A 72,089-nucleotide genomic window follows, 5' to 3' on the forward strand; every position below is an offset into this window, starting at 1 on the left:
TTAATTAAATATCCTGCACTTGATTCTGCCTCTCTCTTTTTTTGGAATAGATTGAATCTGGTAGTCTCCATGAGATTTCTAAGCAGCTGTATTCCACCCAGTTGAAATAGGTGATGATATTATTCTTGACTAAATGGAAAAGCAGTCATCCAGAAGCATTTGAAAGAAACTCAGAAAAGAATTTAAAAAATCAAGTATTACACTTGTAGAATCTTTTGTTTAATGAGCTCTTCTCCTAACAGGCAAGATTTTTAAGAAGTTAGTTAAGGTTAAATTTAGAAACTCTGAAAATAAATAATCTTTGTAAAACTCCCCTTCTATATGAAACAATGCTATAAACCAAGAGTTGTACCTTTGGACTCAGAGAACTTAAATGAGCAAAAACGAAAGGATTGTATTTAGTCATAATTTGGTTTTTTTTTTTTTTTCAGTCAAACATTTAGGCTGAAAGAACAATGTTTCATTTTTCTGCTGAAATGTAGTATTTCTTTGCCTGGACTAGCTTAATAACTATGTCAGGAGGGAGTCAATCTACACTATTCATAGATTTTGTAATTACAGATTTGCCAACTTGCTACAATTTATTTGTAACCCTAAAATCAATATTCAGAGCGTTCGGCAGTCATTCACCATCGTAGACAGAATGGCAAAAAGTTTGATTTGTTCAATACACATACTCCCAGCTGAGGTTAAACAGGATGATACCCTGAGCGTTGTTTGGGCTCCGTACTGTGGGAGTATGCCACAGTATGTCACCACGTGTGTTTGCATGATCGTGCTTTTGTTGGAAACTTTGCTTTTTAAAATGCCCCTCCCCCAAATGTAATGCCATCTGTTGTTCCTAAGTGCTGGAAAGCCGTGAAGTGTCTTATGGGGAAAACATGTATGTTAGATCAGTTTCACTCAGGAATAAGTTATAGTGCTTTTGGCCAGGAGTTCAATGTTAATGGATCGGTAGCATATACTAAATAGGGTATCTTTAACAGAAGCACATAGAAACAAGATTATGTATAGATCGGTTGACAAAAATGGTGTGATCAGAGACTCACAAAAACCTGACCTTTAATTTCCTCTGGAAGCAGTGATTCAGGATTTGCTTATTTGGTGTTTGTGGTGCCTTTATAGCATATGCATACGTAGTGCGTGTCAAGTTGCTCAGTGGTGTCCGCCTCTTTGCAAGGCTATGAACTGGAGCCTGCCAGGTTCCTCTGTCCACGGAATTTTTCAGGCAAGAATATTGGAGGGAGTTGCCATGTCCTCCTCCAAGGGATCTTCCTGACCTAGGAATCAAACTCACGTCACTCTATGTCTCCTGTGCTGACAGGTGGGTTCTTTATTACCAGTGCCACCTGGGAAGCCCTGATAGTATGTAACTGTAGTGAATAATTGTAGGCTTAACAGCACATGGATTAAGAAGCTCCATAAATCTTGAATCCCCAAAATCAGGACTAAGATTTTGACAAACTGTTAGTCCACACAAAAGATAATATAACATCTGCTTTGATGTTGAGGGTTGAGACTCTGTCTACCTGTCTACTCTGTCTACTTGATGCAAATCACTTTGCCTTTTGAAGGCTACATTTCACGGTTGTGAAGAGAATCCAGTGGGGTGATGTACACAGAGCCCAGAACAGTTAGCACAGGGTAAGCTCGTCATGCATTGTTACTATCAATTGTTCCAATTTTTCTCTCAGTAATTCAATCACCATCTTAATGGCTCATGAAATGATAAGGATGAAAATGACTTTCTGTGGACAGTATTCTTCACTCCACAGAGGAGCTCATAAAATTCTACTTACGTCAACGTACGTGTTAAGAGCCAGATGAGTGCATTAGTCTCTCAGTCGTGCCCGACTCTGCGACCCCATGGACTGTAGCTCACCAGGGTCCTCTGTCCATGGGATTCTCCAGGCAAGAATACTGGAGCAGATTGCCATTGCCTTCTCCAAGGGATCTGGCTGACCCAGGGATCGAACCTGGGTCTCCTGCACCGCAGGCAGATTCTTTACCATTTGATCTACGGGGAAGTCCCTAGATAACTCATGAGACCCTACTATATGCTCTGTGGTGATCTAAGGGAAGGAAATCCAGAAAAGAGGGGCTATATGTATATGTATATGTATAGCATATTCACCGGAGAAGGCAATGGCACCCCACTCTAGTACTCTTGCCTGGAAAATCCCATGGACAGAGGGGCCTGGTGGGTTGCAGTCCATGGGGTCGCTAAGAGTCGGACACGACTGAGTGACTTCACTTTCACTTTTCACTTTCATGCATTGGAGAAGGAAATGGCAATCCACTCCAGTGTTCTTGCCTGGAGAATCCCAGGGATGGGGGAGCCTGGTGGGCTGCCGTCTGTGGGGTCGCACAGAGTCAGACACGACTGAAGCGACTTAGCAGCAGCAGCATATTCACTTTGCTCTACAGCAGAAACTAACAGAACATTATGAAGCAAGTATACGCCAATAAAAATTAGTAAAGAAGATTAATAGGGAATAAAAGTACATTGCTTAGAAATAATAGATCTAAAGTGAACAGAAGTCTCTACAACAAAAAATATGTAGTTTTTTTGCAGGGGGAGAAAGGCTTGAAATAGATCGGAAAACATTTTCACATTAATTGTTCTTTTCATATACTTCAGATTTGTACTTAATGTCTTTTTCCTCCTGGACATCAGAAAGAACACATGGATATGCTGGGAGAAGTTTATATTTTTCCAAAGCAATTTCTGGAAAAAATGTATCACTTTCAAATTCTTGCATGATCCTTGTCACAAATAGTCTAAGATGGCCCGGCTTGTTTATGGGTTCCTTGCAAACAGAACTGCCTCCCACTATCCAAACTATGTCTACTTTATTATAGGAGACTGGAAAACTAACTTCCAAATGATCTCCTTATGGTTTTGACCTATTCCCAGGGAATCTTCTGTCCAAAATGTGGCCTTAAAGTTACCATGCGCCAGGCACTGTCCTCAACCCTACATCCATTCAGCTCATTTAAGCATGTTGCTTTTTGTCGCTAAGTTGTGTCTGACTCTTTTGTGACCTAATGCACCGTAGCCTGCCAGGCTCCTCTGACAAACAGCAGAAAAGCTGTCCCACAGTCAACATCCAGTCTGCAAGCCAAGAATCCTGAAAACTGTTCAGTCTGTCCTTCGGTTCAAATTTAAACATTCTGTCTCAAATACATCCAGGGTTCACAGCATTGGAGACTTAGGAGGGACTCCTCGGGATTATTCTGCTTGCCCCTTTGCTTTCTCCTTAAGTGGAGAACATTAGTCTTGGCTTTCAGGGAAACACCACCCGGCTGTGCCTTTGAGTATTAGAAAGGGCTCCTGAGACCTGGTCTCTCAGATGGTTGCTCGTATGACCATGGATAGTCATACCCAGATAGCTCCAAATTCACTTCTGGGTGGAGAGGTAGAAATGGACTTTAGGTTTTGCTGAAGAACAGGAGGAGGGCCACAAATCCTTTCTGACACCTTTTTCACTGAGAAAATTAGCTTCCAGTTAGCATTTCTCCTTTACCTCCACATTCTAAAAGGATAGATGGGTCCTTCTCAGCTTTGAGTTACATTTCCAAAGTGCCTCCTCTCTCATCTTACCTTCAGAGGGGGGTTGCCAGGAAAAGGAAGGAAAACCTTACTTGCTTTTCAGAAAGTTGCCATGTCTTTATTTTTTTAAATCTTGCGTTCTTCTAGCTCCCCTGGTACAATGAAGTCTCGCCTCTTATTTGAAGGGAAAAAAAGAGAAATTGAGCAGATCCTGAAAATAAGGAGAAATTACACTTACAATCCCAGAATCTCTACTGGTTGGACACTGCTGGGGATGTTAATTATGAGGGCTTATTTTCCAAAAACATCAGAGCACATCTAGAAATTAAATAAGAATAATAGGAGGTTTTAAATCAATTGACATTTTCCAAAGAATTCTTCAAGACAATAAGATGCTGCCCATGAGGCATACATAAACTTTGATTCTTCTCTACCTAAACAAGGCTTTAAAAATGGTATCAAAATTCACCTCAAATAGTTTGGTTTTCATTAACTGCTCTCTCTTGAGGAGCTTCACATGTAGAACTGAGATCTGCCTTCTTGGTTTCATTTGATTTGTTTGTGTCCAAACTGAATGAATGAGTAGCTATTTCTAAGTGGTCTTTTTGACCCTGCATAATTTGGACAGCACGAGTTACTCCGAGCCCTAAGGACAGAGACTCTTTGCTGTTGGAGGTGAGGATCGGATGGACACATCTCTCCTGAGAAATACTCTGATTAGGTGACTCTCATCAAAGAGCCAAGGTCAAAATTAACTTTGGATTAGCCTCCCCCATGACAAAAGGGAAGCATTCATTTGGAGACGATCTTCTTTGTTAGCAAGATGGTTGTTAGATGGTGCAAAGAAAGAGAAAGGAAGTGACTTCAACCTTCTGCTTATCTGTGAAACGCAGTGATTATTACTCCCTGTGGTTTGGTGCAGCCAGCTTGTCAGGAATCATGGAGCTGGGCCAGTTGGAGGCAAGTGTGGGGAAAGAGCCAAGTCTGGTCTTTGCAACCCCTTCCCCTCCCCTCCTCTTCCTGGCTGTGGCTCCATCCTCCTTCCCCTTCAGGTACCCTGGAACCTCTCACAAATCGCCAAATTCTCTGGGTCCCCCAACTCACTTTGAGTAATCTAACTTGAGTGTTATGAGTTGAATGTTGTTTACTTGCTAAGTCGTGTCTGATTCTTTGCGACCCCATGAACTGTAGCCCACCAGGCTCCTCTGTCCATGGGATTTTCCAGGCAAGAATACCGGAGTGGGTTGCCATTTGCTACTCCAGGGGATCTTCCCGACCCAGGTGTCAAACCACGTCTCCTGCCTTGGTAGGTGGATTCTCTACTACTGAACCACCCGGGAAGCCCTATGATTGAATTCATATGATGAAATCCTAACACCTAGTACCTCAGAATGTGGCCTTATTTTGAAGATAGGGTCTTTAGCTTGAGCCCAAATCCAATATGACTAGTGTCCTTATAAAAAGGGGACATTTGAAGACAGATCTGTATAGAGTGAGAATACCATGTAAATAAGAAGACAGTTGGCAACAAGCCAGGCAGATCTCTGCTTCACAGGGCTCATAAGGAATCAACCCTGCCGATACCTTGATTCAGACTGAACTGTAAGACAGTACATCTCTGGGTTTAAGCCACTCAATTTGTGGTGCTTTGTTAAGGCAGCCTTGGCAATCGAAGATCTTGGATCCCACTGTTGCTCTTGTTATATATTTGGTTCCCAAAGTGTGAGCCTCCAACCTGAATGAGCCTTGCAGTTCTTGCTAGAGACCGTAAGATTTATACAGTCATTTTTTTTTTTCCTCTTAATTTAAAGCCAAGTAAAGACACTGTATGAATAACACATGTAGATTGCCCGGTGACCGTCCTTTGCATTCCTTTCTGGATTTAACTCTCATCACTTTCTCTCTCTCCTCACTCTATTCTAGCTGCACTGATCTACTCATTTCCTGCAGGGAAACCTGTTCTCTCACCTCAGAACCTTTGCACATGCTGTTCTCTTTTCCTTAAAATACCCCCACATTTGCAAAAATCTGGACATATGCCACAAATACATTAGTCTCGGCTGAGTTGCCACATCTTTGGGGAAGTCTTCCAAAATTGGGTTGGATGCCTTCCTATGTGACCCCCATAGCACTTGTGCTCATGTCTCTTCTATCAGTAAACCGGGTCTTTGGTCATCACCTCTTGACTTGGTCACCTAGCCCACGAGATGATGGGAGAGGCTGCTTCACGCTCAATTTCATATTCACAGCAGCAAATGCGGCAGGTATCACAAAACTCATTTTTACATACTATAATAATATGTCAAAATGTTTTGTGAATCTTCTTAATCACTAGATGAGAAGATTCTACATTGCTAGACTTCACTTTTTTCTACATTGCAAAGTGGTCGTCATCTTCAAAAGTTTGGAAACTTTTGCTCTAATCCAGAGATCCCACAATAGTGGCCCCAGGGCCTAATCCAGACAGCAGATGGGATGGTTTGGCCAGCCCAGTGTTCCAAATGTGGGCACCCTTCCTTGGGGCTGGGCTCTCTGCAGTCACCCCAAGCAACCTGTTTCCACTGTCTGGCATTCACCACTTTCCTCATTACATTGCCCTACGTAAGGACCTTCAAGTGGCGAGCTTTCAAAGATGGAACATGCTTTCCATCAACATCAGGCGTGAGTGACTTTGCAGCTTCCCCCATCTCCTACTGCTGATGATCCTTCAGCTCTGTCATCTCCCACCTCCTCTCCGTCCTGTGGGCAGTAACTCTTCTTGCCTGTTCCCTCAATGCCGATCCCTGAAATCCAGCTGTTGTACTGTCCTACTGTACTTTTCAAGGTGCTGTACTATAAGATTAAAAATGCTTGCTTTATTTTTTGTGTTTGTTTTGCATGTATTATTTGTATGAAAAGTGCTATCAACCTATTACAATACAGTACTGTGTAGCCAATTGCGTTAGTTGGCTACCTAGGCTAACTTTATTGGACTTAGGGACAAATTGGACTTAATGAAAGCTCTATCAGAACAGAACTCCTTCATATGTAGGGGACTTACAGTATTGTCGGGCTTCCCAGGTGGCCCAGTGGTAAAGAATCCACTCGCCAATGCAGGAGACACAAGAGATGCCGGTTTGATCCATGGGTTGGGAAGATCCCCTGGAGGAGGAAATGACAACCCACTCCAGTATTCTTGCCAGGAAAATCCCAAGGCCAGAGGAGCCTGGCGGGCTATAATCCATGGGATCACAAATAGTCGGATACAACTGAGCATACACACACACCATACTGTTACTTCTCATCCTCCTGAGGCCCTGGTTCCTAGAAAACATTCCCCCCAGATTCTTCATCAAAATTTACCTTTCTGATATCCCCCTGCCTCCAATGTATTAATGTAAGTAAAAACAGAGATCTAATAGGTTGTCTTCCTCTGGGAAAACCTGTTTATCCAGAAATGGTGAAGGGGATTATTGGGGGCATACATGTGTACAGAGGTTTTTTTTGTTGTTTTTTTTCTGTAATCCTGCAAAGCAAAACACTCAAAGGAAGGTTGACAACTTTCCCCCTAGAGTTTCACCTTGTCTTGTAGAAAGTATACAGGGCCTGGAAACAAATTAATTTTGATCAACCTTGGTCTTGCTTTCTAGACCCTGCCAAAGACACTAACAAGCAGAGAAACAGCCAAATCAGGGGAAAGTTTGGAAGTGGATGGAGTGGAAGGGGCCTTATTATCCTCAAACAGAATTGTGGCTGTCTAGGCAATGGAATATTAAATTACTGAAAGTATAGTATAAAATGTTGTTTTATTAATTCTCTTACGTCTTTAAACAACTTCAGAAAGGGGAAAAGGTAGTTTCCTCTTAGAATATATCTCGATTGCTCTGGGCTCCTGCTATGGTAAGTTTTAAATCAAGGAGAACTGCTTAGTGTATTTGTTTTGGAGTCTCAAAAAAAAGGGGGGGGAGGGGAAGAAAGAAAGAAAGAAGTGTGCTACGTAGCTCAGACTGACAATCAGAACATGATAATACAGAGTCCTTCCAAGTGGAGGTAAAATCCCCAGAAAAAAGACTGTCTGCTTGTGGCCCAGTTCTTTCTGGAGTTCCCACCCCCTACCCCACCCTAACTCCTTTTTATATAAACTTCTAGAGGGACATCTTTGGCATCCTGGGAAAGCCCTGTCCATCTGCCAAATACAGCTTCTCTTCTGATCTTTCTTATGATACTGTTTTCAAGGCTGACACATTTCTCTTCATAGTTACCCTTTCTTTCCTCCCCTTTTGCCAGTTTTTAGTCCAATATGCCAATTGTCCTACACTTCCATGACTTCAGACCTTAAACATTTTCACCAACAGTGGAGAATTCTGTAGAGCACTTTCTGAAAAACTCAGTCTCTAACCTCCTCCCTCCCCCCCAGCCAGCTCACAGGGGCAGTGATTTCCTCAAAGAATTTCAACAAATTAGTTCTCCACTACTTCCCTTCCTGAAATGATGTTAGCTGTCTTTAATCAGGCTTGCTATTCCAACTGTTCTTGATTTGATACCTCCAAGTCGTTACAGAGTCCTTCTCTCGAACTGAAGCTAAACTAACTGGCTTATCTTCTGATTTCCAGCATAGCCACAAACACTGATAATATTTCAGAGAGGGGGTGTGGGTGATGAAGAGGAAAAGGATTCATTACATCTTTTAACTTATCCTACTCTTTTCATAGACACTTTTTTTTTTTTCAGTAAGTCCAAAAATAAGTGTTTAAAATCAGAATCCCGGAGAGAGGCATCTCAAAATCAGTCTTGGTGCTTTAAAAATATTAGTACTCTTTTTACACGTTTGAACACATGTTTAAAGTAAGGCCACCTTCATTATCTGGTGCCAATGGCATGAATTTCCTACACTAATCATGGCTGGTATTTACTTGGTGTTTGTAGTGCCAAATCTCAACTTCTGAAGTCAAGAGGTTAAGTTATAAATACCCGCTATTAGATAGCTGCAAAATATTTGCCTGAAGGCTTTGATAGTTTAAAGCTTTCCATTATACGTATATACAGATATGTATATTCTTGTAGCTATGTATATTTTAAGATACATATGTATCTCCACAACACCTCATGTGTGGTCACGATATCCATCACATAAACTTCTGCATTTTCCAAACCCTGGGATACAGTTTCAAACCATATATAAACTGATTTTATACTGCCCATATGCACTGCATTGGGCCCTACCACACGGATGGCATCATTATTTCCACACAGTCTGATTCACAGTCCAAACCCAGGAGAGGGTCTCAAGGAAAAGACGTTTTAGGACCAGGTTTCCAACTTGAAACTCTCCATGGGAATTTCCAGAATAACTCTGATACATCAAGGAGGGAGAAAAAAGTGAAGAAGGGCTGAAAACCAGAACCAAAACCAAACAAAAGGAGAAGCATTAAAAAGTTATGTGATGAAGTGGGATGCTATAAAGTTTTTATTATGACTTGTTTGGAAAGAGCTTGCTTAACAAATGCAGTCATCCTCTATTCAAATGCAAAGCAATAAAACATTTTATAGTCCACTATCACATGCCATAATGTGTAGGGAATAGTTAAGCCCAATCAGATCTTAGAAAAGAACGCTGTGTTTGCTTTTCTAGGAAAGCTTGCCCTTTAAAAGAGAGAGGGGGGAAAAGTGAGGGAAGAAAGGGTTATGGAGATGGAGAATTGTCTGGAAATTATATCAACTGAGGAATGGGTGCAGAAAGAGGAGCTGTCTTTTTACCTGGAAGAGAGAAAACTAGTGGGGGAAATGAGAGCTGTCTACACATATCGTAAGGGCAATTTTGTAGATGCGTTATTAATTTTAGAGTTATGATGTTAAGTTTTAAAGGACAGAACTAGATCCAATTGATAAACATTGGGGTGAAGGGAGGGGGATAGATTTGACTCAATAAATAATCTTCTGACATGATAGCTTTTCACAAAGGGATGATCTGCCTTGGGAATTATTGAGTTCCCCGTGTGTAGAAGATTAAGCAGAGGCTCAGTTAGCATCCAATAGGGATGTTATACAGGTTCCTACAGCAGATGGACTCTGGATGAGTTCACCTATATGGTGCCTCCCCAGTCTAGATGTTTGTGATTCTAAGATTTGCATAGAATTCCAAATTGGTGGTTGGAGATATTTCACGTGCTTGCATGTTCTGCCATAGATCTGAGTATGCACTGGAATAGGATTTTCATGAGAAAAATTTTTAAAGTATAAATTTGTTCTCATTGGTTAGTGTTGCCTATGAAAAAAGGGGTTTCTTTTTTAAAGTGAGAAATGTCAGCAATAAAGTCTTTTCTGATCTCAGATTTGGAGCATGGAGTTTTTCTATTGTTCATTCATAGCCCTTTTGTCAAATGTTTTCAAGCCGGGAAGCACGATATGTTGAAAGGCTGTGGGGAAATTCCAAAAGGTTTAGAGAAATCAGAGCTGTCAAATTCTGAACAGAAATTTGATGTAAAGTATATTAGTTGATTCTTTTCCTTCCACATTATCACTCTATTCCTGTTTTTTTTTTCTCCCCCAAATCACACATCTGCCAAAAGCCCCCTTTCCTTTGGACTCACCCTCCTTCATTTTCACCTCCAGTGTCCTCTTAAATTCTGTTCTTGCCTCTCGTAGCATATTTTCTTTCTGAGGTAAAACAAAGGAAACCTATTCCTTTAGCTCTCTCCTTAATAGGAGAGACCAAATGGGCTCTCAGAAGGGGTAGGGAATGAGAAAGTCAGAGAATTGCTGAGCTAGGCTCATTGTCTCACTCCTTGTTTATCCTCAAACTTGCCAAAAATTGCCCAGGAACAGACTTCCTGCTCCATCATTTAAAATGACTCTCTCTCTCTCTTCTACTTTCTTGCCAAACTTACTTCATGATACAAGAGACTGAGATGGAAGAGGGCAAGGTAATAAGCTCAGGATGAATTTTATCCTTATTAAGTACCTCTCATTCCTCAGAATCCCCGAAGGCCTGACAATCTATATTTCATGCCCTTCAACCTCACCGCAGAAAGTTGGACTCTGCTGCGAAGGGCATGCACAATAAAAGCCGAGGTAAACCCTCTTCAAGCCCGATCATCACTTCCATTATGCATTAGCATTTCTGTGACACCCTGTATTGGTCAATGTTATATTACTCAGTCTAGACAGGAGGGAAAGGGGTCTTCCTGTAAATGGTATTTCCACACATTTTCCTTCTCTTTACTTGCCTTCCTTCTCAGGTTCCCTCTTTGGGTGCTATATTTTCCCTCTCACAGAGAAGTCTTCTATTTAAATCCTTCAGAATTCATCTCAGGAAGTTTATGAGGGAAGCATTTACCTCACAAAGCAAGAGGCACAGAGTGAACATTTTCTTTTTAAGTTTTTCATTAAATAGAAACGTGTTATGAAATAAAATAGTAAATGTGAATAGAACGTGACTGTACCTTAAAGGAAAAGATAGCTCATTCACCAAGCAGAGGAAAGACGGTCTTAACCACGACAGTCTAGCATTAGTTGTGAAAACATTAAAATAGCTGATCCATAAAGTGTGTGCTTAGTAGGTATCACCTGTTTTACATTTACTATCTCATTTATTTCCCACAACAACCTTATGAGGTGACACTGTATAATTTTCATCATGAAAGAGAAAAATGAAGCTTGGAGAAATTAATCAAGACGTGTGCAAGGTCACGCCAATTCTTTAAGGAATGTGGATCCATGGATTTCTGACTCCAAAATCTCTCCACCGAACCACTATTTTCCATCCTGCCTCAGGCATTACTTCCAGGAGGAATTGGAAGATAGCGGCCATTTTCATTTTGACTGGATCTTCCTGGCTGCCTCCATCTTGACTTAGGGTCAATGCAGTCTTTCTTTCATTGTGACTTTGGGGTGAACCCTGAGCTCTGGGAGTTCTCCATTAGTGGGGAAGTCCTGGTGGGTGGAATCTTCATTCAGATTTTCTTTCATTTTCTCTGTTCTTTTCCCATACATTCCTCTCTCAAGAGTCTGTGCTTGAACTTAGGGGGTGGGGTGGGTTGGGCAGAGTGCAGGGCAAGCCTTTGCTTCTCACTGAAAGGGCAGCTGTCCACGGAGCTCACACGGTAACTTGAGTAGGTGTGTTACTTAATACGCCACGAGAAAATGCCCACCCCGAGAGTCTAAAATTGTGGATTTAATAGGCCTCCTGCTGCTGCTCGGCTGCCTTCCAAAGGTCCGCTGAATTGCTTCCTCTGCAAGCAAGACCTTCTGCCAGAGACGCTGGGGGAACCGCGGTTGTTGATCTGTGGCGAGAGGTGACAGGTGGTCGCTCTGCAATTGTGGGATGTTAAAACTGATATTAAAATTTTTTTCCAAAGGTTGAATGGAGACTGGGTAAAGAAAGAAAGGCTGTTTGATACTGCGCCCCCTTGTTTCTCTGCCTCTGGAGAAGGTGTGCTGGCTCCCAACCAGCTTTCCACACTCTGAGACTTAAATCCTCTAAAGACTCCTTCTGGGAAGGCCTTGGCACGAGGACACGGTGGGTACGCCCGAGCTGGGCCTTCACAGAGGTTCGTTTCACCAAGACCCCTCACCCAACCATACTTCCTCACCAGTGTCGAGAAGGGGGCTCTGGGTGGTTAGAGCATAACTACTACTTTCATAGAAGCTGTGAATAGAAGCCGCCCCCCTCCCCAACTTTTTTTCCTTAAGAATAGTGAGCAACTACTACAGATGGTCTAAGACGGCAGTCCCCAACCTTTTTGGCACCAGGGACCAGTTTTGTGGAGGACAGTTTTTCCATGGGGAAAGGTTTCAGGAGGATTCAAGCGCATTAGATTTATTGTAGTTATGCATTACATTTATTATTGCAAAATAAAAATAAAGTTAGAATAGAAACAAATATTTCTATGTTGTGACAATCTCAGGATATTCCAACCTTGACTTTAGGGTTAGGGTTCATGCTCCTATGAGAATCTAATGCCACCACTGATCTGACAGGAGGCGAAGCTCAGGCGGTAATACTAGTGATGGGGAGCAGCTGTAAATACAGATGAAGCTTCACTAGTTCACCAACTGGCCACTCACCTCCTGCTGTGTGGCCCAGTTCCTAACAGGCCATGAACTGATAGCATCTGTGACCCTGGGAGTTAGGGACCCCCGGTCTAAGACATGACGATTCCAGAGGTGATAGGCCTTCCTCTCTTGACCTATGGAATAGCCAACTTCACGGGAGGACTAGGAGCTTTTTACAGCTCACCAAAGGAGTCTGTCACCCTCTTAGAACACTGGAAGGCGGGAAGTTCCTCAGCCCATCAGAAATGCTCAGTTCATGAACTTGAGGAAACCAAATGGCCTTTGGATAAAAATCACCTCCTCCTGGAGACAGTAGATGGGTCATTTCTGAAATATTGTGTTTTTTTGAAAAAAAAAAGCAAGAGATGTTTTGATAGTTCATATAAAATGTATCACATGCTTTATATCAGTGGTTCTCCTTTATTTGGGTTTCTATGTTTAAACTGTCATGGAAATAGCTATACTGTATTGCTTTCTCCTTTTCTTTTTTGAAACTCTGAATATAGCTTTATTTAATGTTCAAAGAATTTTTTTCTTTGACAGGGAGACCTGGTGTGCTGCAGTCCATGGGGTCACGAAGAGTTAGACATGACCTATCGAGAGAACAACAACAGTGTTCAAAGAAACAACTTCAGTTTCTGAATTAAATATATCATTTATAATCATTTTTAAGGCAGTATGAATTTAAATATATAATACAAATATTTATTTATAACTGTGCATGCTAAGTTGCTTCAGTTGGGTCCAACTCTGTGCGACCCAATGGATTGTAGCCACCTAGGCTCCCCTGTCCATGGGGACTCTCCAGGCAAGGATACTGGAGTGGGCAGCCACGCCCTCCTCCAGGGGATCTTTCTGACTCAGGGATCGAGCCTATGTCTCTTATGTCTTCTGCCTTAGCAGGTGGGTTCTTTACCTGCCTGGGAAGCCCAATTTATAAGTGTAATTATTATCATTCTATCATTAGAGGTGTTGTTGTTCAGTCACTAAGTTTTGACTAACTCTTTGCAACCCCATGGACTGCAGCACACCAGGCTTCCCTGTCCTTCACTATCTCCTGGAGTTTATAAATTCTCATAAGCAGCTAAATCTATAAGATTCTAAAGTTTGAATGGTCTTCATGTGTGAGGAATACTTTTTTTTTTTTTTTACTGAAACAGCAAATTTTAGAGTTGAAATTCTAAGGCATTTATCTATGTATGTACTCTCAAAAATCAGAAGTCAGACCCCTTACTCAAGTGTATTCCTGACTTACTGTTGTTACGTTTCAGGATGTTCCTGAGAGATTGCAACTGTTCCCGAGACCAAGAATTCATTTTGATGATTCTTTCTCTCAAAGGGTTTCTTAGGGAAGGAAGCCAGGCTCAACCTTCTGAATTTGGAGTTGGCAGCTGTTAGCACTGCTCTGTCACCGTGGACATTTGTCATTCTTTTTGGTTGCCCGGCAAGTATTTAAACTCCTTACCCATCCTGGCAAACTTCCTCCTTTTAAGATTCTTGGTGGGAGGCCATGTTATGAAGCAGCAGAGAAACTGAGAATGCTGTCTAGTCATTGCTCCTCAAATTTCTCTACAGTGAGGCCCCAAACGTGGGACCCAGGCTTCTGCAATCAGACACATCCGTCACAGATGGAGAATCTGGAATTCACGAGGCAGGGAGCTTGGATGGTGAGGAAGACTCTGGCAGCGGCAGTAGCTGCAGGGGAACCAAGGCGCTGGGCTGGCAGGGGGTGGGAAGGCCAGAGGCAGCGTCCAGTTCTTAGCTGCAGAGTCTGGGGGTCGCACATCCCTGCGCCATCCTGCCTGGAGCAGTCCCATGGTTTGATTCTGGGCACTGTTTCTGGCTGTGGAGTTGAGAATCATGTACTCTAAGTTATCTGGCAAAGCCAGGAGCCAGTCTAAAGCCTTTGAATAAATTCTTCTCCTGGAATGGCTTTCTGTTGGCTGCTTACAACTAAAACTCCTATCTTAAAACAATAGAAGTAAATTTGACTAGATAAAAGTTTTGATTTCTTAAAATAACAGAAAGATCATCTTAAAGTATAAAGCTATACACTGGTATAGTTCAGAGCCCACCGAACTCTATAAGGTGTACGTTATGAATATATTTACACATATTTACCTATTCATGCAAAGATATCTATACGGAGACATAAGCATATGTGTGTATGTGTATGCATGTGTGTGTGCGTGCGTATGTGTGTGTGTGTATCCAAGTCACACAATTCAGTATGTCACATGTAGATGTGGAAGCCAATGGCATCCAACGCCACTTTAAATTCCCTTCTGCAGTCTAAGACCACCCTCCTGCTCCCAAGTTGATCGCTTTCTGTTCATTCCCTCTCTTTATTGAAAGGATGTATTTTATTTTTATCAAGCAGAACAGCCTTCTCCCCCTTTTCCAACCAATTTCAGCTGCGTTAATCACTGACGCAAAATGAACGAAGACCAGCATGGGATGCTCAGCCAACACCAGTCTCAGGGTGGCATTCATTTTGAGCATTAAAGTGAAATGTGAAGTTGTTAAAAGGGGAGTATGTACCATATGCCCTCGGGAATGTGTGCTTGTTAAGGAGGTCTAGGGCTCCGAAATCCTGGTTCACAAAGCACTAACATGTTTTCTTTTTGCAACAAGAAATCAAATAATGCAGAAGAAACTGAAGCAAACTTCCCTGGAATCTCCACTAAACTAGCGTTTTCCAAAGCTCCTAGCTAAAACATAGCAATGTTTTCAAAGCCCCCTGTAGGTTATTATCACTGAATCCTTGCCACAACTGTGGGGACTAAACCAAGGTGAGTATATCTGTCTTACAGACAAGAAACCAAAGACCAGGTCACCCAGATTGCTAATGGCTGAGTCCAGTACTAAATCATGATCTTCTGGCTCCTAGTTCATAGCTCTCTACCATGACATTTCTTAATATCTCAGGGTTGGCTTTCTGGTTCCCTGCTTTTGGATGGAGATACACACATACGCACACACATAGACCTGCATGCATGTGTATACATATATATATTCATATATGTATATGCATATGTTTATTGTATGCATTTTTACATATTCATTAAAATATTAAAATTTCCAAAATATATAAAATACTGTATAACAAAATGACTTCCAGTCAAAGGAATACATCAGGAAATTGCTTACACATTCCTTGTCCAAAAATAGTAAGAGACTAGCCTTCAGATGAGCCAACCATGAGCTGGTGGTCTCATCTTTGACATCTCTTTTCCTTTGTAATGACTGCTGTTGCTCCTCTTCCCCAAGATAACGCCTATCCACCCTCCATTGTCCAGCGTAAAGATCCCTTCTTCTGGGATGCCCCCTCTGATCCCCTCAATTAGGTCAAGATCCTTTTATTATATATGCTCCTAGTTTTGCATTCCTTTTTCTCATTGTCATGCATTGCATATGAATTAGTGTGTCTATTTCTTTGCTGCCTGTTTTTGTGTACCATGCTATCCCCAGAACCTAGCCTATGACCTGGCATAGTGTGAACAGTCAATCATCTTTCCAGAAGGATGACATGAGCACACAGGGAGAAGTGTGAATCAACAGTGGGTGGGTTTCCTCATTGTGGACAGCGTGGTAGATAAGATGGGGGCTGCGGTCACCATACTTTTGCTTGAAGCCTGGCTCTGCGACCGCCCAGCTGTGTGACTGAGCAAGCTGCTTGGACTCTGCCCTTGAGTGGCTTCATCAACATTTTGTTGATCATACAGTTGCCTGTCTCATGCAGCTGCTTGAGCATTAATTGAGTTTATACTAGGAAAGTACTCAAGACACTTCCTGGTACATGATAAATGCTTAATAAATATTGGTAGTGCTTTTTTTTTTTAATTTATTTTTTGTCTGCTTCGTTGCTGAGCCAGGGTTTCTCTAGGTGCAGTGCATGGGCTTCTCATTGTGGTGGTTGCTCTTGTTACGCTTCCTGGGTTCTAGGGCGTGGACTCCGTGGTCGTGGCACATGGGCTTAGTTGCAGCATGTGGAGTCCTCCCGGATCAGGGGTCCAACCGGTGTCGCCTGCATTGACAGGCAGACTTTTTTATCCATTAGACCACCAGGGAAGTTCGGCAGTGCTTATTTTTTATAAGGTGGAAAGAATGAGAGTGAATAAAAACAGGTTTCTACATATACATTACCATATGTAAAACAGATAGCCAATGGGAATTTGCTCAGGCAACTCAAACCAGGGCTCTGTGACAACCTAGAAGAGTGAGATGGGGAGGCAGGTGGGAGGGAGGGTCAAGAAAGAGGGCACATAGGTATACCTAGGGCTGATTCATATTGATGTTTGGCAGAAGCCAGCACAATATTGTAGAGCAATTATCCTTCAATTAAAAATATATACATTTTTAAAAATAATAAATAAATTGAATTATTAAAAGAGAGAGAGGGAAAAATTAGGTTTCTAGGTTCAATGATGGGAAATTAAAGAAGATCCACTATGAAGACTTCTAATTTCTGGGCAAGTGAGAAGAGGAGAGGCAGTATGAGTGTCAGAGATCAGAGGAAAGTGCCGCAAACTAACCTGCTGCCCGGAAATCCTGCCTGCGTACGTTCTGTCATGGGGACTGCCTTTCCCCTCTCTCCCAGGGATTCCATGTGGACAGGCAAAGCCAGCTTGCCTCCCCCCAGGGCAAGCAATCAGAGTCATTTTACTAAATCTGCTTCAGCAATGGAAAGGCCTGACACATCAAGGACCCCTGAGCAACCACTCAGTCAGTAATACCAAAGCCAGAGAGCTGCATGTGAATGTGGAATGCACCAGTTATACAATTAGGAAATAGTCTTTGCGTTCTGCAAGAATCTGGCCTCTTTGCAGTTAGTCCTTAGTTTCCTGAAGTTCTGAGATTTTGTTGTATCCTTAGGGTGATCAGCTCTGTTTCCTTAATGTGTGCAATTGCAGACATCCGTTTGTTGGGGCAGACGAGCTAACCTGTCACTGGGTGATGGATGTTTTCCTATTGCTCTGCTGAAGAGCATTAAGTTAAGCCTTCACTCCAACTCCACAGATAGCTGAGACAACAGATGGCCTTTTTTTGTTGTTGCAATTCTAAAGAACTGCTACCATAGGAAGTTCAGAAGAGCAGCTTCTATATGTTGATGGCTTAAAAATTCACTTGGTAAATAAAGAACTATTATTGTTATACATGCCAAAAAATATAGTGGCCGATGAAGGTGGGGTTGGAAGAAAGGAGGGAAAACTTGGTCCAGTTGTCTTCCTGACCTTGCAGGATGCAGTAAATTTAGGCTATGGGGAAGATGGAGGGAATCAGAGGAGTTTTGAAGAAGTCAAGTTCTATCTATAATACTTGCAGATGTTAAATATCTTTTCTGAGGACACAAATGTCCTCTTAAGTACAACTAGAAGACAGACAACATAAATCCAATGTCCAGAATGGTTGGTATGCTTCAGTGAATATTTTAATATTCCACTCATTAAAAATACTTTCAATCAAACCTTGGAACCTGTGCATTTTTTAAATGACAGTTTGGAGACATATGAACAAGCTTGTTATCATTTATCCTGGTTTCTGAGATGTCTATGACCAGAGGAGGACTTTAAATTATCATGAAACAAAAATTGCTTCCCCTTCAATATATGTCTACTGCTTTTCTGATCATTTCTGGGATTCCAACATTTATCGCAGCAAGAAGTGCTCAGCTTCACATAAGACTAGATTCTTTGATGAACTCAGGAGATTATTCTGGCTTACCTGGTGGCTCAGATGGTAAAGAATCTGCCTGCAATGCAGGAGACCCAGGTTCGATCCCTGGATAGGGAAGATCCCCTGGAGAATGGAATGGCAACGCACTTCAGTATTCTTGTTTGGCGAACCCCATGGACAAAGGAGCCTGGCCTGCTACTTTCTTTGATGAACTCATGGGATTATCAGCAGTGAATCTACTACCTGAAAATCATCTTTATTCAGAGCTATCAACCCCACAAAAGAAAATCAAAAGTCTGATTGGAAGGATGCAATTTATATTGCGTTAAAAGCTTACTGCCATCTGAACACTGCAGCTTAGGGGCTTCTTGGATGGAATGTCACGGGAATATCTCATTTGGCCTGAAGCAAAATGCACCCATTAATTGAATGGGATTTGATATTTGTAATGGTCTCACAAAAAACAGTGAGAGTACATGGTCACATGTATTAGACATTAAAGAGTCCGCTTCTCACAGAAATGCTCTCTATCACATGCAGTAGAGCATCTGCTAAGGGCAAGAAATGCAAACGCTATAATATCTGCAGATCGTCCAGGCACACCACCCCTACTCAGGTGGCAGAGGATTATTCTACAGTCTGCTCACAGATCAAGGATGCAAAGTGTAAATGCTTTCAGCAGATGCTTGGAATCTTTAAGGCATATGTTGTTCATGCTTCTTTAAAAGAAATTGCCAAAACTGCTGTACTAGTTCAAATCGTCTGGCATTTGGGAACCTCAGTTACTTTTTTCATGTGAAAGTAAAACCAAGAGTTCGGTCATAAAAGACAGTCCAGGGCAGTGTGGTTGGCAGTTTATGCAATAGAACTTTAATTTCCTTAACATGAATGCAAGGTGAGGGTAATGATTTGTGGGTGATACGGAGGAACAAAAGCTCAACAGCAAACTAACACATCATAGTGTTTTTCAACGAAGAATTTAGCCTTCAGAGTGCAACACCCTCACGGCAGCAGTGCTGCTGGAAAGATAAAGTGAATGCGCTCTTTGACTTTATGCCTAGAATGTGCTAGGCACTGTGATTGGCACTGGGGATACATAAAACCTCATAGAGCCAGAACCCCCCTGCCCCAGGCCCCACCAAATTATTCCCATTATTATAGCCTGGATGTAGTAAATTGCAATATATACCCCTAATGTAATCCCCAAAGAATTTGAGTCTCATAAGAGGAAACCATGATCATTTCATCTAGATTTTGTTATTACATTCATTCAACTGAAATCTAGAGATAGACCTTTTGCTCTAACTAGGGAAACAGAAAAATTCGAATATCTGATTTAATGAGACATATCAGTTCAAGCTTTTTGGTTGTAATGAACAGAACGAGATTCTGAGTAGAGAAGTGAATTTAATGGAAAGGTTTGGGGATGCTCAGTGGACTAAAGAAACTTGTAAACCAGGACTCAAAAAGGACATGAACCAGGGCAGTTTCAGCAGGAAGAAATGCCCCTCCTGGGCAGGACACTTTCCTGGATGGATTTTTTTGTCCAACACTTTTAATACTTACTGATAGAGCTGAGTATGCAGCACATTTTTAACACTGAAATTTTTCATGATTCATCACTACCATTTTTTTTTCCTTTATAGGTTATGTATGTGATGTTGCATCTACCTAAAATATCTTTGCCTATGCTTTATACTTTTATAGTTTTAGGCTTACATTTAAATCTATGATCTTTAAGTTAATTAATTTGAGAATCATGTTTTCATATGGTTCTAGGCATGGTTTTCATATGGTTCTAGGTATGGATCCAAGTTTTTGTTTCCAGCATCATTTGCTGAAAAGACGTTTTCCTTCACTGAATTGCCTTCACACCTATATTGGATATTACTTGTCCACATGTGTTTTGTCCATATATCCATCAGGTGTTATATATTTGGATCTATTTCTGCATTCTCTGATCTGTTTCATTGACCTATTTGTCTATGTGTACAAAAATGCGAGTGTCTTCATTACTGTGCAATAAGTCTATATAAAGTCTTTACAGGAAGTCTTTATAATAAGGTAATATAAACCCTCTGACATTCTTTTTCAAAGATGTTTTGAGCTTTCAATGTTTTTTGCAATCCTGTATGAATTTTAGCATTGGTTTTCTAGTTTCTATCAATAGGAAAAAAGCTTGCTAAGATTTTTATTGGTATTGCATTGAATCCACAGATAAATTTAGGGAGAATCATCATCTTAATAATATTGAACCTTTAACACCTATGAATAAGTTATATCTCTCCAATTGTTTAGGTCAAAGTTTATTTCCCTCAGAAATATTTTGTAGGTTTTAGTGTACAAGCCTTGCCAATTTTTTGTCATATTTATCCCTAAGAATTTTACATATTTAGTGCTATTTCACATAATATTTTTAAATTTCTATTTCCAGTTGTTAATAGAGAAATATAGAAATGCAACTGATTTTGATATTGATCTTTTATCCTTCAAACTTACTAAATTTGAAGTTCCAAGTGTTTTTGCATATTTTATCAGATTTTCTACATAGACGATCATACATTCTAAAATGGAAATAATTTTACTTTTCCCTTTCCAAAATAGATGCTTTTTTTTGTTGCCTTAATGCCCTGTCTAAACCTCTAGTACAGTTTTGAATAGGAGTGTGAGAAGGCACATCTTTTTATTCTTCTGAACTTAGGGAGAAAACATTTAGTCTTTCATCATTCAGTATTATATACTGGCTGTAGGTTTGTCTTAGATGCCGTTTATCAGAGTGAGCAGAAGTTCTCTCTAGTCCTAGTTTGCTAAAAGTTTTCATCGGGAATGGATGCTGGATTTTGTCAAATGTTATCTCTGCATAAATTCAGATGATATGGGTTGTGTTTTTTTTTCAGTGTGTTAATATGATGAGTTATACCAATTGATTTTTAATAGTAAGCCAGACTTGCATTCTTGGAATGAACCTCACTTGATCATAATGTACCATGCCTTTCATGTATGCTTGGATTTGATTTTCTAAAATTTGGTTTCAAATTTTTGTATGTATGTTCATATGGAATCCTCACCTATAGTTTTCTTATTTCATTAATGTCTTTGTTTGGTTTTGGTATTAAGGTAATAGTGGGCTCACAGAATAAGATGGGTAGCTATTCCAGGAAGAGTTTGTGTAGAATTAGTATCATTTATTCCCTAAATATTTGGTGGAGTTAATTAGTGATGCCATTTAAATCTGGAATGTTCTTTACAAGAAGATTTTTAGCTACAAATTCAACTTTTTAAATATATATAATGCTAAGCAAGCTGTGTATTTCTTCCTTTGTGAACTTTGATAATTTGTTTCGTTCAAGGAATTTATCTGTTTCATCTATGTTGTTGATGTTATTGACATAGAGTTGTTGGAAAAATTCCCATATCATCCATATTTGTACTATGCTTCCATTTCTGCCTTTGTGGCCTTTATGATATTGTTTTTATCCATTTTACTTATACGTATGCCATAAACCCCATAGCACATTACTGTAATTTTTGTTTAAATAATAAAATATTTTTCAGGAATTTAATAATAAAAAATAAATCATATATTTTCTTAGAGTTTCCATGTATGGTTCTCTTCATTCTTTTTAGTAAATCCAAATTTTCATCTGGTAACATTTTCCTTCTGCTTGGAGACCTTCCTTTAACATTTCTTATACTGAGGAGCTGCTGGTGATAAATTCTTTCAGCTTTTGTGTGATTGAAAAAGTCTTTTTCTCCCCTCCCCCATCATCCTTCCCTCTTGGCAGTCACAAGTCTGTTCTCTGTATTTGTGAGTCTGTTTTTGTTTCATAGATACGTTCATTTGTGTCGTGTTTTGGACTCCACATGTAAGTGATATCATATGGTATTTGTCTTTCTCTTTCTGACTTACTTTGCTTAGTATGATAATCTCTAGGTCCACTCATGTTGCTGGAAATAGCATTATTTCACTCTTTTTAAAGGCTGAGTAGTATATTGTGTATATATTATACTACATCATCTTTATCCATTCATCTGTTGACGGACATTTAGGTTGTTCTATGTCTTGGCCCTTGTAAATAGTGCTGCTATGAACATAGAGGTGCGTGTATCTTTTCAAATATATTTTTTATCTGGATATATGCCAAGGAGTGGGATTCCTAGGTCATACCGCAACTTGATCTTTTGTTTTTTGAGGAACCTCCATACTGCTTTCCATAGTGGTTGCACCAATATACATTCTCACCAATAGTGTAAGACGGTTCCCTTTAAAAAAGGCTTTATTTCACTGGGTATAGACTTCTAGGATGATAGTTATTTCTCCTTCAGTATTTTGAAGATGTTTCTCTATTGTTATCTTGCTTGTAATGTGTTAGATAATTTGCTAGCTTTCTTATTTTTGTTCTTCTGTGTGTAACATGTAGTTTTTCTGGAGCTGTTTTTAAGATTTTTCTACTTATCATTGCTTTTGAGAAATTTGATTACCATATGTCTTGGTATAGTTTTCTTTTTAAATTTATTTTTAGTTGGAGGATAATTGCTTTACAATATCATTACCAATACAACTGGTAACAAATTACAACAGTACAGTACAATACAACAACAAATTACAATACAAAACAATTACAATATTGGTTTCTACCATACGTCAACATGAATCAGCCACAGGTATACATATGTCCCCTCCCTCTTGTACCTTCCTCCTACCTCCCACCCCATCCCACCCCTCTACGTTGTCACAGAGCACCAGATTTGAGCTCCCTGCATCAATACAGCAATTTCCCACTGGCTGTCTATTTTCCATATGGTAATGTATATGTTTCAATGCTACTTTCTTGATTCATCTCACCCTTTCCTTTCCCTGGGAAATGGTGAAGGCCAGGGAAGCCTGGCCTGCTGCAGTGCATGGAGTCGTAAAGAGTCGGAAACCACTGAGTGAATGAACAACGACGCCTTCCCCCGTTGTGTGTTTTCTTTATGTTTCTTGTGCTTGAAGTTCATTGGCATTCTCAGATGTGTAGTTTTCAGACGTCATCAAATTTGGAATTTTCCAGTCATTTCTTCAAATATATATTTTTTCTCTCACCAACCTCTCATTTGGAGACTCAGGTTACAGTCCCCAACTGACAACTTTTAGAATGTTAAAAGTTGTCTCAAAGCTACTGGCGCTCATCATTTTCGTTTTGCTTTTCATCTCATATTGCTTCTATTGCTATGTTTACAAATTCACTAGTGTTTTCATCTGTTATGTCTAATCTACTATTAATTCCATCCAGTGAATTTTTTTTAATCTTAGACATTGTTGCTTTTAGCTTGAGTTATTTGATTTTTTGTATTTGTTTTTCATACGTTCTATATCTCTATTTGGGGGCTTTCAGAATATAGCTAAAATAATTCTTTTCATGTCTGTTTCTGCTGATTCTAATATCTGTTTCAGTTCTATGTAGGTTTTCACTGATTGATTATTCTCCTTATTATAGGTCACATTTTTCTGCTTCTTAGGATAGTCTGTTATTCTTTTATTGGATGCCAGACATTGTGAATTTTGCCTTGCTGGCTCCTGACTATTTCTGTATACCTATAAATATTCTTAAGCTTTGTTCTGATATGCAGTTGAGTTTCTTGGAAAAATTTTGATCCTATTGGACCTTGCTTTCTAAGACTTGTTAGCCTAGACTAGCGCTGCATTTAATCTTGGTAATGTGTCCCTTAGTACTGAGGCAAGACTCTTCTAAATACTCTACACCCAACACCTCATGAATTGCAACATTTTACGGTCTGGCTGGTGGGACAGACACTATTGCTGGTCCTTTGCGAGTGCTGAATGCTGCGCTTGGTTGCTCGATCATGTCAGACTCTTTGTGACCCCATCAACTGTAGCCCGCCAGGCCCTATCCATGGGATTCTCCTGGCAGGAATACTGGAGTGGGTTGCCAGGCCCTCCTCCAGGGGATCTTCCCAACCCAAGAATTGAACCCGTCTCCCGCATTGCAGGCAGATTCTTTTTTTTTTTCTCAACGTGCTGGACCTCAGTTTCAATGAGGAGACGGTAGTGAGTTCTCACTCATTTTGTTCAGATTTTCCAAGGAATGCATGAGAGGATGTCGTCATCGATCTGCAGGCGGATTCTTTACTGTCTGAGCCACCAATGAAGCCCAAGAATACTGGAGTTGGTAGCCTATCCCTTCTTCAGGGGATCTTCCCAACCCAGGAATCAAACCAGAGTCTCCTGCATCGCAGGCAGATTCTTTATTGGCTGAGCTACCAGGGGAGCCCGAGTGTTGAATATTTTTTTGTTGATGTTTTCTCCAATCTTGGACAGCTTTCTCATATATGTAAGCCGATCAGTCTCTGCTAAATGGTCAAAAGGAACCCTCTGCACATCTTCAGAGTTCTTCTGTATGCATCATTCTCCTCTGACCCAGGTACTTTGTCCTACAAATTCAAGCTGCCTTGGCAGTTGTTTAAGGCAAGAAGGTAAATTTGATCCGTGTTATTCCATCTTGGTCACAAATAAAGTCAATGATATTTATTTTTAAATTACTTCAAACATACAGAAAAATTTCAAGACATGTATAGAGAACTCGCACATTCTCTTTACTTAGCGTTCCAAATTATTAATATTTTGTCACCTTTATTCTACCTCTCTCTTTACATATATATATATATATAATTTTATCATTATTCTTTTTTAAACCATTTAAGCAGTAACTGCAGAGTTGATGATTCATCACTCTCACTTCCCCCAGTTTCTATCTTTCCAAAACAAACACAGTCTTCTACACAACCAAAGTACAACCAAGCTCAAAAAGCAATATCAATACAATACAATACTATCAATACAAAACAATTAATACAACCATCCAGTTCATAGAACACTCTTAAGTTTTTCCAACTGTACCAGTAATGTCTCTTTTTTTATGGTCTGGTAGCCATACCAAGATCATTTAATTGTCATAGACTTCCAATATCACTCAGTCTGGAATAGTTTTTTTTTTTTTTTAAGTCTTTCCATCTTTTCAGTCTGTATGTATTTCTCTACCATAGTTTGTCCCACGTCCAGAATCAGATCATGTTTTCTTTGCAGGAAAATGATATGATATTATGTTTTATTGAGACTTCTCAGTTCAGTTCAGTCACTCAGTCATGTCTGACTCTTTGCCACCCCATGGACTGCAACACGCCAGGCTTCCCTCTCCATCACCAACTCCTGGAACTTGCTCAAACTCATGTCCATCGAGTTGGTGATGCCATCCAACCATCTCATCCTCTGTCATCCCCTTCTCCTGCCTTCAATCTTTCCCAGCATCTTCTCAGGAAACATGAAATTCACCATTTTCCCACTTGTAAATGGTCAGCATTTTGTGGGAAAATATTTTGAGACTGCAGCAATATTTAATTTTTAATTGAAATTTCACCCACCAGCCTTGACCCCTATGGGTGACTCATGCTGAATCCACAGAACCTGTTCTTAACATGTAACTCATTTGGTTTTCCAAAGGCATCAGCTACCCCGACAGAAGATCAGATATTCCAGCAGTAACAGTTCTAATCTCTGTTGAAAACCAATATCAAAAGAGAAACCACACCTACCTTAAAGAAGCAGTTCTGTTCATTGAGCAATCTCTCCATCCAACTACCAATCAATATATCACCCATTCATTGTATTGAATGGGTATCGATAGTACTTTGACATGGTGCCAGGCTGTGGATATAAACAACAAAAAGCCCCAAACCATAAGACACAGTGCTTATATCTAATAAGTTCCTGGTTTTCATAGGAAAATAACGTCAACAAATAATTACAATTCAATGTGATTATAATAGAAAATAATACTTAGTATTATTCCCTTGTGGCTCAATGATAAAGAATCTGTCTGCAAATGCAGGAGACGTGGGTTCAGTCTCTGGGTTGGGAAGATCCCCTGGAGGAGGAAATGACAGCCCACTCCAGTATTCTTGCCAGAAAAATCCCATGGACAAAGGATCCTGGTGGGTTACAGTCCATGGGGTCACAAAAGAGTCAGAGATGACTGAGCAACTGAGTACGCACGCAGGTATAAAATACGTGGAATACCCAAGGAACATAAACTGTATTCACATATATGAGAAGGTTTCCTAGAGAGGTAATATTGGTCCTTTAAGGTGAATAGGAGCTTGGGAAATATTTGACAAGAACGGGAGTAAGTAGAACATTCCAGTTGGAAGAAACAGCATGTGATAATGTAGGGTATAAAAGCATGAAGTACAAAGGTCATAGAAGTGGTTCACTGTCTGGGGAGGGGATGGTCTGCAAGGGAAGGGGGACTGGTGGCGGGGCAGGAAAAACTGAGGTGGGGCCAGCTTGGTACAGAGCCACATTTTTTTGGTCGTGCTAAGGAGCCTGGATTTTATTCACCAGGGGTTCCCACTATGAGTGCAGATTCCTGGACCCCATCCTCAAGTTATTTAAATTAGAATCCCTGAGGAAAATCTGGGAATCTGTATTTTAACAAGCACCTTAAGTTTGAAGATAACTTCTGTAAGTCAGAGGAAGCGACTGAATGCTTTAAAATAGAGTGAAATAATGAGATTTGTGTTCAGAAAGATCACTCTGGGACTCATGGATGATGTCTTGGAAAGGGGTGCAGGCTGAAAGGGTTATCCAGACACTAAGATGCTCCAAAGTGAATTGTTAGATTATAGTAGCCAACAAGGCTTGTCAAAGGGTCTCATTCTTGAACACATGCATCACTCCATGTTCGGTTGCAGGAGTTGTGGGGGATATGATCGCTTGGCACTTGACATCTATTCCATTCCCCTTTCAGTGGAGTGGCTTTCAAACTTTTTTTTTACTCAACCCCTAGTGAGAAAATATTTTACTTTGCAGTCCATACATACGTGTGTGAGGCACAAAACAGAAATTACCCTAGGTTGATGCCCTCTGGAAATGTTATTCTGCTCTATTTTACTTTTTTCAGTGCTTTGATGATTCACTGACGATGAGTCCTGATCCCCACAGTGAAAGCCATTGCTATATAACAGTGCTGGAAAGCGAAAGACTATATTTTCCCACCCACTTCAGCTGGAGTTCCAGGTATTTTCGGCTCTGCAAACCCAGCGTCCTCGTGTTGCGTTTGCTCTTTCCGTTGCCAAGCATGCCGTGGAAGTGTTTGGTCTTTCTTGGCAATGCCAACAGAGGCTTAGTCACTAGCAGAGGTGCCTTTCATAGGTATTATGAAGGAAAAAAAAAAAAAAGGCTTATCAATTTTTGCTGGTGAAGTTTGTACCAGGCATAGAATGGTTCTGGAATCTGCCGCATTCATGACTTAATAAGCAAAAATAAGTAAGTAAGTGTCAGTCATTCAGTCATGTCAGACTCTTTGCGACCCCATAGACTGTAGCCGGCCAGGCTGCTCTGTCCATGGGATTCTGCAGACAAGAATACTGGAGTGGGTAGTCCTTCCCTTCTCCAGGGATCAAACTTGAGTCTCCTACTTGCAGGCAGCTTCTTTACCATCTGAGCCACGAGGGAAACCCTCTATAAGCATGGAACCTTCTTAATCAGGACAATTTCTGATTGCAGTGGCTTCAAGGTCAAGGCAGTGATGACGTAGGGCTGGAGGCTGAGAAGTTTTGAGTGGTAGGAGCTGCTTGGGTGCCCAGTACTGTGGTGTGGCTGGGGAGAGGGGAGGGAGGTTTCTAAAAGGTCCCCCTAGAGACTGTTTTGTCTGCCCGTCAAGTGACCTACATGCCGCATAAAATCTGCAGTAAATCTCTACCTACATAGGATTCTCTTCTCTGCAACAGAACTCTGGGCACAGTCTCACTGAGGTATTAGTGAAGTTCTAAGTCATGGAGACTTAGGACTTGCCTAAACCTTCACCTGCCAAACTTAATCTGGGTCCAGCCACAAAAATGAATGAAGGACTACATCTAGCAGCACGGGCCAATCAGAAACATAAAATTGGATAAAAATAGCAAAACACGTAAGCCTATAGTTCTGTTTTATACAAAATTTAGAAAATAGGCAACTTAGACCACAATGCTTAGAGATCTTTATTTAAGGAATAGATCTATAGAAAAAGAGGTGTTTACCATAAAAATCAGATTGTTAGGTAATCAGTAAGGGTCATGGAGAGACTTCTGAGGTGCTGGCTATGTCCTATTTTTTACCTAAATGGTGATTTTGCGTGTGTTTGACCTATGTACCTTTTGGTGTGTAAATTATATTTGACATTATCTCACACACATAAAAATTGCAACAATAGCAAAGATTTTATTTGTAATTCATGCAATTTATGGCCATCCAGTCCATTCATACAATTTATGATGATCATCCAGTCCGTCTAGTCATCTGATGCTTGAATGTCCCCACAGCCTTTTCTATCCTCTGACTGACCCCTTCTGAAGAACTGGAGTCACGTAGTTGTCACTCATGAGAGAGGTAACACACTCAAGCAAATAACAGGTGAGCCTCTTAGCTTTATTGTCATGTTCCTATGTCCACTATCGTACCTCAATTCCCAACTGCCAAGTCATTGAAGACCATATTTAAAGACTGCAAGAGGATCCTCAAAACTAACATTGAACCTTACCTTCAGGATGTAACTTCCCTCTCTCTGACCCTTGGGTAACGTAGCTTGTTTTATTGTAAGAACCAAGACAGCAATGATCAATACCATAGCAAGAAAAGAGATACATTACATATGGGTTACCTTGAAGTATGAGTTGCTTTCTTTCTCAAATGGGCTGTTAAGTTTTAGGAAGGATTGGGAGAGCAGAAATGACAGGTGAGCCTGGAAAGAAAACTCCCCTATCGCTTTATTTTATAGTTTCTGGCTTTACAAGATGAACTAGTGAGTTAAGTAGGTACAAGACAAGTGTCTTGGACTGAAATGACCATCCAGTGAAGGAAAAGTCACAATATGAAGGTTTCCACTTCTCCAGTCTTCAAAGAGAGATACAGTATATCTGGGATGGGGGCGTGGGAGACTAATGTTGTCAAGATTAAATGTTAATACCAGACATCTTTTTCATCAAAAGATGCCATGTTGACTTCAAAGAATACACATGGCTTACAAGTTGAACTTTCTGTTTTTAAATAAACATAGCCTCTGCAGAAAACTTTTCCAAAAGTTTTTCACCTTTTCCTGATGCTTCATAACACTTTACAGATTTTTCAGCTAATATGAGATTTCCAAACAAATGGGCATGATACAAAGAATAATATGTCTTTTTGTTTGTCCAGTAAATATTTGTTGAATTGGTCACAGTGAACAAATTAAAAGAAATTATAAAAGAATAAATCACTACTACAAATTAGGTAGCTCTTTTTGATACAAAGTTACCCATTTTCATGAGGATGACTTCTGAGAATTACAGGTAATGATTCTATTATGACAAAAATGTAGAGCTGCCTTTCTACTCCGTGCAGGCAAAGGAAAGTTAAAAAGTAAAGCCATTATCTGGGTAATTCAAACAAAAAACTAACTATTGAGGGAAAGGAGGCCCTTTTTTTCCTGGCCCAAATTCATTTGAGCCATCCAATAACATGACCCACTAGAGTGGAATTTGGCATTCAAGAGGCTTGTCTTGGCTCATGTCCAGTGGGGTTTAGTTACTGAATTCTTTAAAGGACATTGTTCAAACATGGTCTCCCGTGTAACTGGGTTCTAAGGCATGAGCTGCAAGAACCTTGACCCTATCACATGACTCCAGAGTATTCATCCATTGGATCAAATTATGCAGAAAATCACTCTCATTCCAGTTCACCTTTCCAGGTTAGACAGAAGCAAAGTAGATTGCCCAAGATTTGCTCCACAATAGTTACACGCGAATACTTGAAAGCTCTGCCTGAAAAGTGTGTTGATAAATACGATCCCTGTTCCTGGATGGTGTCAATAGAAGCAAATAGGCCAAAGGTGGCAGCTACTTGGCAGTTCCCCACTCCCTATCCCTGCCTGCCACATTCTCAGTTCTTTGGAACGCACCTTTGATTACTGAAAGAATTGTGTTGATTTCATGAATGGTAGAAATCACAACAGTTGAGCTGCCTGCCCTTCCAACCTCCTTTCATGACTCTAATGTGCTCCCTAAACATTTAGTTAACAACTGGAAAAAAAGAAAATATGAGGATGTCTCGCAGAGAGTGACTATGTTGCAGAAACAGCAACTGTGACCTTTTGCTTGCTTTCCTTTGCTGGCCATGCCTGAGCAAGGCTTTTTTGTAAGGTGACCTGGGGTTGGGCATTCTGCCCACGCGCACACCTGGCAGCTCGAATCCTCCTATCCTTGGGAACTTGGATACATGCTGAGTTCCCGTTTTCTTTGACTGCAAAACAGACAAGGACCAGCTGGTTGGTGCTGACACGGCTCACATGACTGGCGGGAACACTACTTAAGTGTTCGCTATTTATTAATGGGGAGATATTTCTCTGAGAAAAGCATATCCTTTGTCTTCTGATGGAAAGTTTGTCCTTCCAGTGGGGAATGATCTAGAAAGCAAACAAATTGACCATTCATTTCCCATGTGTGAGTCCCATGTGTAAGTTTTCATTTTAAAGGTTCAAATCCAAATATAAGAAATGAATTGTGGCCCTAGAAATACCAGATTCTTAACTTCTTCCCCATAGCAATATGATTTTTAATAGCTGAATATGCCATCTCTCCTTGAGCAGGTTGCTTTTATCACCAGTTTAAAGTATAGATTATTGTTATAAATACTATAAATTATTTGAAGATAATATCACCCTGGAAATAATTTTTAACATCCTCAGTCTCAAGGTATCAAATAGTGCAATGCTGGGTTTAGTATGTTCTTGTAGGCAAAGTGCTTTCCTATGTGGCTACATGGACCTAGCCTGAGCCTGCAGACTCTGGGAGACAGAAAAGTGGAAAATCAGACACTAATAAAGTATAGAGAAGGGTCTTCCGATTTTCTAACATTATGTGGGATAACATGAAAAACGTAATAATGGAATTTTTTTATACCTCTACCTAAAATTAAAAACTCTGAAGCTCTCCTTCTTCTCCTTCTCTTCTTTTTCTTCTTCTCTGCTTCTTTCTCTTCTCTTTTCTTATTCTTTTCGGTTTTGTTAGATTGAATGTCAGGAGCTCTTTGAATTATTCATGTTACTCTGGTTAATGCTGGATTCATATTCATCCAGAGAAGCTTATTTTTGCTTAAGTTTTCCGACCATGAAACTAATAGAGCATAATGGAAATGTAACTGATACTTAGCTATTGTCCTGGAAATAGATCCCATTATAATTATATGTAAGAGATATTTAAAAATAACTGTAAAACAGGAGGAATATTTATGCTCTTCTGAAGATGAATAGACTTATTTATAGGTGGAGAGACATTCCATAAGATAAGCTAAAATTAATCATATTGCTGAAGTTTTCAAAGAGGTCAGAGTCCAAATTAAATATAGAAGGGCAAACCGGTTTCTTCCTCTTGCGTATTTTAATGAAGACTAGAGAGGCTGGAGAAATATTTATATTCTTTTATTCATATTTTCAGGATTGCCTCATGTCTCGATTTTTTTTTTCCAGATCTTTCATTTAAGTGACGGCACTTCAAAGTGAATATGGGTATTCTCAACTCCTCATATCTTAAAAAAGAAAAAAAAAAAAGGAAGAATTAATGGGACTGGAAATTTTAAAACAACAGATGTACTAAAAGTGTGATTAGTGCCTGAGTTAGACATACGGGGGAGTGCCACCACTTTATGTAGCTTTGGCTGAGCGCTGATTGTATCGGAGAGGAACTGGAGCCCCAGCGTCAGGCTGAGACCATCTCTAGGAAATGACTGCTGATTTCCCTTGGAGTGCAAGAGATAAGGAGCTGTTTCTCTCTAAACATAGCTCTCTGACTGCTCTGTGGTTAACTAGATGCCCTGCTAAGGATTGTGGGTAATTCATTGAAGGATAAATATTGAAACGTGCTGTGCGGTGAGGGAGGAAATCTTGCTCCCAAACCCTGGCTGCTTTACTCTGAAGGAATAGGGAAGTAGAGAGGGACCAGCTCTCTACATCCTCCACTAAAGGGCCAACACACATGAGCTGAACTCCAGAATCCAAGGTCAGAAAGAGACTCCCAATAGTACCACTTGGGCTAAAGTGACATTTCTTCCATCTGGCCCCAGTTTTTTTTTTTTTTTTTCTTTCCCTCCACAGAGCTACATACTTCAGTCATGACGCCTTAAGCAAGAAAACAACTTCTTCAGACAGTGGCTGAGATAAGAAAGACAAGGCAAAGCTTAGTCCTGAGTACAATGGTGTGCATGTTGATATCACTGAGTTATGAACTATTTCCTTTTAATCCAGTTTCAAAAGATAACTTCCTCCATATGCAATTAATTCCACATATAACTACAAGGAACTGCATATTTTCGAACAGTTGTGTCATCATTATGAATGTTTAAACAATCTCTGTGGTCTCTTTCCCACAAACTGATTTAACATGTATATAAAGAGGCTTTTGGAATGAGCACTTTACATTTGCTTCTCAAACTTCGGCGTCTGTTTTTAGTAAATATTGAAGATGAAACTTCCCCCATTCATGCCTGGAGCACTGGCCAATTGCAACTCAGGAATGCAGTTCTTGGGCTTTTCATGAATAAAATTCTCTGGTTGTGAACCTAGTCTTTCTCAGGCCTTGTCAACAGGACCAAAACTGAATGGATGTGGGATAAAGCACTCATGGCAGGTGGCTGAGCTGGCCACAGATTATCCTAATTAATATCAAGAGAATAAGAGCCACACAGACCTGTTCAAGTCCTGACTCTGTGCTATAGAAGGGGGACTGTGTATCCCAGTGTGTCCATAGTGGTCCCAGTTCACTCTTAGCGCTCCAGGGTAACTATAAATAGTGGCCCTTTCAAAAATGTCCCAGTTCGGGACATTCCTAGTGGTCCCGTGGCTGGGAATCCGTCTGCCAGTGCAGGGAAGATGGGTTTGATCCCTGGTCTGGGAAGATTCCAGATGCTGCAGAGCAACTAAGCCCTGCATGGGCCACAACTACAGAAGTCTGAACACCCTAGAGCCTGTGCTCCGAGAGAGAAGCCACCGCAATGAGAAGCCTGCACATCGCAACTAGAGGGTAAGCCCTTCTCATCACAACTAGAGAAAGTCTGCACGCAGCGACAAAGACATAAAAAAATGTCCAAGTTTAAGCTAGAATGTATATGATCACCCTACTACTGGCAACACCCACTTTAGGTCCCTGCGTTCTTGCTTTTCAGGACTGCAGCAATATGTGTTGGGGTTTCCCAGGCGCTGGTGGTAAAGAATCTCCCTGCCAGTGAGGAGATACAAGAGACGTGGGCTCTATCCCTGGGTCAGGAAGATCCCCCCGAGTCGGAAATGGCAACCCCCTCCAGTATTCTTGCTTGGGAAATTCCATAAACAGAGGAACCTGGTGGCCTGCAGTCCATGGGGCCACAAGGAGTCGGACACAACTAGTGACTAAGCACAATATGTGTTGGGTCCTAGAGACCCATTTTATTGGCCAAAATCATCAAAACTGATCATGAAAATTACTTAGAGTTAATTAAAACACAACTATACGTGTAACAATAATTTATTGACAGATTAAGGTGTCATTTTTCTCCCCACATATTTGTTTTGTCTTTTCTCATCTCAAGTAAGAACCAGTCCCTCCTGTGCTCCCTTGCCTCAGGGATTTTTGCAGGATGGAAGACAGAAGCCCCTGAAAAAGTCTGCAGTTCCTCCTGTTTTTTAGTAAATGCCTACGGCCATTGAGAAAATAACACGTCCTCCAGACTCTAAGGAAGAGGAAGGAAGCACTGGATGGCAGAGAGTCAGAGACAGAAGTTCTTCTTAAGGTGGTAGAGGGAAACAGGATGGCAGGCTGTGCTGAGAAAGTGATTGGAGGAGCTGGGGACTTAAACCCACAGCAGGATCACCTATGTCATTTGGGGGATCCAGTGCAAAATGAAACATGGCGGTCCTTGCCCAAATTTCAAGATGGAAACCACAGAGCATTAAAACAAATTCAGGGCTCTCCTGAGTTCAGGGCCCTGTGAAATGACACAGTCACATGGCCACCATGCAGCCAGCCCTGCCCAGAGCAGATGACTTCTTGATGTGCCTAGAGGGAGGTACCCGCTGCAAAGCCCCCTACTCACAAATGGCACCACCAAAACCCAGGGCCCCAGTGTAAGCATCACAGATTGATGCCAGTGATACCTTAAAAGCCTGGAGATCAGAGGCTCTTCCTCAATTGTCTTCACTGCAAGTAAATCCTCTGGTTTCTGGTGTGACTCTTGGAAGGAGATGGAGTTCCTGACAAGGATGAAATAGACAATCTTGCTGTCTTAGAGGAAGCATGGCAGTTGAGAGCCAGAAAACTAACCCGATTTAAAGAAATAACAAAATTGATATGTTTTGCACACGTCAGTTTGTGTACTAAAATTTATTTTACATATGCTTTTACAAATATTTAAGTTTATAAAGCCAAATGTTTAATATAAGATCCACATTGTAAATATTCCTTTGAAAGTCTTTTCTGCATGGGCTAGAATGACTGGGCTTCTTAAAATATAAGTCCATAAAGTGGAGGAAGATGCCTACTTTCTTGGTGAACCTCCCTGAAATACCCACAGGCTTCTTTCACCACAGTAAGGACATTTGATCTGCATTTAAAATTCAGATTGTTTGTCTCAAACATTTTCCTTACCCATTTCATGTGCAAAAATGCTCTGAGTGTCACTTAAGGGTAGTTTCTATGGAATGAGAAGTTCATGGTTTGGGTTCACTGATCGTATATGTGCACATCTTATTTACGGCAGTAAATTTTTTTTTCTAAAAAGTTGTGATTCTCTGTAATAGTGTGTGATATTTGAGCAAGTTATTTAATCTGCTGTCTTTATCTGTAAAATGAAAATCATACTCACCTCTTGGGATGCTGTCAAGGACTCGAGTCAGATGACAGAGCCAGCACCCAGCACATATGAAATGCTAAACGGTTGCTGAATCGTGGACATGACTTTACCATGTTAATCACACAATAGTGACCCAGTTTCTAGTTTATGGGTTACCTCAAGCTTTTTGTTGTTGTTGTTGTTTTTTCCTGGTTGTAAATGACAGAACTTCTATTCACCATGAAGTTCTGGGAATTTTTGTGTTTTAACATTAAGATAATTGTCTTCTCCCCCAAAATACAAGTTAGCACCAATCTCCTCAGATGCCTGTGGACCACAGAATAGATTATTTTATGCCTCTGCCAGCTCCTTCTGGCCTTGAGTAGACATTGAATCATTGAGGATTAGAATCGAAAAGGACTGAAGATCATAGCCTTCAGTAGTGATTTACAAACTCCTGGGGGCGCCCAAGGGGCTCTCAAGTACATGTGGTCCCCGACACCTCCTCCCTACTTGCCAGAGGAAACTCCAAATGTATCTGTTTTATATATTGTCCATCTAAGTAAGAGTTTATTTAACAAAAGGGCACAGCTAAAAAAAATAAAATAAAAAGACCCTTTGAAAATAGCAGATCTGGTCCAACCCCTGCAGTTTCGAGCTGATGGAGTTTAGAACTAGAGGATTGTTTTAACCAATATCACCCAGCCAGTTTGTGGTAGAGCCAGGCGTACACCAAGGCCAGCTCCCAAGTCCATGCAGCTTTCATTCTAGCAGGCTGCCTCTTGAGGAAAGATGGAGCTGACACCACAGATGTTGTAGGGTCAAGATTTACAGCTTACAAATCAGATGTACCCAAACAGTAGCTTATTTGTTTTCTATAACTGATTTAATCTTACTGCAAAGCTCTCAGTCCTACAGACAGCAGAAATAAACTTGCTGAACAGCCTCTTCCAGGGTGAAAAAAAAAAGAAGCGGTGCTGAATTCACGCAGTTCAGCCGTTGAAATTCCCTATCAGAGCCAATTCTCTACCTTCTAAGCTTCTGCCTCCTTCGTTCTCAAGATGGCATCTGGATGAAGGAGAAGTGTATGGGCCCTCATGGAGCCGAAGCAGGGAGGTGTAACTCACAGGCTGTCTTTCTCTGTAGGCTCCTGATGTTCTACAGCTGAGGGCTGAGACCTCTCAGTCTCGGGGCATCAGCCCCTTTGGGCATGTAACCTTCCTACATGTGCTGTGTGAGTGTTTGCAGCTGGTGTAATTTGCGGTCTGCTCTCTCCGCATGGGCAATCTATGGTGATAGCTCCCAGGGAGCTAGGCCATCTCTCCCGGGGAAAATTCTAAGCAGGGTACCAGTGCCATGGGAAGGCCATCTTCCGAGAGGAACTGACTGCTGTTCCCGGAAGCTCTTCTTTCTCAGACACCTAAACAACTGACAATTAACTAGAGTTTTGAACACCTCCTTCTCTTAACTTTTTTGTTGAAGTAAAAAAAATTTAAAGCAGACACAAAATTACTTTTAAACCTTGGTCTTCTTGTTAAAGACAGCAGGGTAAAAACACATTAGCCATTCCTCTTCCTAAAAATCCAATGAAAACAATAAATGGAACAAAAATAGAAGGAAAAAAATCTTTCTATCATGAATGAAGCAAGGAAACAGCTACAATCCCAAACCACAAACTATGAAGAACACCTGCCAAATATTATGGGCATGGATGGAGCTGAAGGAGGCCCTTAATGCTGACAAATGCCTCCTTGGATCTCAGACAGGATCTATATTTCTCAAAATTAAGTGAGGCAGCCCCAAAAAGTCAAACCAATGATCCTTTGCTTAGAGAGAGGAAGTTAAAGATATGAATGAGAGGAGAAATGGGGATTGCCCTGAAGAGATACTGAGTTTTCGAGGCTACAAATTTTTCGCTTTTTTGCACTCTTCTGAATTTTGGGGCAAATTTTTATAAGTAGTTCTGACCAAAACAATAAGCATTCTAACAGTAAGTAAAAGCTAAAAAGAAAACAACAAAAAACCAATGCAACTGGTTATTGACTTTGTGTGAAAGGGTTCATGGATAATTAACAGCTACCTCAGAATTCTTCTTCGGGTATAGTCTTTATTATACTATTTTAATAGGTTATTGAGTGTAAAAGGATAAATCAGATCCAGAGTCTGGAAGAAGAGGGGAAAATAGAGTAAGGCCAAACTGTTCTGCATTCAAATATGGGCATAATGAGTAGGGTCTGTTTGTCAATTACTCCTGAGAAGCAGGAAGCGAAGGAGTGAGGGACCCAAGAAACAATGGGAGGGGAGGAGGGAAGTTAGTATTAGAACCTGAATTAGCCGAAATGGCCAAGTCTCTCTAACCTTGAGAATGCTGAGGTTTTTAAGTTATTTACATTACTTTGAAAAAGACTTGGCTTCCCTCTGCTACACCCACAAAGGTCTTGGTTTTTATTTACTTATTAGATTGAGTCGGTTGATTGGTTGGGTAGATATTAAGGGAACCAAAGGAACGAGACAGCTCTTCCATGTTGGAGATGATCAGCAGAAGCAGAAGCTGTCAATCAGAGCTCATTAGGGAAACCACAAGCCCCTCCTACCTCCACCCCCAGCACATCCACTGCCCAATTCCTTCCCCACAGCTTCAAAGGGGATTGAGCCACTTTCATATGTACCTTGACTGTCCTCTGAGTTAACTATGCCGTAAGATTTGGGTTAGAAAGGAAAGGGATGGGGCCACAGAGTCCAAGTAGGAGGGCATAATAAGAAAGCAGCAGAGAGGCGCAGACAGAACAGAGAGATCAACATGGTTTCTGTTCACAGGTGACTATTCCACATCTTGAACGGCCACTTGTATCCCATCTACATGTGTGCGGCTCAGGCGCTTCAGTTGTGTCCGACTCTTTGAGACCTTGTGGACTATAGCTCGCCAGGCTCCTCTGTCCATGGGATCCTCCAGATAAGAAAACTGGAGTGGGTTGCCATGTCCTCCTCCAGAGGATCTTTCCAACCTGGGGACTGAACCCACATCTCCTGCATTGGCAGGCAATTCTTTTACCCACTGAGCCACGTGGGAATCCTCATCTTATCTACAACCCACCCTAGTTCTCTCTAGACCACTTCTCTTCTCATCAACCACATGTTAAGCAAATCCAACGGATGGGAAAGAGGATAACACAATGATTCTTACCATTAATATATCTGGAGCTCCTTCAAGAACTCAGTCCTTGTTAAGATAACTGAACAATATTTTAAGTCCAGAACACATTCCTTCTCAGTCTAGGGTCTTTCTTCCTCTGATGAATCTTCTATTTAAAATAGTAAGGGCTTCTAATAATGCTTTTTTTTAAAACTGTTATTTACTGAAGGCTGAAGTCTCAAAGACAAGTCATCTCCCAACACACTTGTTTTACAATGGTGGAGAAGGGACAGGATAACCAAGACTTATGAAACTTTCAGTTTAAAAAATAGAAGAATAATTTCTTAGTGGTCATTGCGTGCATGCTCACTCGCTTCAGTCACATCTGACTCTTTGCAACCCGATTGACTGTAGCCTGCCAGGTCCTCTGTCTATGGGATTATCCAAGCAAGAATACTGGAGTGGGTTGCCATGCCTCTCCAGGGGATCTTCCTGACCTAGGGATCAAAGCCACATCTCCATCATCCTCTGCATCACAGGTGGATTCTTTACCACTGAGCCCCCAGGGAAGACCTCAGTGGTCATTAAGCAATAGCAAATACCAGATCCTGCTGAATAGAGACAGCAATGGCCCCCAGTCCAGGCACTTACTTGGTTGGTGATACTAGAAGCTGCCCTCTAGGGTAATCTTTTTTCCAAATTATCCTACATGAATTCATCCTGGGTAAATAATAAAGGGCTTGCTTCCCTGGTGGATCAGTGGTAAAGAATCCATCTGCCAATGCAGGAGACGCAGGTTCGAACCCTGGGTTGGGAAGATCCCCTGAAGAAGGAAATGGCAATGCACTCAGGTATTCTTGCCTGAGAAATCCCATGGACAGAGGAACCTGGCAGGCTACAGCCCGTGGGGTTGCAAAGAGTCAGACACGACTCAGCAACTGAACAGCAACGACAACATTAAAGAACATAGCTTTCATTGGGGATGTATAGATTTCATAGACTTCTTCCTGTTGGTGTGGACCTAGAGGCCTGGGATTTGTTTTCAAGATAAAATCATAGGTGTTTGCCAGGCAGTCTTGAAGCATCTTTGACAATGTGGTTTCCTAAATATCTCAGTTGGCTTCTTTTCTCCTTGTTTCTGGTCAGTGGCAAGTACTTGTAGACAATGGCCAAAGATCCTGTGTGAACAGTCTTTAAACTCAAAGATTTCTTCCTTTTCCTTCTGACATTAGTCATCTGTCCTTTCCTAGTCCTTCTTCAATGCCCACTTCTTCAAAATCATAGCTTCCTATGGTGAGACGTCCCCTGAACTGGAAGTTTTCCAATGAGTCTGAACAAGTTGTCTTACAGAAAGCTGTTAATTAATGGGAGAAAAAGCATGGGGTCTTACTAAGGTGACTACTTTGGAGTCATGGTTTCTAATTGCTTCTCTGGGGCATGAAGGAGCAGTTCTCTTTGTCACCTTTGAAAGCCCCACATCACAAGGCTCTATCTAGGTTGTGGTCACAGTCAGGGGGCCCCTGCAGTATCAGCTAATCTCAGTCCTTGATGCATAACAAAGACACCTTGCTTCCTCTGCCCAATTGCACCCCACCCCCCACCCCTAAGCCCAATTCCACACTTTAGAGTCTGATAGATCCTGCATTCGTGGGCCAATTTTTAAAATTAGCTTCCTTCTTTCTTTCCTCTTCCTTTGTTCTTTCTTTTTTTTTTAAGTTGCAAACTATGGAATCCATTCACACTGACTTAAGCAGCAATTATTAAGAGTTATTAGTAGCTCGGTGACTCTTTGGAAGGTCTGGAGGAAAAGAAGCACAAGGCTAGGCTCCTCGGAACACAGAAGTGACCTGTGGGGATGCTCCTGCCCCCACTGCTCTTTGCTGCCACTTTTACCTGCAACATGGATGTGCAGTGCTCAGAATCGACTGTTGCCTTCAGTGGCTGACATCCAAACCAGAGTTTAATGTGGGTGCTCTTGATTGGTGAATCTCAGGTTGCATGCTTGCTCCCCAGCTGTGAGGGATGCTGGGAATTTCTTTCCTGGGAAAGTAAGACAAAGAGTGAGGGAAACTGTGAGCACCATGGAGCAAGGGTTTAACAGAATGACAGGTACCTACAAAAGAAGACTTTTTCCTTTTCCTTCTTTTCTTTTTAACGGCTGTGCTGGGTCTTCCTCACTGCACTCTGGCCTTCTCTAGTTGCAACGAGCGGTGGTTCCTCTAGTTGCAGGGCATGGGCTTCTCGTGGTGGCCTCTCTTGTGGTGCTCAGGCCCGAGGGCACTCAGGCGTCAGCAGTTGTGGCGCACAGGCTTAGTTGCCCTGGGGTATGTGGGATCTTCCCAGAACAGGCATCCAACCACTGTCCCGTACACTGGCCCACCGATTCTTAACCAGTGGACCACCAGAGAAGCCCCAAGAAGACTTTTTCCTAATGAGCAATTTGCTCCTAACAGTCCCTGAAAGAGTCAAGCTTTAGAGACACTACATACTACAGAATGTGATGGTGGAGCCGGAGGCTGCAACGGGGTTTGGTTGACGACCTGCGGAGGGTAGACCTCTGAGTTTCCTCATCCATACCTATGCAGCCAGGCATTTATACTTTCACCTGTCCCTCCTTCCACTCTGCTTAGAGGACTAGAAATTTCTTCTCTGTTGAAGCTTCAGACTCAGTATTCTAGGCCTCAGGGAAGGTAGAGACAAGGTGCTGGCCTAAAAAAAAGAAATTAAATTCCGCTTGCTTTCTAAGTCTGGAAATAACCTGCTTTCAAATCCCCAAGTGATGCTTTCAATGATCTCTAACTATATGCTCGCAGCAGGCATTCTAGGAAACTTCACTCAGTGCCAGGTATCTCTTTTGGGCTGGGAAAGGAGAATGGGTTGTGCCGACCATCTACTTCCGTGCTCAGAACATGTTGGGAAGGTGGTCTCATCCTCTTCTCTTCTCCCCAGAATCTTTTTATTGTTGTTGTTCGTCCTGCTATCTTGTTCCTCAGCATCCTGTGAGGCTCCCAAGAATGTCCTGGACAAGTTGAGGAACAGGGTGAGTCCTAATCATCTCTAGTTTAAGAAATGAGAGAGATGGTGTCTGAGTTATATTTGGTTTTGTTTCCACCACAGGTGACCTGGACATCATAGAAAGACACAGCTAAGTGATCAAGCACAATATCTAAGAGCTAAAACAAGCACATTTTTATTCCTAACTAACATTTTGACTTTTATGGTAGAGAAAAGATGGCTTTCCCAAGTTCAAGTGCCTGGGAGGCTGACGCCACATGCCATCTGCTGGTGTTAGGCTGCATCGCTCCACGGTGACTCCAGAGGCCAAGAAAGAACAAAGGGAACCCTCGTCTCCTCTAGAGAGAGGGGCTCCCGTGGGTCCCCCGCTGCAGGCTTTAGACATGAACAAGTCCAGACCACGACCTTGAGAAGAACGAGGAAATTAAAGACTATTCTACTTTGGCACGTATCTCAAAATTATCATCATTTGTGTAAAGCTCATAACCACAAAGACATTCCTACTTATTTTCTCAGGTGTGGCGAAGCTTTGACATGGGATGAAAATATCACTTCTGGAGGCATAAGCTAGACTGATTCAGAGTGCCCTGATTTTCTCAAGAACCCTCCTCTCAAAGATTACGGCATCTTCTTAAGGAATCAAGTCTCAGTCTCTGCACCATCCCCAAGTGTGGCAAGATTTCGTCCCACTCGACGATCTTCCCTGGGCTCCAATCTCTGTTCACTGCCAGGGCTGGGGAAGGCAGGATTCAACAGCTGCCAGACAGCAGATAACACAACTCACACCTTTTCCCATAGAAAATATCACTAAATAGTCTTAACAAACGGATGCCGATTTTACTTTTTCCCTTGTTCCTTGTATTAATCAAAGTTAGATTATTTGTGCAACACAGGTCTGACTGTCTCCATGGAGTGCATGGTATGGAGGCCCCCAGAAATGACCTTGAGTGGTGACAGAAGATTTACTTTCAGGGTTTACTCCTCACCTTTTATAAACCAAAACACACACAAACAAGTTTCCCTCACAGGGAATGCATTCATATTTGAGGCAACAATTCAGTTAAATGAGTGGCAGGCAAATAACATGGTTATCCTTACATATTAAAATTATACTTAAGTGCAACCACTGTTTGCAAGTTGTAGCACCAAATAGTATTTTCATAGAGCCTATGATTCCAGAAGCCAGGTCCATCAGGCTAGAAATGGAGGAAATCTCTGAGTCTTACTCATCCAGGGCACTTGGACAGCACATGTGCACTGGCTGGATAAAACTGAAATATCCAATGGATCCTATCCCTGACGTTTTGCACAATGAATACAGTGAGCTACTGATCAATGACACAACTGACTTGGCACAGGCCTTGACTGTTCCCTGAAAGGACAGGCAGGTCTAGATAACACCACCAGAAGGCTTGGGAGTTGGTGGAGAGGGTGGTGGAGTGTGCAGGTGGTAGTGTATGGGTCATTTCCAATCCTCTACAAGTCACTGATGGAACTTTCCCCTGGCCAGCATATTTTTTCCACCCTGAATATATGGCCACCCTAATGGCCAAGAAGCAGACCCCAGATTCTTAGGTCAGGTTTTACATTTACATTTCAGCCTCCAGGTACAGGGGAAAATTGATAGGTGGGGTGGAGAAGTCTTGGAATGAGTCCGGATATCCTGAAAGCTGGAGTTCCAGACCCAGGGTTGCCAACAATTAGCTGAGACCTTTGAAAGTTGATTTACCTTCCCCAGCTTCCATTTTCTCATCTTCCATCCCTACTCTTACTTTCTTCTCATTTCTCCCTGCCTACGCCTTTCCTCTTTGTGAACTGGGTAAGGGAATGGGGAGCAGCAGCAGTTTTGTGAGCTCCCTCCTTGAGGGAGGGAGCCCTTAGCTCAAGTTCTGTGGGGCGCAACTTTGAAACACACATGCCTGGCCCTCCCCATCCCTGAGTTCTGGCCAGCCCATTATCTGTCCCTTCCTTTCTCACGGTTTTCCTTTCTGCCTCCCTTGTTTTCTTTCCTGCCCTCTCTGTCTATATCAGCCACCTCCTTTTCCTAGCATCTAACCAATCTTCCAATTCCATTTCACTTCATTGGCCTAAGAGGCTATGCTCCCCTGGCAATGTGTTATTTCTTTTAAAAAACGTTGTGTGTATGGGTAGCTGGACTTACTGTAGAAATTTTACAAGGTGCAGAAAAGCACATAATCATAATGATGATGAGGAGAAGGACGACAGCTAAGTTCATGAGCACTTGCTCTTCGCCAGGCAAAACTGTGTATTCATTCATTCATTTAACACTTCACAAACCCTACAAGATAGGTACTATTATTATCTCCATTTTGCAGAAAAAGAAACAGTGGCACAGAGAAGTTAAGTGACATAAAAGAGAAAGCTAAGGGGCTTCCCTTGTGGTCCAGTGATTAAGAATCTGCCCGGCAGTGCAGGGGACAAGGGTTCGATCCTTGGTCTGGGAACTAAGATCCCACATGCCGTGGAGCAATTAAGTGCACTGCAACTAGCCCACGCACCACAAGGGAAGTTCCCACAACCAAACAAATAAATGTTTTAAAAAGAGAGAGGGAGAAAGCTAAAAATTACCCATAAGGTCATGCTGAGAATAGCTATATATAACCAACATGGGATGCTTATTTCTGAATGAGTGGAAGGCCACTTGCTTCATGCATGCATTTATTCTTTTAAACACCATTTTGCCACAACTGCTCTGGGGCCAGTGGTGGATTGAAGGATTTTTTTTGTGGTAACTGCTTTTGAGGTATGGCCTTTTGTCAAGGAATGCAGGGGGAACTTCGGCCATTGGAAGAAGTAGGCTGAAATCCACCACCCATCCTACATCCTTATTCCCAGATCCAGCCATACCAGAGACAAAAATCCAAACAAGAACCTAAGGTTTTGTCAAGAGCCAGCTTTGGAAGTGAGAGTATTAAAAATAAAACCCCCAAAGCAGCCGCTACTTCTGCTTGGAAGCAGTCATTTCAGTGATTGACATATGTTCTAGAGGAACAAGTGTCATCTTACTAATGGGGTCTCATTAGTAGTGGCAGCAACGATAAAACACATACACCCCATGCACATTTAATGACATGGGAAAGTGCTCATGATGTATTAGAGGAGAAAAGAAAACCACAAAACAGAATGTGTGTGTGGTGTGATGGCAAACATTGTTCCAAAGGAAAAAAAAAAAAAAAGGCCCATATGCATTGAAAAAGTACAGGAAATTTTTTTGGAAAACAAACAACTTAGTAATCCTGCCTAAAGAAAGTTTATAGGAGATTTTCTTTTCTTTCAGTTCCCCAAATTTCCACAAAGAGCATGTAAAGAAAAGAAAGTCAATAATATTTTTTTAAAGTTGTACGAGTTGATTAACAGCTGAAAGTCAACAAATTATATTCAGGTATAACTCAGAGTTTAAAAAGAACTCTTTAAACTCTGAATTGTATTTTTAAAGGGAAGAAAAATATTTACCTGCTAAGCATTTTGTCCTACATTGCTTGGTGCAAGCTTCATAAGGCTTTGTAAAATCAGCAGTCTATTGTTTTGGGAACGCTAAATAAAGTGACCAAGGTCACATGACTTTTATGGGGTAGAATGTCTCACTTCAGCTTACTCCCAAACTTGCACTGTTCTCTGGGACAATGGAGTTCCACCATCTCATTTTCTAACACAAGCATAATAACATACATTCATCTGTAGCTCTTTGAACCAATGGTGGAGAGTCAGAACAGGAAGGGAGGCAGGAGGTATTTCTCAGAATATGCTGAAGGCTCCTAGGTGATTGGGATCTGTTCTTACTCCACCCTCTGTACTCCAAGAGTGCAGTATTATGGGGTGGTAGTGAGGCACTGAGTCAGCAGCTTGATTACAGGATAGTGAGAAGGCCCATCACAGCAGCAGAATACCTCTCCAGAGACATCCTTTGGCTTAAGAGTCTTTGTGCCTTTAACTAAAATGCAAATGTCTCTGAGTACAAAATCACCTTACACAGTATCAATCCTGAGGATAAGTGGTTGTCCACTTCACTCCCAAGTGGACAAGAAGATGATTCTGAACACCCAGAGAAAGATACACAGAAGGCAGGAAGGGCACAGAAAAACCACTAGAATCTCCATGCCCTTCTTCATGGCCCTGCCTGCCAATGGCTGGCCTTGATTATAATATTTAGGTTTCTGTGTTTATAGCCTGTCAAGGGAAAGCAGAATATCACATTCTATCAAGTCACTTGAAAAGAACCCCTGATTTATAACTCCAAGGCACTAACAGAGTGTTTGATTTAAAGGAGTGTATCTATGTAACTGTAATAAACACACCACACTCCAGAAAGTCTGCAGATAGCTTTTCTCTGAGTAAATGGCAAAGAAGAACCAGAACTTGTTTATATTTCTTCCCTTTCCTATGGGTTATCAGGGCCTTTTTCATCACCTTAGAGGAAAAACAAATGATCAAAAGATGGATGACCCCTCATCCCTTCCGTATCTCCCTCTTGGTATGTCAAAAAGCTTTCTAGCAAGTCACTGGCAAGCTAATTATTTTCCTCTAATCAATCAGCTATTTTAATGATGTGTGACACTCCTGATCTATCAGTACCATTAAGATAACGTCTGCTGTGTTGGTCTGCAGCTAGGTTACAGACACTTCACTAGCCGGTGTGGACCCTCCAAAAATCCAAACTCATGATGTTCTGGGTATACACTCCAGGGCCTCAAGGAGGAAGAAAATCAGACCCGGACTCAAATGTCTACGTGGAACTGATTTGAGGAATTACTGAAATGCAAGGCTGCCCCCAAAGCCTACCACAGAACTTGAAATTTCCACTGGTTCCTCTTGAGTTTTTTCTTGGTTTTCAGAAGTCATTGTTAAAATCTAAAAAACAAACTTCCTTGACCACAGCTAGGTGTTACCAACAGAAATCGTTTGTCAGGACAACTGTCTTTGTTAGAGAGCAAAGATGCAAACAGAAAGCTCTGGAATAGAGTCTAGTGTCACACCTCCACAGTTGAAAGGAGATAAGAACAGACTGGGCAAACAGGAGGGTCCTTCGGAAGGGGGGTGGGAGAGAGCGCTTCAGAGGAAGCCATGAAACTTGAGTACATGAGATCAAACTAAGTTTGGCTGCTCAGGAGGCCTCCAGCCGGCCCTCCAGCCCCTCAGGTACTAAGCAGGGGCGGCCCCTCATTCTCAAGGACCCGAGTTCACAGCTGTGGGCCGAACACCGGTCTCCCCGTGGCCGGCAGGGAAAGCGGGCCGGGGAAGGAGGAGGCTGGCTGCGGCCTTCCCGACAGCCTCCCCCCCGGCTGACCTCTCCTGCTTCTCCTCACTTTCTCTGCGGCTTCCGAGGCACCTCCAGCAAGCTCAGGGAATCCGAAGGGGCAGTCGCTGGCCGCGGCCTCGCAGCTGACAGCGGCCCCGGCCAGATGGTGCACCGGAAGCCCTCACGCCCCTCTCGAATCAGGCAGTCATGGCGCCCGGGCTGCAGGGGGAGGGGCGCCGGGCAGCCGGGCCCCAGCTGGCAAGCAGCTTTTGTTCTGGATGACTTCAGCTTGAAAATCTGCCTTAAGAATGTTCTCCTCTCAAAGGAAGGGGAAACCCTAGCGCGGCATGGACACAGGCTGCTTTCACCTCTGAATGGGGCCGGTTGGGGGGTGGGGTGGGGGAGGGGCAGCCCATCCTCTCTGTTCATAGACAGCCCTTTGTTCAGTAGGAGGAACGCACTTCGGACACCGCCACCAGCTCTGCCGCTTGGCAGGAGCCACCAGGACTGGCCGGCTCTCCCCACACCCCTTCTCTTTCTGTGGAGTGTATGAAAATCTGTAGGTTCCTCACAAGTGTGTATCATGTGACTATGGCATTCCAGATGCTGGTGCTGGAGATGCAAAGAGGAATAAACCCTGCTTCCTGTCCTCAGAGAGTTCACTCCCGGGGAGAGGGGTCCAGAAATATAAACCTGCAATCACAGTGTGGTGTCATAAACACAAATAGAGATCTATGTGGGTAGCGAGGAGACACAAGAGAGAGGAGAGATAGCATCACAGAAGAAGAAAGGGTGCTGTTGGGTCTTGAAGCAGAATAAGTAGGAGCTTAGAGATCAGGTGAGGGTGAAAGGCCGTCCTGACAGAAGGACCTGAGTGTGCAAAGGCCCTGGGGCCCAGGGAAATTGTGGCCTATATCATTGCCTGTGTGCTCAGTAAGAATTAACAGGAAAAGAAATTTAAACACTAATTTATCCCTTTGATAGATTTGTTAGTTGCCATCATATGTTTCCATATTTCCCAGGTGGTTCAGTGGTAAAGAGTCTGCCCACCAAAGCAGGAGAGGCCAGAGAAGCAGGTTTGATCCCTGGATGGGGAAGATGCCCTGGAGAAGGAAATGGCAACCTGTTTCAGTATTCTTGCCTAGAAAATTCCATGGACAGAGGAGCCTAGTGGGCTGCAGTCCATGGGTTCACAAAGAGTCAGACATGACTTACAGACTGGGCACACACACATAGTGTGTTTCAAGCACTAGCATATGGTGAGTAAACATAAGTGGATTTGGTTCTCCTGGAGTTTAAGGTTTAGTCATGCAAATAGACAACAAGCAAATAAGCAAGCACATAAATTACAAACAAGAGCAGCAGCTTTGAAGAAAGTAACTAGAGTTCTACAGGAGAGAAGAAGAAAGTAGGAGTAGGTTTGCTTTGAGTGGGATGCCAGGGAGGACTCTTGGAGTTATGGGGGAGAATCATCCAGAGAAGAAACAGCCTATGCAAAGGTCCTGTGGCAGAAAGAAGCTTGAGAATATGGGAAAGTCAACAAGGCCAGTGTGAATGAAAGGCAGGGACAGAAGGAAAGGTTAGGAGACAACTTTGACGAGATCTGAGGGCCCAGATCATGAAGGGTCTTTTGGGTCAAAGCAGAGGGTTTGGGGTTTCTTCCAAGTGCAAGGAGAAGGCACAGAATAATGTTAAACAGGAGAGAGACTTAATCTGAATTTAGCTGGGAAAAAAACAACAAAACAAAATCAAGAATGAAATTAGGAGGTCAATAAGAAAGTCTTTGCCCATGGTCCAGTAAGTGTCTGGGAGAGATGGATGAACTTATGATATTAATTTGTCATTTTGGTTATCTTTCATTTCTAACAATACTTCCTCTCTTTTGAATGGCAGAATTTAAGCACCTCTGAGAATAGTCTTATATTCCATTTGCCTTTATCGTTCCATGTAACAAGTGTTTGACACATGTCCTTGATCTGGCAAAGAAAGAAGACTCCGTCCAGTGGCCTTTCATCCTAGGAGACTCTGGGAGCTTCTCTGGCCTCCTCTGTCCATTTTCCATGTCCAGTCCTGTCCAGAATACCTACCTCAGGCTGGGTAGGTATTTAGAGAACTGGGCCTGGAGAAGAGAAGCTGAGGCCAGTCTCCCTCCTCCCAAACACAAAGTCTTCACTAAATCCTGTTCTTCCATAGTGTTTTCTTGCTTCCTGGGGTCTGGGGAGAAGATGCTCTCATGGCCAGCCTGTAGCAGGTATTTCTGCAGGTGACACCCTTGGCATCTTTCTGGCCTATGTTACGTTCCTTTGTCTCCATCTGTGACTTTGAGGTCTGTCAGATTATCCCACTACTGCGGCTCCAGGAGTTGAAGAGCATGTGCACAGAAGATAAAAATGCTCAGGTTAGCTTATAGTTTAGAACCTGCCTCCTTCCAAAAATTCCTGAGAGAAGCCTAAGTCATACTCAGGATCCTTATTTAGTTTTTAAAAGGTCTCCATGCATCCTCCCCTTTTTAGAAATATGAAGATTTATGTCATAGTCTCTTTTACCAAACTTCATCAGGCCTTCACTATGCTTTGCAGTAACTGGAAGACAATTGGGCCATGTGTGTGGGTGTGTGTGTGTGTGTGCAATCTCTAGTATGAAGCAGTAGAATTTATAATGCACTTCCCCATGTATTTCTCAGTTAGTACTTACTGCAATCCCATTATACAGGTGAAAAACTGAGTCTCAGAGAGGTCAAGCTATTTGGTGAAGGGCACTCAACTTATAAATTCCAAGAAAGTAGAATCTGTGTCTGCACTGTTCTCCTTTAAATCTCCAGAACCTAGCACAGTGCCTGATACAGGGTAGATTTTTAATAAGTATTTGTTGAATTAATGATACCCTGATAAAGTTGAGATTAAAATTTGAAATTGTAGTGTCTCTATTCACTATGAATTGATTTCCTCTGATAACATTTTGGGTTGATCTACAGAAATCTAAACGAACAGAAGCACTTACTCAACTCTGTCTTGCAGCCTAGAAGCATTTTTGTGTAACACACATCAAAGTCCTCCACACATGAGTGAGTCTACCCATTTGGTGTATTGTGGGCTGAATGAAGCCATGCAGCAGGAAATTCTCAGATTAGGATTTCTCACTGTGTATTGACTCTATGACCCTTCAAGACTATTTGGTGGACTTTTTATACCAAAATGGAGGTTTAATGTATAGTGTCTCTGATTGGGCTTCCATGTGATGCTAGTAGTATAGAATCTGCCTGCCAATGCAGGAAATATAAGAGACGTGGGTTTGATGCCTGGGTTGGGAAGACCCCCTGGAGGAGGGAATGGCAACCCTCTCCAGTATTCTTGCCTGGAGAATCCCATGGATAGAGGAGCCTGGTGGTCTATAGTCCATAGGGTCACAAAGAGTCAGACACGACTGAAAGTGACTGAGCACGTGCACACACACACACACACACACACAAGTGTCTCTGATAAGCTCTATGCCCCCCACAGTCTACATGGCTTAAGGAAAGACAGAAGGTCACAAGAAGTTGTGCTCCTCACTGCAGGGGAACAGCAAGAGCTCACTAGAATTTCTAACTGGCTTGGAATGTTAACAGGAAAAGTTGGTCAAATAATTCTTTCAGATCCTTCTACTCAAGAAATCTCTGAGCAGCCTGCTGGTTAGTTGACTAGTTTTTCATTTATTTCTGAGGGATGAGAGGAGGTTGATTGTACAACTTTGCTGATGTGTGGCTGAGAGCTGTCAGACACATTGCATCCAAGTCTTGGCCATCAGCATAAATATGACCTACTTCATGATTGAGTTGTCCTCAGAGAATTCGGAGTCCCAAGCCATCTTTTTACCCCCTCCCCCCCACTAATATTCTTGGTAAATACAAATAGAGTGGTTTTATAAACACTCTTTTAATAAACCAGAGAAACGGAGCCAAGACTAGCATCCACAATCCTGCTTTCGGGAACAGGCCCCCTTCCCTCAGATCATTATTCCTTGTGAAAATACCACAATCAGTTCAACAGACTTGCTGGTGTGGTCGAATAAAATGGTGAAATACAAAATAAAAAACCTTTTGTATGGAGGAATGAATGAAGTAAAATAATTCTTCTGCCAGCTCAAATACAACTAAACATCTCTAGAGTTCCATGACCTTCAAAATAAAGATGAATTTGTAAAGATCAGCAGTGACAGCCTTGGGAAGTAAAGAAGGATAGCAGAGCCCAGCCAAGCTTTTAATGAAGAAAAAAGAATTCAACCATTGAAAATTCAGGGGCCCCAAATCTTGTATATAGCAATTGAATATAATGTAAGTTTCCCATATCCTCTGGCTACCACTGTGCCCTCACTTTAGACAGGCCAAATTTATTCACATGAATGAAAATCATATGCTAACTGTAAATTATGAAATGATATATAAAATTAATTTAAATTATGAAATAAAATATGTAAAACAAATATATACCCATGTAGCAAAAAAAGATATGTAACAAGATATGTACAATAAAAATGTTAATGTATATTCATAATATACACATACATATATGTATAATAGTTAAGCAAGAACTATTTTTTGAAAGCAAGAAATAATGATGGTAAATATACATTTAACCCTTACCATGTGCCAGGCACTCCTCTCAGGATTTCACATATATTAACTCATTTGATGTTCACAAAAACTCTGTGAGGATACAATTATAATCCGAATTTTACAGCTGAGGAAACTGAGGCACAAAGAATTAAGTAGTTTGCCCTGCAGCTAGTAAGTGGCAGAGCTATTTTAATTTCAAGTTGTTAGGATCTAGACTACTCAAAAAAAAAGAGCTCCAAGTAGAAGTTGAAGACAGAATTTCCCATGGGCATCAGTTCAGTTCAGTCGCTCAGTTGTGTCCGACTATTTGCAACCCTGTGGACTACAGCACACCAGGCTTCCCTGTCCATCAACAACTCCCAGAGCCTACTCAAACTCACGTCCATTGTGCTGGTGATGCCATCCAACCATCTCATCCTCTGTCATCCCCTTCTCCTCCCATCTTCAATCTTTCCCAGCATCAGGGTCAGTTCTTCCCATCAGGTGGCCGAAGTATTGGAGTTTCAGCTTCAGCATCAGTCCTTCCAATGACTATTCAGGACTGATTTCCTTTAGGATGGACTGGGTGGGTGTCCTTGCAGTCCAAGGGACTCTCAAGCGTCTTCTCCAACACCACAGTTCAAAAGTATCAATTCTTCGGTGCTCAGCTTTCTTTATAGTCCAACTCTCACATCCATACATGACTACTAGAAAAACCATAGCTTTAACTGGACGCACCTTTGTTGGTAAAGTAATGCACATGTTGAGGCTGAAATGTGCCAGGGCTTGGGGTAGTATTGGTTCTACAGGACAAGTGTTGAAATCACCCACCCCTCCCTTTGTCCTATAAAACTGAATCCAAAATCATGCCTAGAGTTAGACACTGAGACATTTTGTCTTGATGTAGCACTAGGAAAACTCTGCCCCCTGGTTAGAGATATGGCACTGAAAAGGGGAGGGGCTTCCCAGGTGGTGCTAGATGTTAAGACCCACCTGCCAATGCAGGAGACATGAGAGACTTGGGTTCAATGTCTGGGTTGGGAAGATCCCCTAGAGGAGGGTATGGCAACCCACTCTGGTATTCTTGCCTGGAGAATCCCCAAGGATAAAGGAACCTGGTGTGCTACAGTCCATGGGGTTGCATACAGTCAGACACATCTGAAATGACTTAGCATGCATGCACACACTGAAGAGGGGAAAAGTCACTTGAAAGAAGCAGACCCAGGACCACTCTGTCCAGGAGAGAGTTCTGAATTCACACTACTTGCATAAAATGGGAATGAGAAATTAGCATAAAAACTGGTCTGCAAGCAAACTTTGGGCCTTCCCAAAGAGATGTCTCACATAAGAGACAACTCTCCCTAAACATAAGCTTAGAAACACATGGGAAACAAACTCTCATGAAAGACAGCGAGCAGATCTATAAGAAAAGTGACAATTGAGCAAAATCTGAAAGAGGTTTTCAACTGGAATTTTTTCAAAATATTCAAGAGAACAGGAAAGAAACATGCAAAAAGAAATAGTTTGGATAAAATAATGGGAGAATTTCTAAAAAGAGGCCAATTTGTGTTTTACTTATGAAACACAAAGCCCTTTAAAAGCCTTAATACATGAGTAAAACAGCAAAGTAGGGCTGAGAAGAAAATTAATAAGTTACAGATAGATGTGAGGAAATCACTCAGGACATAGTTCAAAGAGATAAAGAGATGGAGCTCATAAAAGAAAAGATAAAAGATATGGAGATACAATGAGAAGCCCCACATGTGGAAGAGAGGTATTAGAGGAAAAGATGGCAAAATGTTTTTGCACATAAAGAAAATTATGAATCCTTATGTTTAAAAAGAATATGGAGTCCAATTACAATAATTAAATAAAAATTCATACTTAAATGCATATTACTGAAATAACTTTACATAAAAATAAAGTCTCCTTAGAGAAAAGGCATATTACCTTAAAAGAAATGATAATCAGTTTAACAGCAGATTTATCATCATCAATAATGGATTCCAGAAGACAATGGATTAATATCTTCTGTGCACTGATGGGACACAGTTGTTAATTTAGCTTTTTGCAACCTGTTAAGATACCACTCTTTAATGATAGCAAAATAAACATCTTTTCAGAATTCCAAAAACAGAGTTTACTGCTAACACTTCACTGAAAGAATTGCCAAAGGATACACTTCAGTAGGAAAAGAAAATTTGAGTAAGATGTAAGAAGATTGGTAAATGAAGAAATAAGCAAAACAGATCACGAAATTTAAGTATTTTCAGTGAGAATACATTGCTCTGGATCACTTTGGAATTAGGGAGTTCTGAGGTCTAATTCAGGAGAAAATTAAACACTGACAAACTCTACACTTTGAAAATTATGTCATAAATGTAACTGTATAAAGTATGCTAATTGAACAAGATGATATTTTCTAGTCAGTTTAGTAATTATTAAATCCCTTGAGATGTTTTTTTAAAAGTACAGATTCTCAAGCTCCCTTCACAATTCTAGCAGTGTTTCTGGAGGGGAACCTTTGCTTCTGTACTTTTTCAAAGATCCCCAGCTAATTTTGCTGGGAAATCATAGCTGTTACTAACTAGCTCAGTAAGACACATCCTCTAGGTTCTTGCTCCTTAGATCTCCAAGATGGAGAGACAAACTATGAGCCAGAACTCATTGGAAAAACCAAAGTACCATGAGAAGAAACCCCTGAAAAGTGTCCTGGGATTATAATGGGAAAAGTCTCTTTATTCTCGCTGGCATGTAATGTTTTTCCAGGTGATTGGTTTAAGGAGGTAATTTAGTAGATCCTGGTAATTGGAAACAAATTATTTTGAAGTGATGATTTAAATTGTACATTGGCAGGAATTGACTATTTAGGCATAATGAGTTTAATTGAGTGTCAGGAAGTGTTTTTCACAATGATGTAATAACTGTCCGCATTCTGTTTGCAAAGCAGGGAGCTTTAAATGTTTGAGGTGATTGAACAGTGCCACTTGTGAGAAAGTGCCTTTTAAAAGTGTGTAAACATTATTAGCACCTTCTTTAGCCTGGTAAATTCTGGCTGTGACTGAAATAGGATCTCACCAAAATCCTTGATTTGAGGTCTCATGATCTGTTTCTGGGTGCTTCCCAGATGATGCAGTGGTAAAGAATTTGCCTGCCAATGAAGAAGACGCAGGAGACGTGGGTTCGATCCCTGGGTCAGGAAGATATGCTAGAGGAGAAAATAACAACCAACTGCAGAATTCTTTCCTGGAAAACTCTATGGACAGAGGAGCCTGGCGGGCTACCATCCATGGGGTCGCAAAGAGTTGGACACAACTGAGCACACACTACACACGTAGAATCTGTTTCTGAAGAATATTCATCAGTGGGGCTCAGTTCCGCAAACTCAGCAATATGTGTAAAAAGCCAAAGTCTAGGGAAATAAAAATGCACTTCTTTTTCTAACACTTGCTATATTGAATTTGGGGGGTTAAAAAAAAAGGTGTGTTGTGTGTTATATTAAAGCCCTCCCCCTTTGTTTGAAGTCTTTAGGGTATGAGAACAGTTGGAATTTAGAAATCATGACCTTCACCAATTGAGTTTAGCACACTTGAGATTGAGTAGACTTCTCCCTCAGTTTTCCCCATTGACAGCAACCCTAAAAAACATGATTCTGTATCTCAGTTATGTGGATTGCTGTCACTCCTCAGAGCCTCTTTCCTCTGTTAGCCTGTGAATTCCTCAAGAGCAAGGTCTGGTTAATCAGGCAATCTCCAGGTCTAGCCATGTGCCTGGCACAAATAGGTACCCAGTATATTTTTGTTTTTGATTGACAGAATGAATGAAAAAAGGAAGTCCCTGAGTTCAGGGCACTTATCATCATCTTGGAAAAACATTTCTTCCCCTTTTCAGGGGCCCTCTGCCCCAGGTAACCTGGGCTAGCTGAGGACTTGGTTCAACATAGGTCTGTACTTTCCAATATGGTAGCCACATGTGGCTATTTACATTTACATTGATTCAGATTAAATTAGATTGCAGTTCCTCAGTCACACTAGCCACAGATTAAGTGCTCAAAAACTTTATATGGCTAAAGGCTACCATCTTGGACAGCACAGTGATAGTGCTATCTGTCACTGGAGAAAGTTGAGTTGGACAGAGTTAGTATAGATAGACCCTTAGCTGGGGCCTCTGGAGTTTCATACCATCTCATATTTAACCAGTTAACAGTGTGAACTGGGCAAACCACCCAGGTTCACATCAGCTCCCTGCTCTCTTTGCTTGAAGCATTCTTCCCTTCCGGGGTAGTCGAGTTAACTACTTCTCATCTTCCAGGTCTAACAGACCCAGCTAGGTCAGGGCCTCTCACAGTACCTGTGCAATTTCTCATCAAGGTTAACATTATATTGTGTATATACACACTAGTGAAAAAGTGGAGAAGGCAATGGCACCCCACTCCAGTCCTCTTGCCTGGAAAATCCCATGGACGGAGGAGCCTCGTAGCCTGCAGTCCATGGGGTCGCTACAAGTTGGACATGACTGAGCGACTTCACTCTCACTTTTTACTTCCATGCATTGGAAAAGAAAATGGCAACCCACTCCAGTGTTCTTGCCTGGAGAATCCCAGGGACGGCGGAACCTGGTGCACTGCCGTCTATGGGGTCGCACAGAGTTGGACTCGACTGAAGCGACTTAGCAGCAGCAGCAGCAGCAGTGAAAGTGTAGTCACTCAGTCATGTCTAACTCTTTTGACCTCATGGACTGTGGCCCACCAGGCTCCTCTATCCATGGATTTTTCCAGGCCAGAATACTGGAATAGGTGGCCATTCTGTTTTCCAGGGGATCTTCCTGATCCAAGGATCAAACCCAAGTCTCCCACATTACAGGCAGCTTCTTTACTGTCTGAGTGATCAGAGAAGCCTTGTGCGTGTGTGTGTGTGTGTGTGTGTGTGTGTGTGTGTGTGTGTGTGTTGTGTGTGTTTATATGTATTTAATTCTTCTTATCACTTTTAAAACTGAAAACACTTATACATTTTTGTGATTTCCCACATTAATTAATTAATACCTCTCACAACAAACTGTCAGCTCTAGGAGGACTAGGAACAAGTCTGAATTTGTTCAGCATTGTACCCTCAGTGCCTAGCAAAGTGAGTGACACATAGTAAGCATGTGATGTTCTTTGAACAAATCAATGAATGAACCATCAGTTTCACCACTGCAAGTGGTCGGTGCTCTGTTGGCCTGATACTCAGGTAAGAAGCACAGATATGGCCATGTCTGTTTTTCACAGCCATCATCCCTTTGATGGTAAAGGATATCCATTCTGGTTCATCGTTGGCTGGGCTAAATACTTTCATCATCACCTCTGGCGTTTTGCCAGCACAATTTATACTTTTGAGGTGAATATACTGTGCCAATTGAATATCCACGAGCATTTCATTGAGGATTAGAGGCAGGCACTATCAACCTTTCTATAGAAAAGCCTCTCATCCAGTCTCTCCATCGAGTAAAAAAACCTGACATTGCACCCCTGTACTGTTTTCTGGACAGTAACTCTTCTCTAGGAAGACTGTCACCTCCAGGGTTTAATATCCAGACCAACTCTCAGGATCATAGATAGGAAGTTAGAAAACACACAGGTCAATGCTCCAAAATTTTAGCCACATTTTCCCTAAGTGCTTCAAAGGTTTGCAACCGTCTGGGCAATCCTGAGCACCACCCCAGAACTCTTTCATCCACGGAACTGTTTCAGTGAAAACTTGAGGAAGTGGGGGCAGTTCCAACTGAGTCTCCCCTGAAGTGGTTCAGGTCGGCACAGACCGCAGCCATCGAGTACAGGCAGACCAAAACAGCAACAAAAAGAGCCGCCCACTCGGGCTCCTGTGAGCCTTCACATCTGAGTTCATGTGGCTTTCACTCAGAAACGGAAGTGGAAAACCAAATAAAGTCAACTCCATGGAGGTCCTGGGGACTTAACACTGAGCAGCCACACAAATACCAGAGTGATGCATCATGATTCATGTTCCTACAATAAATGCCTAAGAAAGTCATAAGGATTTGGCACTTACTATAAAGCACTGGCAAGACAGCTCAACATTTTCTGCCTGTTGTAAAGTGTAGCCTGGGACATTTTCTCCCATTGAGCAATATGCATTAGCAATGTTATCTCTAGTAGCATAGGAGTTACTCATAAAGCTTTATTAAGTGATGTCAAGACTTTTTTTGTTCATGTTCTTTTCTGTTCTGGGAGAGCCCTTATAAAAGACACTAAGTTGTTGTTTTTCCCACTGAGTCCATACCAGCCCAATATTTGAAGATGAAACACATACCTAGAGGATTAACAATCAGGAATCATTGACTTAATACTGTTTATACTTATAGAATAGACTGCAGAAGAAACAAGTTAAAGCAAAGAGCATTCCTATAGAGTAAATTCCTATATTGCCATTTAGGAAATCATGAAAAGAAGAAAGAAAAAAGATCAGGTGGTTCTCTAGGCCCTCACAAGTCTGGGAAGGGGTGTGATGCTTCACCAGGAAAGGGGCTTTTCCATTCAGAAAAACAAAATCAACAGCGTTGCGTCTCCATGGTGGCTCAGGCAGCTAGTGGCCCAGCCAACACATCCACTTGGGTCAGCAATAAGGTGGGCACATCACTGCTGGCAAATCAATTGTGTGATGATCTGTGTGGCTCATTAAGGCAGCTGAAATAGATAGGTAAGGTGCAGGCCATTTGTCTAGTACACCGAATGGATAACTCACTGGCGTGACTGTGGACAGAAGAGTAGGAAGGGACCTTGGGAAGAAGTAGTCTCGTCTGCCCTCCGGTTTGATATGAGAGGAAGCCAGACAACGTCTCCAGTGATTTTCTATACCAACAGTCTCAAGCAACATGAGTCAGAGAGATCAAGGGGACATGGGCCACACTGGCAGGGCAACAGCTGCCCACAGCTGTGGAAGGCCTTCCAGCATCTCTCCTTAGGCCCCTCTACTTCCTTATGGTCTATCTTGCCTCTAGGTCCTTGTGCAAGTGGTTCCTTTTGCTTGGGACCCTCTCCCTCCCCACCTCTCATCAACCTGCCTAACTAACTCCTCCTTATCCTTTCAAGCGCTTCCATTTGTCAAGAAGCCCTCCCTGACTTGGCAAGTTTAGGTTAGCTGCTCCTCCTCTGGCCTGTCCCACTAGGGTGACTGACCTCTACTGTTTTCCTGGGATGTGTGGCTTTTAGTGCCCAAGTCAAGACATTCACCCTGTCTCCCATGCTCCCTGCCCTTACCTTCCCCACAGTGAGGGGTATTCTACTATAACTGTTTGCTTACTTGTAGCACTCGATACTGTTAGTTCCCTGAAAGCAGGTATAGGGCCGTTCATCTCTGTAATCCCGCAGCATACCCAGCACAGGTCTGGCACATGGCAAATATTAAAAACCATCATTGGAACAGGTGTGTACATGTGTGCTAAGTCACTTCAGTCGTGTCCAACTCTTTGCAGTCTCATGGACTCCAGGCTCCTCTGTCCACGGGATTCTCCAAGAAGACTGGAGTCAGTTGCCCTTCCCTTCTCCAGGGCATCTTCCCAACCCAAGGATGGAACCTGCATCTCTTATTTCTCCTGCCTTACAGGTGGGTTGTTTATCGCTGAGCCACTGGAGAAGCCCGAATGGAATAGGGACATAGCGCTGAATGAATGAATGTAAAATCGACGTTCTTTTTCATCTGCTTCCTGCAGCCTTCTCAGCCCTTCCTTGAACCCACGTGTGGGTCCTGAGATTTGCCCTGCTGCCTCCGCTGCCAGCACCCAGGGCAGCTAACATATGTTTGGCGGAGGCTCCTGCATACAGATCAGGACACCCTTCCTTCCCGCTCCTTCCCTTAACTTTAGTTACTGTCATAAAGGGGCTTCCCAGGTGGCTCAGTGATAAAGAAGCTGCTTATCAATGCAAGAGACCCAAGAGACTTGGGTTCAATCCCTAAGTCCAGAAGATCCCCTGCAGTAGGAAATGGCAACACACTCCAGTGTTCTTGTCTGGAAATTCCCATGGACAGAGGAGCCTGGCGGGCCCCCCAGTCCATGGGGTCACAAAGGGTCAGACATGACTGAGTGACTGCACAGGCAGTGACATAAAGAGCCTAAGGCCTAGGAAATATATTTTTGTTTTTGTTCATTTCATTGAGAGTTTACGTGTCAAGCGCTATGCTTTGCTCTTTCATTCATTTTCAGAATCATTATTCAAAATAGCCCTCAAGGTTTAGCCCTACAAGCCCTACAATTGCCACCATTTCCCAAATGAGGGCCTTGAAGCTCAGAGGAGTTAAGGAACTTGCCCCAAATGCCACAGTTGGTTACAGGTGACTTGAGGCTAGAACCCAAGTCAGGAGTTTTTGTTTTTAACCACTGCCTTCTAGTGCCAGAAGCTGTCTGCAGCATTGGAGGGAGGCAAGCTGGGGGACATTGCCATCAAGTTCATAGCACAGCAAACTGCAGCCAGGGACACATGGGGCTTTTGTCTCTCACCCACAACCCATCCTGAGCCTGGACCCTTCTGGGAGACAGGAAGCGTATGTCACTGAATTTCAGGGAAGACTGACCCAATGGTTTTATTAAAGAGCTGAAAATAGCTGATAAAAAAAGATGGCTTGCAAACCCTTTGTGTGATAAATGAAAAGCCAGGTTCAAGAGGGGCGGAACTATTGTTCAAGGTAACACAGCCAGACAGTGGCAACACCAGACCCGAAACCTTAATCTCTGACTTCCTGTCCGTGCCGGCTCCCCACTTTCTTTCCCCATTCTATGACTGTTAAAACACACAAGTCTCTCTTCACCACATTCCTTGGATTTTAAAGCCACTGCGCCTGCTGTCGTCCCTGCCCAATCCTAATACTTTTTTCTTTCTTTTTTAACATTTGAGGAAGAAAGTGTTATGGTTAACAGCATTTGAATTCCACAATGTCACTGTAACATGTAATAAATACTTTGTATTATTTATTACCAAAATGCTTCAGGGCCATGGAAGACTGAAAGCTCTTCTATTCCTTCTGACGCAGTTCCAACAAGTTTGCTCCAGTCACTGGCTGGGGTGGGGGTGACATGGCTAGACTTGGTGATTTAATCTTCTCAGTGCCACAGGCTGTATCTGTACAATTATGCTAAAACTGTAGGTGACTGGAAGATTTATTTTAGCTCAGTCTTTGCAGCCCTGAGAATGGCGGTTCTTAGAAACAGCTATGCAGCCACCCAGGACCACCTGAATGAACTAATGGGGAAACTATTCCAAGAGGCTGGGTCACCCCGGAGTCCACAGGAATCAGAGTTCTGTCCCAGGGAAAGGGCAGCAGAAAGCACTGTATATTCAGAGCCAGTCAGGCAAACTAACTTTGGGAATATTTTAGGTACTTTAAAAAAACAGTCACAGAGTTTTTTTTAAAAAAAGACCAGAGACTGTAAGCCCTTCACACACCACCCCCACCGTCTTCCATACCTGCAACCCAGGAATTTTGCTTGCACTAAAAAGACATCTTCCAAGAGGACCTATGAACTTAAAACAAATGCTGTTTAATTTGCTCTTCATTAGGGGTGTATCTGGATTGATTTATTGTGCCCTTCTGACCCTACGTCTTTGGAACAGCATTCCTTCACGATTAAACAGGGAAAGGATTCAGGCAGGACTTTCAGGGATCAGCGTAGAAGGCTACAAGGATACTTCAAATAGCTCCGTATCAGGTAACCCAAAGGAAACACTCTCGACGCAAGTCAGCATTGAATGCACGTGAGCCAGACAAGAGTTTGCAAGTTTTTTGACCCAGGTTTCCCAAGCCTTTCCTAAGGGATGTGGCCAGCACAGACCACTATTATCCAGATTATGGGCTTTTGAGTACTTCCACATTCAGGATATTCTGAGATTGCCTAACCACATACAATTGATCACAGAAATTGCAATCCCTTTTGATCCCAAGGAAGTCAGCTCTTCCTGGTAACTACTCAGCAGCAGGAAAAAAAAAAAAAAAAGGAAAGAAGAAAGATAAAAGAGAGAGAAGGAAAAAGAAAAAGTAGAGGGGAGGGGATGAAGGAGAGAGGGTGTCGTGCACCAGAATAAATCTCTCCTGGCAGCTCAATAGGCCAGTGGTAATCAGAAAATGAGAAAAACCTTGTAAAGTGCTAAGAAGAGTAAGGCGACAGCAATTGCCCTTTAGAAATGAGATCAACAGCCTCTCTTGTGGGTGGCACAAGTATAATTACAGCAATTAAGAGGAAAGACTACAGTCCTTTTTTGCTCTTAACGTGTAAACAAACGATTTAGGAACTTGTAAGCCAGAGAGAATTGGTACATAGCTTAATTTTATCTACTACTGCGGCTCTCCTGGCTTTAATTGGCTTCCAGGAAAATTTCAAGGGCTGAGGCCTTTGTGGTTGTGGTTTTACTTAAATGCACACATTTACCTGGAGCTGGGGTGGAGGAAGGGGGAGAGGAGGGCTTTCACTGGCTATGCAACTCCCTACCGACCCGTGAACCCCCAGGCTACCCATCCAGAGTGTCCAGGATGTGTGAAGCGCTGGAGGGAAAGAGATCCAGGCTGAGGGCATCCTGTGTTCTGGACTTCTTGGGAGGCCCTGAATACTGTGTGCTCCCCTCTGGAGCAGCCACAATGGCATCTGTTGGGTAGTCTAGCAAGCATCCTAATTCTGTTGAAGCCCAAGGGCCATAGAAGAAATAAAGAGTCTGGAGAAGTGGGTTGGGCTGGGAAGTGGCTCATTTTCTGTGGTTTGGGAGTGACCAGGAAGCCTCAGAACCAGCCTCTTCAAGAAGGGGCTGACCTCCTACCATTTTGCGAGTAGCTGGCTTCCCTAAGGATTGCTTAGGATGGATTAATGCAGCTAAATAAATGAATCTCTGGCTATTGACCATGGAACTCAGCTACAAGGAATCACTGCTGTGAAAAGCAACTTGATTACACATTAAGTCCTGACAATTCTCTGGAGGATGACTGCCTGCCTCTCCCTAAAGAATTTGGTGCATGTTCCACAGTCTAACTGTAAGCCAGACCATCCTAAATGTTGCCTCCAAATATAGTGACAATCTAGCCAGCTGTTTTCTCATGATGCAATAATGGGCCAGCAGGCAGAAAATTAATTGTATTGACAGAGATTTATTTCCTCGATTTAAGAATTACTCTTTTGAAATAGAAATGGTTTTTCTCCAAAATTTAGTGTACATGCAAAATGAGAGGATCTTTTCTCAAGTCTGAAATAGGAAATGTATTGGGAGAGTGGAGTCCTCCTGCAAGCTCTTGCGGGCTATTTGGCTCAAGAATCAGGAAGCTGCCTGTCTCTCACTATCTCATACATGTGGGTCAGAGCTCTCTTGTTGTTCTGGGCTGCCTTCCACAATAGGCAATAGGAAGCTTGCACCGCTCCTTCATAACCTCACAAAGCCCACCTGAAGTTCCTCTTGATGATTTGAAAGGAACTAGAGTCAACCAGCGGAGAAGGCAATGGCACCCCACTCCAGTACTCTTGCCTGGAAAATCCCATGAATGGAGGAGCCCAGTAGGCTGCAGTCCATGGGGTCGCTAAGAGTCAGACACGACTGAGCGACTTCACTTTCACTTTTCACTTTCACGCATTGGAGAAGGAAATGGCAACCCACTCCAGTGTTCTTGCCTGGAGAATCCCAGGGACGGGGGAGCCTGGTGGGCTGCCGTCTATGGGGTCGCACAGGGTCGGACACGACTGAAGCGACTTAGCAGCAGCAGAGTCAACCAGGGCCTTCCCTGGTGACTCAGCGGTAAAGAATCTGCCTGCCGTGCAGGAGACCCGGGTTCAATCCCTGGGTCAGGAAGATCCCCTGCAGGAGGGTATGGCAACCCACTCCAGTACTCTTGCCTAGAGAACCCCAAGGACAGAGGCGTCTGGTGGGCTGCAGTCCATAAAGTTGCCCAGAGTTGAACATGACCAAAGGAACTCAGCAGCAGCAGAGTCGGCCAGGAGAGCTGGTGGGAAGCTGGCAGGCAGCTTTCTGGATTGAGTTTAAGGTCAAGTCAGCAGAGCCCACCAGAGTGGGTTCAGCAGAGTGGGTGTGACCGTTTTGTCTCCACCATGGGGCCATGTTTTACTGAAAGCCTAGGCCCAGGGTGAGGACAAGCAGCTCAGAGGAAAAAGAAACCAGAGGCCCTGAGGAACTAGGAGTCACCCATAGACATAGTTATAACAAGAGAGTTATGTCTACGTGGTGGTTTTTCCCGCCGTCGCGTTCATGAATGCTCAGTTGTTTCTCTGACTGCTCAGTTCATTATCAGAGTTGTGACTCTGCCTACAATGACTCTGTGTGGTGGTGGATGTGGTGGGAGATGTTGGAGGATATGGGCTTTGCATGCTCCTAACTGCCCCATCCTAAGCCCCCACCACTATTCCTTCTTTCTTTCCTGGCTGGTGTTACCCTCAGACTCTTGTCATTTAAGCCTTCGTGGCTTCATATTCTTTGTCGCATTTGTTCAGCATCTTTCAGCTGAGAAGTCTTAATGTCTTTGAATGCTCCGTGTCCTTCCTCCATTGAAGCTTCCTAATTCTATGACCATGGGAATGTCCTTAATATCGCTCCACCTTTGTAAATGGTCCTAATTTACACCATGAGGATGCTAACAACCCTCGCTGGGTTATTGAGAGTTAAACTGAGGGTGTTAAATGTGTATATAAAACACAAGTCAATACAAGTTTAACACAAATAAACATTCACTGCATGATGGCTAGTAGAATTCATATTAATTCATACTCTACTTTCTGTTTCTTCTGAAAATAATACATTTGTGGGAAGATTCTGGAATTATGATTGTCCTAAAAAGAGACCATCCTTTTCCTTAAAAGTTATTGAGCACATCTGCCTTGATTTTTGTCAGGCACTTCCTCCAAGAGTCCTTTATGTTTCTAACTGATTGAAGGCATTCACCTTACACAAACTGTAACAAAGAAACAGAGCAGGCAGTGGGGAGGATATTTGTGAAAGGTCTCTACCAACTGTTAGAAAGAAAAAGAGGTGGAAATAATAGAAGAAAGTGGGGTCACTCAGTCGTGTTCGACTCTTTGCGACCCCATGGACTGTTGCCTACCAGGCTTCTCCATCCATGGGATTTTCCAGGCAAGAATACTGGAGTGGGTTGCCATTGCGTTCTCCAGGGGATCTTCCCGCCCAGGGATCAAACCCAGGTATCCCACACTGTAGGCAGATGCTTTACCATCTGAGCCACCAGGGAAGTGACAATAGAAGAAAAGCAGAAGAAAATTGCAGATGTGGCTTAGAAGACATGTGGAGCCAAAGGGACTTTGAGTGGAGAGCCTATATAGGGGTTGGGGATCTCAGAAACCATCTACAGAACTTTTCTGTAGGATTGACCAGGGTCCATGCCCCAGGTGTGCTCCCTGCCCAGCGGGAGGACTCTTGTCTCCAAAATTTACTCTGAAGTCTGGTGCCGAGCTGAGTTCCGTGACCTCTGGAGCACACGATAAGCTTTTGGCTTTAGGTTGACCTGCACTTCATCCAGCAGAGGAGTACTTAATACAAAGTGATGGGACAAAGCTATTTAGTGTCAGGCTTTTGCCAGATCTTTCCATTTTGAAGCACGGGTTTGAGCCAGGGCCAGAGGAAAAAATAGTTGTTGGGTGGGGATCATGCGATGAGGGAGTGGGAACTGGGGCTGCAATTCTTAGTTCTACCACCAAATCTTTGTGGGAGAGTGAAACCCTCAGAGTCTCTATTTCTGATGGCAAAGCTAGAGAGAAAAATCTTTAGTAGCCATTAAAAGCCTGACCATTCCAAATGGTTTATGATGATTTTTCTGGGAAAATAATGTACAATCGAAATGACATGAGAGAATCAATGGGAAAATGCATAAGTACACAAGATTTCTACATCCCCAACACTGTATAATGTCACATCACATCACAGAGAAGAAAATAGAAAGAATAATGTGTCTCTGGAGAGTTTAACCACATCTCAAGCCTTTTTGTCCCATGAATACAAATGTTTATATTGTATAGTCAAAGTGCCATATTAGGAGATTGCTTTTCTGCAAGGTTTTCTCAACTGGGTAATTGGCAAATTGGTCCAAAATGGTAAGAAAAAAATTATTTCCATGGTTCTCTGAAGTTTCCTTATGCCTCTGGGTTCCCATCTCCTTAATGTTCAGGCTGGATGGGGTATCTGAATAATGCTTACCCTTTATGGGAACACACTGGCAGGAGTAGCCGTGGGACTAGCAATATCTGTGGCAGGTCTGGGCGTCACAGCTTCCAACCCGTCTGATGGAATGATCAAGCCACATAGTTGGGGGACACACAGGGAAAAGAGGCCTCTTGACACTGGCTTAAACAAGCCACCCATCCATGAATTGGCCAATGACTTAGGTCTCACTCAGGGACAAGCTCTACACAACATGCAGAATTTTCCAGTGAACATCTCAATGACCGGAAATCGAAGAGGTTGTTCAGAGTCAATTAAGGAAAATCCTCCTCTGGGTTTGAAACATCTCCACTGTACATCAGCTGCATCATCTCTGACAAGTTACTAGGCCTCAGTTTCCCTGTATGTAAAATAGAGACTATGGTACCTATCTCATCAAGTTACTTTAAAGATCAAATGAGTTAATAAATATTAATATAATGCAATCCCACTACTGGGCATATACCCTCAGGAAACCATAATGGAAAAAAACACATGTACTCCATTGTTCACTGAAGCACTATTTTCAATTGCTAGGGCATGAAAGCAGTCTACTAAAAGACCCATTGACAGATAAATGGATAAAGAAGTTGTGGTACGTATATACAATGGAATATTGCTCAGCTATAAAAAGGCATGCATTTGAGTCAGTTCTAATGAGGTAGATGAACCTAGAGCCTATTATACAGAGTGAAGTAAGTCAGAAAGAAAAAGACAAATATCATGTATGAATGCATATACATGGAATCTAGAAAGATGGTACTGATGAGCCTATTTTCAGGGCAGCAAAGGAAACACAGACATAAAGAACAGACTTTTGGTCACAGTGGGGGAAGGGGAGGGGGAAAAGACTAGACAGGGTAGTATTGAAACATATATATTACCATATATAAAATAGATAGCCAGTGGGAATTTGCTGTATGATGCAGGGACCCCAAAGCTGGTGTTCTGTGATAATCTAGAGATGTGGGATGGGGAGGGAAATGGGAGGGAGGTTTAAGAAGGAGGGGACATGTGTATGCCTATGACTAATTCATGTTGGTGTATAGCAGAAAAGTAATTATCTTCCTATTAAAAATAAAATAGAATAAGTAATTTTGTATGGTGAGAGATGGTTACTGGACTTGTGGTGGTGACCATTTCATATGTATTTGATTATTGAATCACTATATTATACAACTAAACCTAATGTAATATTGGACATCAGCTATACTTCAATGAAGTACTTCATTTAAGAAAGGAAAAAATATTTACATAAAGCACTGATAACAGTGACTATCCCTTGTAATAGTGACTTGCCCATAATAAGCACTCCATAAATGTTAGGTATTGTTACTATTACTATTTTTGCAATTAGTATTAGTATTATTCTTACAAGAGAATACTGGCTTGTTTTCTAAAATGTCTAAAGGTATATGTTTAAGAACCTTAAATTGGGTAGTCTATTGCAAAACTGTGAAATAGGTGAAGGGGTCTCTGGGTCCCCTTCTTGGGGGCCAAGTTCTGTTAACCATCAGAGACCCTTGACAAGACTCTCAAATATCTTTAAGCCTCTCATGGCCCAGAGTGCTCCCTTCACCCCAATTTCACACTCTACCACCACCAGCTGCCACACACAAACACACACATGCACTTATTGACATAACCCCGAAGGCCTTGGGTCTTCACCTGACCTGACCAACTTTGGGATTCAAAGAATTAGGGCATTGTTCTTCATGGGACAGCACGCATTCCTAATGCAACGCATTCCTGTTGCGTGTACAAATATCTCCCACCTTTCCAACCTCAAGGGGACAGCAGGGATGGACTGGCTTCCAGACTGTCTCACGGCTTAGGCTACAGCTGCTTTTCCTGGGACCTGCCACATTTTCCTCTACTAACAGAGAACACACATCGGGGTCAGGGCCATAGTCCTCAGCATCACAGAATCCCTGCTTCATCTTTCTGGTTCATTCCCCAGGAGTCCCCCCTATGGACACAGTTTGCTCCTTCATACTTACGAGACTTTGCACACAATGCTTCTTACACCCAGAACTGTTCTTCTCAGACTCTTCTTCCTGCCAAACTCTACTCAAAAGTCACCTCATTTGCTGTACTTCCCTAGACCTCCTTGGATAGAGACAAACACTTGCTTCCGTTGCATCTGCCTCTTTGCACCCCCATGGACTGTAGCCCACCAGGCTCCTCTGTTCGGGGGATTTTCCAGGCAAGAATACTGGAGTGGGTTGCCTTGCCCTTCTCCAGGGGATCTCCCGACCCAGGGATGGAACCCACGTCTCTTACATCTCCTGTGCTGACAGGCAAGTCCTTTACCACTAGTGCCATCTGGGAAGCCCTTTGCTCCCATAGCACTTGTTATTCATCCCTGCGTTTGTTTTCCCAACCAGACCACTTCTGCATGTTGTTTTCAAAACCCCACATACCTACCAAAAACATAGTAGATGCTTTCCAGGGGTTAATCCCTTTTTTGTTTTCTTTTAAAACAGTTGTTTGGAATTCAGAATTCAGGTCTTCATTTTTGGCAGGATTATAATGTCTTCTAACCAGTCTCTCAGCTTCTAGTCCATTCCTGCCACCCAATTGTGTTATTTCAGTGTTTAAAAACCATCAGGGGCCCCACTTTGTCTACAGACTGAAGTCTGAAGTCTGAACTCCACAGTTTTGGTGTTCAGAGCTTCACCCTATCTTTCTAGCCTCCCTCCCACACTCCCCACGGGACATCCTAAGCTTAAGCCATCTGGAATACTCGGCAGTTCTTTCCCCTCTGTGGATTCGCTTGTGCCTACTGACTACAATTCCCTGGTCTCTTTCCTCTACTGGGCCAGCTCCTATGCATCCTTCAAAGCCCTAGTAAAATTTAATCTCCTATAAGAAATTTTCTCTTGCCCTCTCTCAGCAGCACCAGCTGCTTCCTTCTCTCTTTTTTTTATGACCCTTTCTGCATACCTCAATGATAAGGAGTTGTGTCCGCTATTTATGTACCCCAGCTTCTTCAGGCTGGAGACCTTGAGGTTTCATTTTAATCCCTTTTCTTTGGGTTTTCAATTCTTGAGGAGCTCCTAGTCTCTATAAATGGTGCCTGCTGCAGCTGTGTGGTGCCCAGCTGTGTGATCATTTGCAGAAGCTCCTGGTAACAGGGGCCTTCCTGGCACCTCCACAAGCGTCACACAGGATGCAGCTCTGCTTTGCACAAGAGAGCTCATCTGTGCAGACCACAAGAACATAACGACATCCTGACATTCTAACTCTCATTTTCAAGTGACATGACATTTTAGTGACTATAGGCTGAAAATTAACTCAGCCAAATTAAACTTCTTCTACTCTCCCTTATTACATATTCCATTTAAAAAGTCTTTTACTCACTTGCCATCTTACCCACCTCCAAATGACTTTGTCCTACACTTTTGGTGGAGTCGGGGAAGAATTTTTCCTTAATAAAAACGTATGTGCATTGATGACTCATTCATGGGCTGATGAGTTCTGTCAGATCAGGTGAATCTGTTGCTCTTTTGAGTTTATTCATTCCGAAAACCCAAATCCATCTGGGCAGCCACTATACTGGGGGCTGGAGCCAGAGATGCAGACATCTTCCATTTCCTTGAAGATCCTCACTGCTGTGGGTTTCCTTCTGGCTGTTGTAGATCCTCCCATCCCTTTAGGACAACTGTGATGTTTAATGTATAGTAAGTGTCTCTGATAAGGGCGTCACAGGTGTGGCTACTGGTAAAGAACTCACTTGCCAGTGTTGGAGATCTAAGAGATATGGGTTTGATCCCTGGTCAGGAAGACCCCCTGGAGAAGGGCATGACAACCCACTCCAGTATTCTTGCCTGGGAAATCCCATGGACAGAGGAGGCTGGCAGGCTACAGTCCATAGGGTCGCAAACAGTCAGACACTACTGAGCTGACTTAGCACGCATGCATGCATAGAGCTCTCTGACACTGGAGAATACGTCTGTGAACCTGGACCAGATGATCTTTAAGATGTTGCCCATTTCTCTGCATAAATCTGTATTTTTGTGGGGTGATTCACAGAGCTAACTCCTCTACTGAGTCATAAACTCCTAGAAACAAGGGATGTGTCTCAGACCTCTTTGACACTTTCAAGGCATTTTGTATATAGGATGTACTCAGTAATTTTTGATTGACTGGAAGTATAAATAGGCAATGACAGAGGAAACAATAAATAGGAAAATAAATTCACATTTCAATTTCATCTTTTTGCCAAGCTAGTGAAAAGACTGATGCTGAAGCTGAAGCTCCAATACTTTGGCCACCTGATGCAAAGAGCCGACTCATTGGAAAAGACCCTGATGCTGGGAGAGATTGAAGGCAAGAGGAGAAGCAGGTGACAGAGGATGAGATGGTTGGATGGCATCATCGACTCAATGGACATGAGTTTGAGCAAACTCTAGGAGTTAGGGAAGGACAGGGAAGCTTGGTGTGTGGCAGTACATGGGGTCGCAAAGAGTCAGACATGACTTGGTGACTGAACAACAAGTGCTATAATACTGACTGTCCCACTCCACTTTTACAGTGGAGGATGCCAGCAGCCTTGGCAATGACAGGCTGACTTCTAATTGGCTATTGCAGGATCTAATTAGCTGAATGCCTAGAGAGCCTTTACTTCCAATCAAGCTGACAGTGGTAGGAAGTGGTTTAAACAAAACTGACTTAAGAGTGGATTCAAAACACAAAAAAATCCTGCTCTTGGCCATCAGGTCCTGCATAATGGGGGCTGTCCCTGGCTCTTAAGCCCCATCTGAGTCACTTTCTCTCAGCTTTGCTGTTCCCCCTGTCTGGAACTCTGCTCCCTCATCTCTGCTTAGACATCTCTCTCTCTATCCTCCAGCATGCTGTTTCAGTGTCTCTTCCATGGAACTTACTTGAGCCCCTCATTCTAAGTCTAGCTCCCATTACTCCCCCTCTTATATAGCATTTATTTATTTTAGTTTTTGAGATTGTTTGAGCTTCCCTAGTGGATCAGTGGTAAAGAACTCACCTGCTAATGCAGGAGACTCAAGAGATGCAGGTTTGATCCCCGGGTCAGGAAGATCCCAGTAGGGCATGGCAACCCACTCCAGTATTCTTGCCTGAAAAATCCATGGTCAACGGGGTCACAAACAGTCAGACCTGACTGAAGCTAGTGAGCACGGCTCAGCAATCTCTGTCTTTTCCACTAGACTATAATCTTCTTGAGGGCAGGAACCATATCTATTTTGTCCAGGGTTATCTCTTTAGCACCTGGTACAATAGCTGGCATAAGGCAGACGCCTAAATGAATATTTGGTGAACACGTACACGAAACAAGTAAACAGCGATGGTTTCTCTTTTAAAGTATTTCACTTGTGTCCAGCATTGTGTTAGCCACAAGCAATTGGTAAGTTTCTCAGGTCACTGAAACAGGAAAAAAAAAAAAAATCTTTCCCTGAAATGAATTTCTCTTTTAAAACCAGCAGCCGAGCCCCTGCTGCCTGTCAAACATGGCTGCATAAGCCAGACTGACTAAACCCAGATGTCCTGCAGGGCCCTGCTTCACACCGTTTCCAATAGGATATGAATCAGACAAGATACCATCAACCAAGCATTCAGTCAGGAAACAGGACCCTGGTAAACCTTGCAGAGTGACCCGCCTTACACTGCCAGGATCCAGCCCTCCTGACAGCATCTATTATAAAGCCGAGGAAAGGAACACACCAAAGCCCACAGAATGTGCGCCGGAGCCAGGCGGCAGGCAGCCACAGGAAGTGCGCTAAGTGTGGAAATTCCCTTCAAGCTTTTCAAGCAGCTCGAAACCATGAGCTAAGAAGGGACTTCAAAACGCCAAAGAAAAATTCCACTTTCCTTTTACTCGGCTCTGGGTCTTTCCATTCCAAACACAGCCCCACTGGTTGGAGCCACTTCATGAATGTGGGATTGTTAGGGTCGGTCCAGAGCCTCGCCACTATTTTTCTTAGGTTAAAACACACACACACAATTTGGCATACATGTTCTCTTTCATTTGCCCTGAAGAAATCAATATCCCAGTCTGGGGTTACCAGCTGTGGTTCACATACACCCTTAGGCAGAGCTGCTTTATTTTATAGTTGCTGACATTCTTCTTTGGAGCCTGAAAGCTTCTCTCTGGTCCAAATTTGAAGATGGACTTATTATATCCAATGCTTTGATGAGGTCCTTCTTTATCTGCAGGGCTTCCTCAGTGACTCAGATGGTAAAGAATCCACCAGCAATGCAGGAGACCCAGGTTCAATCCCTAGGTTAGAAAGATTCCCTGGAAAATGGAATGGCAACACAGTCCAGTGTTCTTGCCTGGAGAATTCCATGGACAGAGGAGCTTGGTGGGCTACAGCCCATGGGGTCACAAAGAGTAGGACACAACTGAACAACTAATACACACTTTCTTTATCTGCAGTTAATAAGAACTTATCATAGGAACCAAGCTTCCACCTCCACTCACTTTTTCCTGTCTGTCTTGAAACAAGTTCTAAATAGGCAGAATGTTATCTGTTTGTTTTATAAATTCAAGGAAATTGAATTTTATTTGTTACTGGCTCCATGGTTAGCTATTAGCTCAAGGGGAAGTTACTTCTCAAAGCCTCAATTTCTTTATCTGGGAAATGGAAAACAATATTTCTATGTACTTCATAGAATTGTCATAAGATTAAAAAACCAAGAAGAGTGGATATATGTATACATATAGCTGATTCACTTAGGTGTACAGTAGAAACTAACACAACATTTATAGCAACTATCTCTGATAAAAATTAATTTAAAAAAAGAAGCTGCAAATAAGGTAT

The 72,089-nt window shown here is 42.4% G+C and overlaps 1 non-coding gene across 1 annotated transcript; it reads right to left on the minus strand.

Moving 5' to 3' along the window:
* Positions 1-24,283: 24,283 nt before the first annotated feature.
* Positions 24,284-24,376, minus strand: LOC122686253. The gene has a single exon (XR_006338675.1). It is a non-coding gene; the product is annotated as a small nucleolar RNA SNORD116 (small nucleolar RNA).
* Between the last annotated feature and the right edge of the window lie 47,713 nt (positions 24,377-72,089).

The sequence above is a fragment of the Cervus elaphus genome, chromosome 3, assembly GCF_910594005.1.
Source record: "Cervus elaphus chromosome 3, mCerEla1.1, whole genome shotgun sequence".
Taxonomy (NCBI): Eukaryota; Metazoa; Chordata; class Mammalia; order Artiodactyla; family Cervidae; genus Cervus; species Cervus elaphus.